At 34.2% G+C, this 68,224-nt stretch overlaps 5 protein-coding genes across 11 annotated transcripts in view; 3 read left to right on the forward strand and 2 right to left on the reverse strand.

Annotated features, from left to right (window-relative positions):
• Window positions 1-10,517: 10,517 nt before the first annotated feature.
• LOC140005362 (uncharacterized) lies at window positions 10,518-10,997 on the reverse strand. The gene has a single exon (XM_072046250.1). It carries the CDS (start codon window positions 10,995-10,997, stop codon window positions 10,518-10,520), a length of 480 nt encoding a protein of 159 aa, XP_071902351.1.
• A 452-nt stretch (window positions 10,998-11,449) lies between these two features.
• On the reverse strand, window positions 11,450-12,232 carry LOC140005363 (uncharacterized). Its single transcript, XM_072046252.1, has one exon. The coding sequence runs from the start codon at window positions 12,230-12,232 to the stop codon at window positions 11,450-11,452; it is 783 nt and encodes a 260-aa protein (XP_071902353.1).
• Window positions 12,233-34,670: 22,438 nt separating this feature from the next.
• Window positions 34,671-35,746, forward strand: LOC140005366 (uncharacterized). The gene is made up of 3 exons (XM_072046259.1): window positions 34,671-34,945; window positions 35,079-35,172; window positions 35,672-35,746. Exons 1-3 carry the CDS (start codon window positions 34,671-34,673, stop codon window positions 35,744-35,746), a joined length of 444 nt encoding a protein of 147 aa, XP_071902360.1.
• Window positions 35,434-43,300, forward strand: LOC140015790 (signal peptide peptidase). The gene is made up of 12 exons (XM_072068626.1): window positions 35,434-35,737; window positions 35,913-36,014; window positions 37,274-37,389; window positions 37,489-37,640; window positions 37,752-37,837; window positions 38,922-39,049; window positions 40,041-40,091; window positions 40,360-40,446; window positions 40,553-40,622; window positions 40,983-41,119; window positions 41,244-41,321; window positions 42,941-43,300. The coding sequence occupies exons 2-12, from the start codon at window positions 35,975-35,977 to the stop codon at window positions 43,013-43,015; spliced, it is 1,020 nt and encodes a 339-aa protein (XP_071924727.1). The 5' UTR covers window positions 35,434-35,737; window positions 35,913-35,974; the 3' UTR covers window positions 43,016-43,300.
• Window positions 43,301-59,003: 15,703 nt separating this feature from the next.
• The window catches only part of LOC113723835 (PH, RCC1 and FYVE domains-containing protein 1-like), a 13,720-nt gene continuing 4,499 nt past the window's right edge, over window positions 59,004-68,224 (forward strand). For 3 of the 7 annotated variants that reach the window (XR_011822344.1, XM_072068766.1, XM_072068659.1), the window contains exons 1-7: window positions 59,004-59,280; window positions 59,507-59,850; window positions 60,576-60,662; window positions 61,798-61,887; window positions 64,316-64,396; window positions 64,526-64,720; window positions 64,865-66,985. Coding sequence is in view for 5 of the 7 variants with exons in the window: in XM_072068766.1 (XP_071924867.1) it covers window positions 59,779-59,850; window positions 60,576-60,662; window positions 61,798-61,887; window positions 64,316-64,396; window positions 64,526-64,720; window positions 64,865-66,985 (2,646 nt within the window). In the remaining 2 variants the exon portion in view is untranslated. Of the gene's footprint in view, window positions 59,281-59,459; window positions 59,851-60,575; window positions 60,663-61,797; window positions 61,888-64,315; window positions 64,397-64,525; window positions 64,721-64,864; window positions 66,986-68,224 lie in introns of all 7 variants that reach the window. The other 4 variants (XR_011822343.1, XM_072068711.1, XM_072068747.1 and 1 more) reach the window with 2 other exon arrangements.

The following is a 68,224-nucleotide window of genomic DNA, read 5'->3' on the forward strand; positions in this document are numbered from 1 at the left end:
TTAGGTTTTATTATTATTATTGCACAGGTTCGGCATCTATCAATTTTTTGGCGCCGTTGCCGAGAACTGGTGTCTGATTAATTTGTTTCTTTTTTAGTTCATTTTTTTTATTTTTTTCTTATTTTTTTATATAGTTTATGACTGCTAACATTTCGTATTTTAGTGATAGATTGGATTTTATTTCTAGAAGGGGTTATGAGACTCGTCCTTTTTCTAATAATCAATAGGTTGTTGCAAATTGTGAAACTTATTTTGCCTCAAATCATTTAATCGACATATGCCATACATTTTAAGATGGTCTAAGTGCTACAATCGATACTTTTGGAGATTTTTCACCTTAATATCAAACCTAGTATAACTCTTATTCAAACAGGTATGAGCAACGATGGTAGGATGATTCCAATTTTAATTATGAATAAAAACCAGTAGATTTGCAACAGCTAGAGTCTTAAGAACCGTCATCCATGTCACGTATGTCTTTTGAAGGAATAGACACATCAAATTCAATAGGAGACACATCAACTTCAACAGAAGACAATGAATTTTAATCAGGAGACAATAGATTTTCATCAGGACACACAAGCGAGCATGCGTAACCTAGCGGATCAAATGAATCAATTGACATCTAGGATAATGCAATTGACTTCTCGAATGAGTAGAGAATTGCCCTCACCGACTATTATCGACTATGAGGAAGATGAGAGTGCAATTATCCTGACAAATGACATAAAACTGCAAGAGTCTCAAGAAGAAGAATCTAAAAATGCAGTTGAAGAGAAAGTTGAAGTGCAAGAAATGGGACCCCAATATCAAATTGTTCAAGTGAATGAATTCTGTGAACAATCTCCAAATACGGTGATATCTCCTCCATTCCTTAATCAATATTCTTCTGACTCTTATTCGTTAATTCCTGTTAGTGAGATTGATTTTATTATATCAGAAAATTTTGAGTTTCATGATAGGAATAGATTAAGAGTCACGATGGCAAAATATCTCGAACCAGTAAGTACTTGTGATAGATGAGTGAGTCAAGACTTAATGTCATTACTTGTTTGTTTGGCGCCATCTACTAGTCCATTAAAGACCGTAACTCGTGTGCTCAAGAATTACTCTATTCACGAGGGTTATCAGGATTACATAGAAGATGAAACACTGAAACGAGCTACACGATTTTATCCTCCGTGAATAAACATGGCAATGTCTAATCAAAGACATTAAAGAAAAATGCTACTTGGGAGGCAACCCAAGGCCTTTGTTTTAGTTTTCTTATGTTTTTGGAGTTTTTATTAAGTGTTAGTTGCATTTAGTGATTTGTTATTTTTGTGACAGAAATCTAACAGTTAGACGTGCCCACGCCGAAGGAAGGCAATTCACGTCCGCGGGCAAAAAACTCTCCATTAGTTAAGCGTGCCCATGCCTAGTGGTCACGCTTAAGGAACTCAATTTTCAAAAATTAGTCAGAAGACTCTCCAGTAGTTAGGCGTGCCTGTGCTAAGTGGTCACGCTTAAAGATCTTAATTTCCATGGATTAGTCAAAAGATTCAAGGACAGTTAGGCATGCCCACGTCTAACGTAGTGGTTTAAAAAAAAATTCCTTTCTTTTGTTTTTCTCTCTTTCTTTCTCTCTTTTCTTCTTCCCTCCCTTTCCTTTTTATTCCTTTCTTTTCTTGTCCAGCTACAAGACCACAACCAAAGGATTTCAAATTCCACTGCCACCGTTGCGCTGTTCAACGTGGGTCGTCAGTTCTTGAGTATTGTTGTTCATCGCACATAATTCTTTCTCATCTATTGTGAGCCACCTGACATCCTTAGCTACCGATCATTGCCTTCATCGTTATTAGTTTTGCCATTGAACTCTACATGTCTTATGCCTCTTTCTTACAGCTGTGCCACACCCCTTTGATGATCAGGGAAGTTTCGTTGTCCCTTTTGCTTTGAATTTTATTATTTATTGCTTACAATGAGGACAATATAAGATTTAGGTGTAAGAGAGAGTAGTATATTGGTATTTTATTGAAAAAATACAAGTGTGGGTATTTTTGTTGGAATTTTTTGTTTGATTGTTCCTGATAAACGATGGCTAGATGTCTCAAATTTTTATACTGCCAAGATTTTATACTCTAAAGTGTTAAGTATGACATTATTAAGTTTAAGGATATATTTTTGGTGAATATTTGAGATTTTGTGATTTTTGCACTTGTTGGTTAACTTCTCTAAGTATTATAAATATTTATCTAGCATTTTTTTATATAAATTGGTTCAACTATTAATTTTAGTTCTCCATGTTTAGGAAATGAAACGAATTTATGTGATTTTTAATTTTAATTTGGTGCTTATTTATGAATAGTATTCGGCTATACTCTGCTAGTATTGTTGCCTAGTAACTTGAGGTCTGCACCATAAGTGTCAATTTTCGCGTCAAAAAGCGATGATAGCTATGAGTATGTGGTTGTTATGCGATGATGGCTGAATAACCGGGTTCCTTCATTTGGCCAATGTCGGAGTTCGCGTCAAAACGCTTAAATGACTAAAGACTAAACACTTCCCCTGAAAAAAGAATATCAATCAAGTGTGGGGATATTTTAGAAAAAAAAAATTTGCTAATAGTGAAAAATATGAATGAATTGTTAGCCCGCTGATCCATGAATTTTAATGTTGAGATTTTGATTAATAGTCGAACCATTTGCTTATGGATGATGGTTGAATATTTTATATTTATTAAATTAGTTAGTCATAAATTGAAAGAGTTCTTAATCTTGAAAGCTATCTCGAGAGATATTTCTTATAAATTGCCACTAATACTTGACATGTGTTTTAATTGTATCTTGGCAATAGAAGATTTGAGCAATAGCCATTGTTTGAATTTGATCGCTTGATTTGTTGTTCTTATACTTGAGAACAAACATGGTTTAGATGTGAGAAAAATTGATAGGTTGCATTTTTGTCATTAATTCTATAATTATTTTCCTCTTCAATTATTCCAAATATTGTATTAATTGATAGATTCTACGTATATTTAGTATTTGGTACTAATTTTAGGAAGGTGGAACAAAAAAAGATAAAAGATGTGATTTTTCAAGAGTTTTTCAATTCAAAATGGAGTCTACGTGGATTATTGGCGGAAGATTAGGAGAAAGTCTATTTGGTTTCAAAAAGCTAAAATTTAGGAAAATGATAGGATGGCCAGCCCGTGTGATTAATACTCGAAGGAGTCAGCAACGTGAGTGACTCTTTGGTGGGCCTAGCCGCACAAGAGACAGGAGGCATCAGCTTTTCTTTAGCCTTTTTTCCAGGGAAAAGCTTGTAAAAATTCGGGGAAAAACTCTCTTGTCTTTGTACTTTGCTTTTTAGCCGACTTTTGGGAAAGAAACAAGGGGGAAGCTTAAAATAGATTTTTACATGGCTTGTTCTCCATTAATGGAGAACTAACTTCGTATTTCTAGTCAAGGGGACAACTGACGATTTGGTTCAGCAAATACTGTGAAATCTAAACTGCTTTGAATTGTTTCTTTCATTTATTGGTATTTATATATTTCCTACTTTTAATTGTTATATCTCTTGTGTATGATTGATTAATGTGCAATAATTAATTATTCATGTAGGCTATTTTGCTAAATAGGGGGTAATTGAATCTGTAATTGTTCGTTTATCTCTATCTCAGTAGCAATTGGCGTAATTGGCTTTATGTCAGGAGAACATACGATCTAGTTTAAACAAACCCTCGTAGCGTGTTTATTAGTTAGGATTGGACCTTTCTAAATCTTAATGCAAACCAGAAATTAAATTCTATGATCATACACAGGATTTTTTTCGTGTTACAGAAGTAGTTAACGGTCGTACCTTAACTATCGATAAATTAAAAAAAGATTGATTGTTTATCGCATGCATGACAACTATAACCAGTCTATTAATAAATGTTGGAATTATTTTTGCATCAATGATCAGTGCATGAACTATTTCTGAAGTGTATCCTTAGCTAGAGTTCTCCCAATTGTTTCTTTTAATTAATTATTTTTTGCAGTTAATTTATTTAGTTAGCATTTAATCCTGAAAACCCCCATTTGTCTTGGTTTGAAAAGAAACAAATTTCTTCCCAATTCCTGAGAAGACGACCCTGCTTGCCACTGTTTATTAGTTAGTGAATTCAGTTAAATAATTAATTCTGATATATTCAGTTAAATAACCCATTGCACACCTAGGTTCCCTGCTCTAGTACTAGAATTGATTATTGACTGTTTCAAGTAGTAGTTAGGTTTTATTATTATTATTGTACAGGTTCGGCACCTGTCAATTTTTGGCGCCGTTGCCGGGGACTGGTGCCTGATTAATTTATTTTTTTTAGTTCATTTTTTTATTTTATTTTTATTTTTTTATATATAGTTTATGGTTGTTAACATTCCGTATTTTGGTGATAGAATGGATTTTATCTCTAAAAGGGGTTATGAGACTCATGCTTTTTTAATAATTTAAAGCTAATTTTTAATAATTAAAGAAAGTAAGTTGTAGTGACTAGGCATGTTGGCGATTTAGAATAGTGAACTACTTATTTCTTTCAAGCAAAATGATATTTTATAAGATACCCAAGTTTATGAGCAGAAACAAAGTAAAAAGTATTTATTTTTTATTATTAACTATTTTCATGTTTGTATATATTGCTTAAGTAAGTCAAAAAATAAAGTAAAAAATAACAAACTTCCTTGTTTTTAGTTGTTCTCACATTTGTGTATATCGTTTGGACCATAGGCACGTCATAATTTTCAATTATATAGGCATTTCATAATTTTTAATTACTTTTTAAATTATTTTTTTGTTTTGAAGTGGCTATAGTTATTCTTAAGCAAGACTATTTTGGACTGCTATATCTAAAATGATCAAGGCAAGGTTTTTTTACATTATCATATTTAGGAGTTTTTGAAACCAACATAGTGTTGTGTTTCAATTCACACATGATAAACATCATACATGTTTTTTAGCCTACTTTTCTTTAATTTTTGGAATTTTTACACTTTAAGAAGGTACAATGCAGTTGTAAAGTTAAAAAACAATTTGTAAAGAGAGTTAGAGAGAGAGAGAGAGAGAGTTAAAAAAAGGAGAAGAATATAATCTGTTTAATCGTATCATTTGGTGATACTAATGTAAAATTTAACTAAATAATGACAATAGAATTTTTTATTCTCATAATCCTTATGCTGTAAATAATTGGCATGAAAGGGCTCAAATTTCATTTACTATACAATGAGTTTTTTTGTTTGGGAGCATACAATGAGTTTTATTGAGTTTAATTTGGTCAATGTTTATTTTATTACTTTACAGTTCACTTCTTTTTTTTGCATTTTTTTCTTTATTTCAAACTTTCCTCCAATTTTCTTAACTACGCTATTTCACTAAATAACCAAAGAGAACATAAAGATTAATATTGTTAAATTTGCTATCTTAACTTAAAAGATGAATATATTAATGTTAATGATATATTTAGCTTTAAACCTTAGTTCATTACTCTTCAATATTGATTTATGATTTTAGAATACTTGTATGTTTTTACTTAAGATTACAAGTTTTTCCAGTTCAATTAATTGTACGAATCACTCAATCGTTTCATGTATTTTTTATTTGTATAATTATCTTTTAGATCAAAAAAATTGGTTTTAACATATTTATGATGTCATGAGTCATGACCCTTGACCCACTTTTTTTTCGGTTCGACCAACTTGGTCTGGGTTTCAAAATCTCAGGTGATACAACGTCCCCCATCGCCCTCTCGTTTCACCGTCCTCATCTCTGAGAACTCTCCATTTCCTTCAAGAAGTAAAGTAAAGGTAATAGGACACTATCAAAGCACAATTTTTCTCCGAAATACCACTGTAAGCTGCTTCTCATGCTCTCAATGTCAGCATCATACAAATTATATATAGTTTACATGCAGGATTGAATTTTTTGCTGAGTATTGTTGAATGGTCTTGTTTCAATTTTCTTGATATTTCAATATTTCATCTGCAATTTTGTGACTACTTGCTCCATTAATGTGGAAAAGGCTGTGAATATGGCTGAAATAGAAAGTTTCGGCCTTGCTTCAATGTAGGTTGAGCAGAAAAATCGTTGTATTTGCCCATGCATGTCAAGATTTTCATAAAATGTTCACATTAGAACCCAAAAAAGAATAAATGCAAAGGAAATATAGAATTTGGTGCTTTTTGTGTATGTGTGTGTGTGACAGCCCCACCTCACCCTAAGGCAAACCAAAAGGGTCGGTGGACCGCCTACCCAACTCTCGCTGGGACTACAGATTTGGAACAAACAGAAAATCCTACCAACCGCTCAAAAGAACTTCGAGAAGATAAACATTCAGAACCCAATTGAACCAAATTAAAAGATATAATCAATCTTTGGTACAGCGTTCCTACAACAATCGAAACGAAATAGAAGTGCAGCCGCCACGTCACAGTCCAACCAAGTAAAAGAAAACTTTGGTTAACCTGAGAGAATGTACATTTTCAAAGATATGTCACATAAACATGAGGAAATACTTTAATATATACATATTAGTAAGTTTACAAATCCAAAATGAAACATTGTATTAAGATACATTTAGGGTTTCCAACTTCCAAGGAGCTATACAAAGAGGGTATTTATACAAGTTCAATTCTTTCTTCAAAATGATCATTGGTCCAAAAGATGGTTCCCTGTATGAAAAACAAGGATAACGGGACAGGGTGAGTTAGAAGTTCAATGAGGTACCAAAATTATAAACATAGAAATCATGAGAAATCACTTTTAAGGCATTTATTCACATCAAATACGAGAAATGAATGAACATCACAATGTAAAGGATAAATCCCCATTGCAATACTTGATCCAGCCTCGTTGACCCACCGTCAACGTTTAATAAAACACACATGTCCGTAGACCCCTCTTACGCCAAAATCCCGTTCACCAAACATACCCCTTACCGGGCCCGAACGCCAAACAGGAGCAGGAATGGTAATACTCGAGTATACCGGAAATCCAGAGTCTCCAATACCTATAGATTCTCCAGGAACAGGCACCCATGGATTGTCAATTTCCTCGATCAAACCCTAGCTGGCTCAATTCAATCAACTCCCCATGAGGTTGAGCTCAGATTTAACAGGAAAGTCGTTGGATGCACTTCCAAACAACATTATAATAGGCGCAGGTAACAGATTCAAGTATATACAGGAAATAAGTCACACAGGCCAGAGAGCGAGTGCGATAAAGTACACTCTCGTCTCGTACAAAATAAACAGTCGGGAAATACATTCAAATACCAATTTGCAAGTATGGATAACCAGTTTAGCAATAATTCAGGGGAGTGGTACACTCACCAATTCAAACGAGAATAACTTCAAAAGTTTCCTTTCCAAGTATGGCTTTAATCGCCGGCACTTCCTAGAACAATCCAGGGAAAATACTTAAAACTCGACTCCAAAGCTTAGTAAATGGAATTTGCATGTGAGACTCATTTGCGAGTCATATGCCTAACCACATGAACCATTAATACAACACAAAGATGTAGCTTTGGAGTGAAAGGATAACAATTAGTTCTAAAAGCATGAACGACCTCAAACCCCTTCACCTCTACCCAAAACCCATAGCCACAATGCTTTACCAACTCCAAATATGAAATGAAAAATGAGAGTAAGAACAATTCTAGGAAAACAGGATTTTTTAGTTTTGTGTAATCCTAAATGAAAAATCATATCTCAAGCTTCTTAAGTCCAAAATTAATAAAATTTATACCGTTGCAAAATTCATTCAAAGAACTACAACTTTCCAGAAGACACCATTATAGGATTCAGAACACAAGTCAGTCAAATTCGAGTCTCAAGTTGCTGCTTCAACCATCACAAGACAGAACAGGTATGCAGTTTTCTGTTAATTTTGAAAAATCTCCATACATTGTACAGACAGAAACAGGGCCTGAAATTTTTACGGTTTGTAGTTCTATGAATCTACTTTCAAAAGCAACAAACAAAAACGAATTCCGACAATTCTACATCAAGATATAGCAAATTTCCTAAGACTGCACAGAAGCTCCCACGAAAATTTTGACAGCACTTCCCCTTGTCTTTCTTTACTTTTCCAACCAAACCTCAACACCCAATCACTTCTCAACTCCACTACAATTACACCCACAAATCACAAGCTATCAAACACCTTTAATTAGAGCCACAAAACCCTTCAAAAACAACCAAGTGGTAGCTCAACAAAGAAACCCTAAAGCTGAAATTTTTGCTACACAAGCTGAAATTCTTTGGAGACAAGTAAAGCTAGCATGTTCAAGCTCAAAATTACTAATAACACACTACCAAATCATGGCTAAACATCAACCATCATATGAGGACAGAAAATTTACCATAAAAACTGAAATTCATCATACCCCTACTTAAAATCATAAATTTATCCACAAAACCACACATTTAACCTCTCCAATCCACTAATTGACTATTATTAAGAGTAGAAGGAAATTTTATAGGGAATTTACCTTGAAACTTGGGGAAAGATGATGGCTTAGGGTTTCTTCTACAAGAATCACTCCACCAAGACCTTTGTTCTTCCTTAGATAACACTCTTATGGAAGGGTTTGCGATTCTATCGGTTGAAACTTCAAATTTTAGCAAGAAATGGAAGGACAAATTGAAGGTTCTCTCTTGGTTTTTCTCCTTACAAGGGCCGGCCAACAAGCTAGAGAAATAAAGATGATTTTGGTCAATTTTGATATTTAGTAAAGGTGATGAATAGTAGGTCAAAGTCCACCCTCCAATGGTTTCATGACGCTTGTCCTTTCCTATGTTAAATCTTATCCTTTTGTCTACCAAGGTTAATCTATCTAGATAACCTTCAATTATCTCCTAACACCTAGTAAATTAATCCCTTTATGTAAAACTTAATCTAATTGGCCGAAATTACCGCACTTAGCGTACTAGCGGGTCCCACGTCTAATGTACACTCCTAATATCTCATGAACTATCTTATACTAGGAAAATGATTTAAAACCTATATTTACTCATAAAAATATCTATGAAATTAATATAATAATGAAAATATAGAAAACGTGTAAAAAGAAAGAAAATCATGCCTAGAAATTAAGAAAATTTTCAGGTTCTCACAGTGTGTGTGTGTTTGTGTGCATCACGCGCTAGGAGGCGGTGTTAGAGAGGAAGCAAAACAATAAATATTCTGGTGTTAGTGGTTCCAATTTGGGATTTTAATTGATTGTTTCTTGAATACAATGTGCAATTTATTGTCATTGAATAAAGAAGACAACAAAAGGTGTCTATTTGTACATTTTTTCAACACCTTACAGTTTTATCTTTGAGCCAAAGTTTCATAAAGTAACACTAATTTAGCCCTGTCATGCACTTTGCTCAAGTACAAGTGCCTAGGAGGAGGGGGAACAAAAGCAAAGAGTGATGCTTGGGATTTTTTATGGGGAGCTATTTCTCATAATTGGAGCTATTGCTGCGCTAATTGGTACGCTATTGGCTATTCCTCCTTGTATAGATTTCGATCTTTGCATCTCTTTGGATGATTACCTATGTATAATTGATGTAGATTCTAAATGCGATGAAACAATGTAGTAAGTTGTATTGTTTGCTATCACGACAAAGTGTGTTGTGTTTTGCAGTTTTTCCATTTTTGCTTGGGTGGCTCCAAGGATGATCCTTTAGAGATGATACTTTCTGTCTCTTGCTCTGGCATATGTGCACATGTAATAGAGTCAACGTTGAATTGAGGTTTATGTGTTGACGTTCATAGTTGTAGTTCAGGCCCAAAGGATTTGCCAATAATTGCAAGAACCACGGGGAGGTTAGCTGAAAGGGCAATTGGATATGTCCAAGTGGCTCGTGGCCAATTCGATAGTGTTATGCAGCAATCTCAGGCTCGTTAGGTCTCTCTCTCTCTCTACACACACATATGCCCATAGATATATGGCTCTGTATGTTTGTGTCTATCTGTATAGAAAGCACATGTATGGTATAGTTGTTGACTGAGATTCACTGGCTAGACAATTGAAATGTAAAGTGCACTTTGTCTTTCAATGATGTTTGCAGATGATCTGTACTAAGTTTGTGTATTATAGGTGCATAAAGAATTACAAGATACTATTTCCTAACTGGAAGCCATTCGTTATGAGATTCGAACTATATCTTTCATGAATCCTGGTCCATTAACACGGAGCCTTGTGGAAAATGGTGTGCATACATCTCCTACCAATGGTATAAATCTACTTACAACTCTTGTTCTTGTAGCCAGAATCTTCTTTTTTCAGGTTTTCACCTCAACCCCCTTTCCTCGCAGTGGCGGAGCCAGAAAAAATTTTAATGAGTAAAATAACACTAAAATTTTTTATCTACTCTTTTTCTAATTTTTTAAGCACAAAAAATATATAAATTAACCAACAAGTACAAATGATATGTATATTCCATGAAAAATATAAAAAGACAAACTCAAAATTATTAATGTAATAATAATTTTATTTCAAAAACAAACTAAACTATTTATAATTGTTCACGACGAGTTTTCATATTTTGATAACGATTTACAACTTTCTCATTTTCAACTTCACGAAATATATTTTTCTCAATATAAGTAACTAAACAATCATTCATCCAAGTGTCTCCCATTCTGTTTCGTAACCGATTCTTCACTATATTTATGGCTGAAAAAGCCCTTTCTACTGTAATTGTAGCAACAGGCAAAATCAAAGCCAACTTTAAGAGCGTATAAGCCAATGGATACACAATATCTCTCTTAGTTTCCACCAACCTTTGAGCTAGATCAGAGATTTTTCTTAAATCGAGAAATTCCTTAGTTGATTTCAAGTCATTAATATAAGTATCCAATTCAGTGTCAAGTGCAAGAATATCCAACTTTGAAAACTCACAAGGATAATGTTCTGCAAGACGAATCAACTTCTTATCAAATGCTGCAAAGGAATCACTTGAAATCAAGCATGCCATACAAAGAAGCAACTCCATATTGATTTCATTGAAACGATTGTTGAGTTCTTGGAGTTGTAAATCTATCACATCACAAAATAGTTCAACTCAACAGCGGTGAAGGTTTGTAATTTGCTGAACTTTTCTTCGAGATCTCCCACTAGTGATGAACATTTCATCCATTTTCAAAATGATAATCTCATGTTTTCACAAAACAAACAAACTTCATCAAGTAAAAATTCCCATCCATCTTCCCTAGTAGCTTGTAATTATTGCTTGGAAACTTTGACCAGACCCATAGCATTCACAATATCTTGATGTTCCTTTGTAATGCTTCAGATAGTGCATTCGTTATTCCCATGATTTTCTTCATCATGTGAAAAATAAATGCAAATTCAAAATATTGCAAAGAATTAAGAAGTGCATATGCTTGACCTCTTTGCTCCACCAGACCATCATTTTCAATTATCAAAAGAACATCTATTACAGAATCATACATAAGAACCAACTTTAACAATGAGCCAAAATGAACCCCAACGTGTATCACAAGCTCTTTGAAGGCTAGTTTCTTGATTTAAACCCCAACCACTCACAAGATCTCCAGTCATTAGATCATCAACAACTTTCTTAAGGCGTTGTTCTCGAAGAATTTCTTGTCTTTTAGATGAACCTTCAAGAACATGCACTAAGGTAGACAATGTATTATACATAAAAGAGACTTGGACATGTTTCTTTGCAACCCCTACAAGTGACAATTGCAGCTGATGTGCAAAACAATGAATATAATATGCAGAACCATTTTCCTTCATGATCAAAGTTTTTAAACCATTATATTCACCTCGCATGTTACTAGCACCATCATAACCTTGACCACGGATTTGTGATATGCTCAAACCATGTTTTGAAAATAAAACATCAATTGCTTTTTTAAGTGAAAGAGCAGTAGTATCTCTTACATGTAAAATGCCAAGAAAACGCTCAATCACATATCCATGTAAATCCACGTAACAAATAACAACTGCTAATTGCTCATTTGTTGATGCATCACGAGATTCATCACATAAAATAGCAAACAATCCATGTCCAATGTCATTTACAATAATGCTTGTAGTCTCACTTGCCAAAGCATTTGAAATATCCTTTTGAATATCTGGAGCAATGAGTTTGAGATTTTTAGGGGCATTTTCAAGAACAACCTTTTTTATATCATCATTATGATCCGCAAGGAAGTGCAAAAGTTCAAGAAAATTTATCAGAGATATCAGATTCATCATGATCACGAAAAGCTAAACCTTGGTGTAGGAGAAATCTAGCACAATCTATTGAGGCTAATAAACGAGTCCGATACTCAGCCTTCATTTTCTCTGATTGCTTAAAAAATGCCACTTCGATGTGTTGATTTTGATTTAATAAACTTTGGCATTTACTCCAACTCAGATTGTGTGCGCTATTAGGACCACCAACATGAACATCAAATCTATCCATTTTTTTCAATTTGTGAATCCTTCCTTAATGAAACTATCACCACCAGATTGTTCGCCACATCTGGTCTATATAGATAACAACTTAAGCAATAAGCGGCATCTTTTTCATTACTATATTCTAACCAATTCTTGTAATCATCAAACCAACCCCAAACAAATCGACGCATCTTTTTTCCTATCTTTCTTTGTGAAAAAACATGCTCATGAGGTTGACATGGTCCCTTTTGTAAGTAATATCTCCGAATTTCATCTTGAAGCCTTGGATGATAATCCCCAATTTTTTTCCTTTGGGCTGGATCCGCAGGTAATTCATCTAAGTTAATCCCCAAGTAACTTCTTTTATTGTCATTTTTTGCACTTTCATTATTCTTGAATTCTTCTTTATTAGATGATTCTTTTTCCATTGATTTCCTCTTGAAATATCTCTCCATAGCTAAAGAAATTAAAATCAATATATAAGATATAATCCAATTAAAATATTAAATGTACAATAAAATCTATCCAAGGACTATTTTACAAGTTAAAGTTATTTATTAAATGACTTATTTATTCATTATTTTATCAAATCATTAACCACAACATATGAACCTAATCAAGTTAATTAGACAAAAGGATCCACACTAGAATAATTTAAAAGTTAAAATATATGTCAAATGGCCCTCTATTCATCATTACATTAACTCCAATATAAGAAACTAATCAAGGAAAATAAAAAATAAAATATAAATCCTTAAATCACCATTTCACAAGTTAAAATATTTATCAAATAACCCATTTTTTAGTTATTATATTAACTAATCAATTTTCAAATTTCTTTAAAACAATAATAGTCTCATGCTCTAGAAATATATTTGCAAACAAATTTAAAATAATAATAATAAGTAATTGTTTAGAACCTGATTTTAATGGTCTCCTAAAGTTGGTGAAAAGAGCTGCAAAATGTGGCGGACCCACGTCCCAGAAGATCAATTGATTCTGGTGCAATCTCTAAATCGGATAAAGTGATCAAGAAAAAGAGTAACAAACTTTGGTTGTGGAAGAAAAAATGGCTCTCGTAAGTTAGGAAGTGGGGACAACCGAGAGACAGAGGAGGAAAGGGAAATTGGGGACTAGGGACAAAGGAAGTAAATGATGATTGGATGAAGTGATAAAAAGAAAAAATAATTGGCTTGGGTATGGAAGAAGAGGAACCGGTTGTGAAGGGAAATGGGAGACCACATGAGTAAAGGGAACTTGAGGAGTGGGGACCAAAAGAAATGACTGGTATAATTGGTACTTGGCCCTGTTGGGGGGAAAACGGGGTCCAAAGGAGGAAAGTGAATGATATAAATTTTGTGTTCTTTCATATTGTTTCTAAAAAAAATTCTAGGAGCACTTTTAAAATTATGCCAAAATTGTAGAAGTATTATAGGAATTTAAGAGCCCCCACTGCCCTCTCTTAAATCCGCCCCTACTTTCCCGCAACATTTTTTTGGTTGGCTTAGATGAAACTGGGCTGCCAAAAGCAGATAAAGAGAGCATTTCAGCAATCCCCGCTGCTAAGATTCATCATGTTGCTTAAAATCTATTTCCTATAACATTATACTATTAGTAGTGAGTTTTATCAGCAGCGGGTAAACTTTGTCTTTTCCAGGATTATGCTTCACGAGCCTCAGCCTCATCTGACATGCACAGCCAAGCTACATCTTATGCAAAGTTGGCTGAATCTAAGTCATTGAACCCTGCTTCTGTGAATAATGAAGTTCTTAATGAGCTAACAAATAAATCTGGTCTTACCATCCTACCTGTATCAGCTGAAAGTGCAAGATTGTTACCAAATCGAAAAGGTGTGAGGTGTTTTCCAGATTTGGTTTTTCCAGTTTCTGTCTTTCTTCTTACTGGTCTTTAATTGTGCTTCTATTTATCATCTAGCCTTTTCAGTCTCCCTTTTGCATTTTGGGTAATTTAGAGGGTATTTTCTAATACTGACCAATTATTTGGAATAGGCAGTTAAATATCTTTATGTTTGAGGATGCTCTAAAAGGTAATTTAGATTTGTATAGCCTTATCTGTTAGTGGCACTAGATTAAACTTTTATGTCCTTGGTGAAGTTAATACATGAACAAGTATCACTAGTTTGTAGCAGGTGTTGCCTGGAATGATCTAGTAGAAGCTGAGGAGATAGCTTAGCTACTGTATAGGCATTGCATTCTAAGAAATTTGTTTTTTTTTTCTTTTTAGCATGTCATTTTAGAATATGCTGCTTCATTTCATCTTGGAAATCAAGACTCTTCCTGACAAACATTAGGCAAGGATTAATATGGTTAGGAGGAAGATGTAGGCCCACCAGAGATGGAAGCATCTGCCTTGCTAGTTAGGACAGTTTGGAGGCAGTTGGCAAGGCAAGGTCACCATTACAAGAAATTGTTATTTTCTTTGGTAGAGACTGGGAGCTAGAGCAATAAATCAGCTAGAATAAATGCACTCTCCAATCTTGCAGGCTGTTGGAGACTGCCTGGTGTAATGCACCATTGGTCTCTTTTAGTTTCTTCCACAACATTAGGCCACCATCTACTGCATCTGTTGATTATAAAGTTTGGAATATTATATTTTGTTTCTCTTACATGTTGAAAGTAAATGTTGGGCCGTTGAAAGTAAATGTTGAAAGTGCTCGTGATATACCCTTGTGGTATATGAACCTGATAGTTTTAGGTTATTGATGAATTTGCCATGACTAATTATGCCACAAAACACTTATTACTGATAGTGATATCAGATACGGTGATGGGATCTGACATAGTTTTGGATGCAGTTTTGGATGCAGAGGTGGCTCGTAATACAAAAGACTCTTTTTCACAACCTCAAAATCTAGAAAAACTTGAATGAGAAGGTATTATTCTCTTATCCTGATTAAATAGTTTGCATGTTTCGATTTTTGCAAACTATAGGATGTGCCATTGGAGTATTATCAGTTTAAACAAGAATTACAAATGTTCTGACAAATAGAGAGAATAAACTGTTATTATTAAGATCATTGTTTTTATTGCTATTGTTTTTTGGTAGTTATTAATAGAAAGCTGTGACCTGTTGTTTCTTTTTAGTGTCTTTTCTGTAGTTTTTATTACCCATGTCTTTTTTTTTTCATTGAACTTGGAAAGAAGGTATCTTCGATCCATAATGTGGCTGGTTCTGACTTTGATTCCAGGCAGTTTGACAGGCTTGGCATATCCCAAATTTGAACAAAATTTTGTACGACAATCCAGCCAGCAAACTAGCTAAGAGGATTAAGCTCGGTATTAGTTGTAATTAACCACATCAACTTTATGCTCCGTCAAAGCACAGCTGCCTACGGTAAAACGGGATTTAAGAATCTCTATTGTGCTGCTCTACCTTCACTTCTTGCAAATGCATGCAACATCATTTCAAAAGGGGATGGATGATGATTTAACCCTGATTTAAGAATCTCTGGTCCGTTTACTGTACTGCCACCTTACTATTAGATTGTGAATATCAGTGATGCCTTATGCAAATTTGACTTGGTAAATGTTGAGAGGCAGAAAAGAAAAAGATCACCATACCGGTAGAGGTAGACACATATATGAGAATAGTGGAAGAGGGATCATTAGATTCGGTACAAAGCATGATGATGGAGAAGTGTGTAAGCTGCATCGATTTAAGTTTAGGTAAGCTGCAGTGGCTGGTGGGCGAAGGTGATTTCTACAAGGATTATGATGGCTTGAATAAGCTGAGGGTGGAGTTAGGACTTGTAAGAACATTTCTTCTATGTGGACAGTATTCTTATTCGGGCCTTGAAGACTCTGTTGATCAAGATGGGCAGCGTTTTTGTTTTTGCTCTCTTCTACTTGAGGATTGATTGCCCCCTGCTCGAGAGATCTCTTGTTTTTGAGAAGTTGTGCTCAAATTTAGGCAAATTATCAGAAGTAAATACATGCAGATGTTGAATGCCATGATGTAAAATTTGCAACCTGACAGCAAATTGGATTGAGGGATGCCTCGATGGTATTCTTATATGCTGGGTCGCGTAGTGGATTAGGATTGTTCTTGCGGTTCTGAATTCCTGTATTTCTTCTCCTCCTTGCTAACGAATCTCGATGATATTCTCTTCAGGGGCGAAGCCTGTAATCGAAGATTTGCCACACTCTTGGAGCCCCTTCACAAGAAGATACTGCTCTTGAATAGTGTCTTACAAGGAGAAATACCGGACAATATCGAATATAAGTAGCACTGTGGAGTTGTGGCTGCATATACAGTTTATCTCTACTTCATTTGTTGGTTTTTCAGAGATGATAATGAAGTGTCTGATCGGATTAAATCAAACATTTTCATATCATTAGAGAAGATTATTGCTTTTGCTGACCAAGCCCGTTTGGCTTATTCTGGTGTCTGGGTATCTGGATCATTATCAAAATACATTGATTTAATCCTAGATTGTTGCAAGGATGATTGTGGTTTGAATGAATTGAAGATAGAGCTAAGACTAGCTAAAACATTTATTCTGTATCAAATTGGATTTCGGTGTGATGGGGCTAGATATTTTGCACTGATTGTTGATGAAAAGGAGAAGCAGTTTTACTTTCTTCTTCATTGATTAGATGATAGATTAGCCCGAGCAGCATCTGGTTTTCAACAATTTTTGAGGCAAGCAATCCGTAAATGGTATGGCAAACTGTTAGATATATATTTGTCTTATCTAGAACTGGATTTCCATTTGGATTTGTATTCTTCTTTGGCCCGTTCTTTTTTTGGAAGATAATTTCATAAAATTCTTATAATCTTTGCTAGAGAATCTTGCAGATATTGTCATCTGGGGTGAATTGTGTGATTCAAGACTTGAAAAACTATTAACATCCCTTCAAGAGAAGCTAGTATTCTTTAAGAATTTCATTCTCTTTGTCAGGTTGCATGGCAAAGGCCAGCTGAAACTTATGATGTACTGTAACATTCTGGTATCATCTGCAACAGGTCTCTATTATAAATATTGGTTCTTCAGAGAAGATAATAAAGTCCTTGATGAAATGAGCTCACAGATATCTAAATTAATCGAGAAGCTCGAGTCTATTGTTTACCAAGTCCGCAACATCTTGGAATATGGATCATCATCGCTTCTTGTGTCTACTAAGACGCATATGATTGTAGCAGGGGAATTCGTAGATTTGCTTCTAAGTAATCTTTGGGAGTTACTACAACATTGTCCTACTGGGCTCTTGGAATCTCTGCAGTATCAAATGTGAATACTCTATGATGGACTGCAATGTATTATTTGATTAAATTGATTGTTCAAATATTGAGGATGGATATGTTTCAAATTTTTCCAGATGTTTACACTTGCATCTCAAGCATGTGTGGAACTTATATGATGGAATATAAATTTACCTTATTGAGTTATATGTAAAAGACATGTTTCATTTGGAAAATGGGAATACAAAATCTAATACAATCTTGTTTTTGTACCTATTCAGTTAGTCGATTGTGTTGTGTCATGTAACAGATTGTTTTTTTAACATTTAATTTTATCCTCCCACCTGTCTCCACATCCTTCTCACCTTCCATTGTCAAGTTCAGAATTCGAACTTTGAACTTGACAGAGAAGAGAACTCTGAGAGTGTAAAACATTTCTCTAGTCACTAGGCAAACCCCTGTGGTGACAAATGTTGCAGGTATGATGGTATGTGCTGTGCTCTGCTATGCATTTAGCTTGTACCCTAACTGTTCCACAAATTAACTGCTGGGTTGATGGCATGTTAAGGGTGTGCTAGGAAAGGTTGTCGAGAGTGGGAGTAAAATTTGACAGATTGTGGCCTAAGCTAGTAACCTGATCAGGAATGCCTATCAAAGTTCAGAACTGTTCTCTGGTCCTGGAACTCTTATTATTACACAAAACTACCTTTTAAGGTTTCTTCTTGAGTAATTACTTTTTTAAGTACTTTTCAGAGTTTCTTCTAGGGGATTACCATTAAGTGCTTTTTAGAGTTTCAATAATCTTGTTTCGATTATTGAGGACTATCTTTCTTTTGCATCTAAGCAATACCACATGTAGCATAACTAACCCCACGAAATATCTTTTTTTGCTTTTCCTTATTTACGAACCATTTAATGTTTCTTTTAGCACCAAGTTTTATCAGTAGGGTTCAAACTATGCCTTTCCTAGGATTATATTTGACGAACTTCACCCTTATCTGACATGCATAGCCAAGCTACTGCTTATAAAAGGTTGGTTGAATCTAAGTCATTGAACCCTGCTTCTATGAATAATAAAGTTCTGAATGAGCTAACAGACGAATTTGGTCTTACCATCCTACCAGTATCAGCTGAAAATGCAGGATTATTGCCAAATGGAAAAGGTGTGAGCCATTTTCTTGTTTTGGTTTTTACCAGTTTCTGTCTTTCTTCTTGCTCTTTATTTTCTAAATGTGCTTCGATTTATCATTTAGACTTTCCAGTCTTTCTTTTGTTTTTTGTGTGATTTAGAGGGTAATTTCCAGTATTGACCTATTATTTGGAATAGCAAGTTAAATAACTTTATCTTTGAGGATGCTCTAAAGGGTTACTTAGATTTGTATCTTACCTTATCTGTTGGTGGCACTAAAATAAACTTTCATTTCCTCAGTGAAGTTAAGATATGAACAAGTATTACTAGTTTTTATCAGGTGTTCGCTGCCTAAATGATATAGTAGAAGCTGAGGATCCTAGATAGGTATTGCATTTTATGAAATTTGCTTGTTTTCTTTTGAGCATGTCATTTTAGAATATGCTGCTTCACTTGATCTTGGAAACCAAGTCTCATCTTGATAAAGATTAGGCAAGGATTCATGAGGTTGGGAGGGAGAAGTGCACGCACCATAGGTGGACGCAACTGGCCTTGCTAGTTAGTACAAATGGAAGGCAGTTGGCAAGGGGATGTCGTCTTTCTTTAGCAAAGACTGGGAGATAGAGGACAAAACCAGCTAGAATAAACAATCATGGACTCTCCAACGTTGTAGGCTATCAGATATGCATCATTGGTCTTTTTTAGTTTCTTCCACAACGTTAGGCCACCATCTACTGCATCTGTTGATTACTAAAGTTTGGAATATTATATTGTTTTACTCTTACATGTTGAAAGTAAATGTTGGGCTGTTGAAAGTGCTCGTGATACAGCCTTGTGGTATATGAACTTGATAGTTTTAGGTTATTGATGAATCTGCTATGACTAATTATGCCACAAAGCACTTATTGCTGATAGTGATATTAGATACAGTGATGGGATCTGATGTAGTTTTTGAAGCAGTCTTGGAGATAAAGGTGGCTCGTAATGTAAAAGACTTCTTTTCACAACCTCAAAATCTAGAAAAACTTGAATGAGAAGGTCTTATTCTCTTATCCTGTTTAAATAGTTTGCATGTTTCGATTTTTGCAAACTATAGGATGTGCCATTGGAGTATTATTAGTTTAAAGAAAAATTACAAATGTTCTGATAAATAGAGAGAATAGACCGTTATTATTAAGATCATTGTTTTTATTAGTACTATTATTATTGGAAGTCATTAATAGCAAGCTGTGACCTGCTGTTTCTTTTTAGTGTCTTTTCTGTAGTTTTTTTACCTCTGTCCTTTCTTTTTCATTGATCTTGGAAAGAAGGTATCTTCGATCCATAATGTGGCTAGTTCTGGCTTTGATTCCGGACTGTTTAACAGGCTTGGCATATCCCAGATTTGAACATGTTTTTGTACGACAATCCAGCCAGCAAACTAGCTAAGAGGATTAAGCTCGGTATTTGTTGCAACTAACCACATCAACTTTATGCTCCGTCAAAGCAAAGCTGCCTGCGGTAAAACGGGATTTAAGAATCTCTGTTGTGTTGTTCTACCTTCACTTCTTGCAAATGCATGCAACATCATTTCAAAAGGGGATGGATGATGATTTAACCCTGATTTAAGAATCTCTGGTCTGTTTACTATACTGCCACCTTACTATTAGATTGTGAATATCAGTGATGCCTTATGTTGTACTCCTACTTTTTAACTTATTCAGATTTCGAAGGTTTTCATACAAAAAAAGAGAAAATGAAAAAGCACAGAGTTGATCTAGATATGTTTGTTTCTAGTAACTCATTGGAAATTATTCCAATATGGAATTGTAGCCAGCTAGAACCACGACAAATAAAAATAAGAAGTGTTTCGCTCCATTCTCATGACTCATGAGTGGGCTTTTCTTGCCATATTTCATTCCAAATCTTACTATATTTCATAAGAAAAATGCAATATAGTTCTCTTCCTAAAATAAAAACTTAACAGCAATATTACACAATTACCCTCAACGATATCAACAAGTCATTCAAATTTGGTGCTAGCCTTAATATGTTATGGGAGGGTTAATGTTGGAAAGCAAAAGCTAATTTTTACAACAATTAATAAAGTAGAAATATTTCTTCAATTTCCTTTCACAATATGGCTTCAAATTTTTGGGTTTAACTTGTTTTACAATATGGCTCCCCTTGCCCCCCCTCTTTTTGTTTAACTTTGTTTGGAATTCGTTTTCTTTTAGAATACAATATTTTAGAAGACAGTAACTGCATCACTACAAATATCCATAAATATCCCTCGTTCAATTCTTATTTGAAATTTAAGGCACGTTTCATTATTTAATTATATAAGAGTATTATTGGAAAGCAAAAACTAAATCACTAAAACACCAAATCACATTGGCACTTTTATATATATAGATTTGTCCTAATGTACAGAAAGAATGTGAAGGCAATAAATAGTAATTATTTCTATTTCTCAGGTAGAAAATTTAGCATCACTGAAACATGTAGGTGGACAAATTTTGCACCTTCCTTTCATTTTGAATTGATGTCAACCAACACAAAGATAATAAAAAATCAGTTTTGCAACAAGTAATTATATTGCACGAAGTATTTTCATTTCTTTCTCTCCATTAATTACCTTGGCAAATCTACAAAAAAAAATTACTTCTAAAATATTGAAACTGATAAATGCAGGTTACATAATGCTCTTGCCTGCTAGTTTTGACACATTTTTGTCAACCAAAAAAAAAACCAAACTCTCATATTGCCTTATTTTGATCAGCAGGAGAATGCAGCGTGATTGGTCTTCCAAAGTTTTAAGTTAATCCTCCGATTTGGAACTTGTCTTACAAGATGAAATTTTTTCTTGGAGCAGGATCCTTTTCTTGAAATCTTTTCATCTTATAAGATGAAAAAAAAAAGACACGGGACCTTTGTGTTTTTTGTTTCTCAATTGCATGTTAGGAAAGCAATTTTTTCCTGAAAAATTTCTACGTTTTCGTAAATACATTTCTTAATCACATTTTTATCTCATATATATTAAATCGTTATTGTACATTTTCTACAAAAAACTAAAAAATAGCAATCTAAATGGGACTAAGAAGATCACAGATGTTTTAAATAATGCTCAGTGGATAGTGGACATGCTTCTGATTTCTCAAAATCTCAAGCATTTAACTTGTATCTCTGATTTTGAAAATTGTGTCTATGATACACTACTAGTGTCCTAAAAAGATTCGTGCGTAAAAAATTTACTTAAAATGATTAATTTATGGATATCTTATTCTAGTTTAAGATGAAAAAACCAAAATTAAAATACCCATCAGGCTAGTTCTTTTTAGATTCATAAATGCAACATTGGTGAAGTTTACAGAAGCAAAAATTTGGCCGTTGACTTAAAGGCTACTCGGTGTTGGAAAGAAAAGCAAAGGTGGGGGAGGCAGACGCAGATCTGACTTGGTGAATGTTGAGAGGTAGAGAAGAAAAAGATCACTATACCAGTAGAGGTAGACACAGATCCGGAGAATAGTGGAAGAAAGATCATCGGATTCGGTGCAAAACAGCGAATGGAGAAGCGCGTAAGATGCATTGATTTAATCTTAGGTAAGCTGCAATGGTTGATGGGCGAAGGTGATTTTTGCAAGGATTATGATGGCTTGAACAAGCTGAGGGTGGAGTTAGGACTTGTAAGAACATTTCTTCTGTGTACACGGTATTCTCCTTCGGACATTGAAGGCTGTGTTGATCAAGATGGGCAACGTTTTTACTCTCTTCTAGGATCGATTGCCCCCTGCTGGAGAGGTCTCTAGATTTCGAGAAGTTGTGCATAGTTTTAGGGACCAAATAAGAGATGAATACAGATGGATGTTGGAAGGCATGTTGCATTATTTGTGACGTAACTGGAAGCAGGGGCATTATTGGATGCCTCGATGATATTCTGATTTGTGGGATGGCTTAGTGGATCAGGATTGTTTTTAGGGTTCTGAATTCCTATATTTCTTCTCCTCCTTGCTAACGAATCTTGATGATATTCTCTTTAGGGTCGAAACCTGTAATCCAAGATTTGCCACACTCTTGGAGCCTTTCTACGAGAAGCTATTGTTCTTGAATGGAGAAATCCCAGACAATATCGAATATAAGAAGAATTGTGGAGTTGTGGTTGTATATACAGCTTATCAATGCTTCATTTGTTGGTTTTTCAGACATCATAATGAAGTGTCTGATTGGTTTTACTCAATAGACGTTTCCATATCACTAGAGAAGATTGCAGCTTCTGTTGACCAAGCCCATTTGGCTTATTCTGGTTTCTGGGTATCTGGATCGTTATCAAAATATATTGATTTAATCCTAGATTGCTACAAGGATGACTGTGGTTTGAATGAGTTGAAGATAGAGCTAAGTCTAGCTAAAATATTTATTTTGTCTTAAGTATTTCAGTGTGATGGGGCAAGATATTTTGCACGGATTATTGCTGAAAAGGCAAAGTAGTTTTACTCTTTTCTTCGTCGATTAGATGATGGATTAGCCCAAGCAGCATCTGATTTTCAACAATTTTTGAGGCAAGAAAACAGTAAATCGTATGACAGGATTTCAAATAAGCTTATGTCTTATCTAGAACTGGATTTCCATTTGGATTTGTGTTCTTCTTTGGCTCGTTCTTTATGGGGAAGATAATTTCATCGAATTCTTCCAATCTTTGCTAGAGAATCTTGTGGATATTGTCGTCTGGGGTGAAACCTATGATTCAAGACTTGAAACACTGCTAACACCCCTTTAAGAGAAGCTAGTACTTTTTAAGAATCTCATTCTCTTTGCCAGGTTGCACGGCAAAAATCAGCTGGTACTTATGAAGTACTGAAACATTCTGGTACCATCAGCAGCAGGTCTTTGTTATAAAGAAGATAATATAGTCCTTGATGAAATGAGCTCATAGATATCTAAATTAATCGAGAAGTTCGAGTCTGTTGTTTACCAAGTCCGTAACATCTTGGAATGTGGATTATCATCGCTCATTGTGTCTACGAAGACGCATATGATTATAGTTGGGGAATTTGTAGACTCTCTCCTAAGTAATCTTTTGGAGCTACTACAACATTGTCCTACTAGATTTTTGGAATCTCTACAGCATCAAATGCGGATACTCTATGATGGACTGCAATTTTTGAGAAACATTCTCAAGAAGCAACAAGAAAAGTATGATGGCTACCTGGAAAAATCAAGTGTATTATTGGAGCTGTGGTCAATGATGCTGGGGTTGTAATTTTCTCACTTCCTCAATATAATATCCCAAAAGCTTTGGCCAAGGAAATAGATATTAAGCTCTTTTATTTGTTGGGGAATATAAACACTATCAAGGCAGCCTTTAACGAAAGTTATCCTGTAGTGCCAAGGTTCAACTTCCCTACCACTAATGTGCTAGGGATTATCGGTCACCTTCTAGATAAATTGAAGGAACTAGCAAGTTATAAAGTTGATCTAGTATCTTCTTTTGCAAAGGACAGGTCTGACTTCTTAAGATCACACTTAGAAAAGAATGTGGAGCATCCAACAGGGTGTCCTGAGCTTCAACCTCGAAACATGCAAGATCTTTCATTCCTAAGGTCATTCTTGGAAAAAATTTTGAAGCAGCACAAACAGAATGAAAAGCTCCAACTTCAAGCAATGCAAGATGATCTAGTATTCTTAAGATCATTTTTGGAAATAAATAGGAAGCATCCCAACTACCATGAAGGAGCTCGAAACTCTTTAGAGTCATGTTGTGAAAGTGGCATACAAGGCAAAGTTTGTTATCGACTCATTAATAGTTGGAGATGTATCATTTTATTCTCTATTGTTACTTGATAATGTCAGAGAAGAAATTCTTAACTTTGCCCAGAAAGCAATCGAGATGTCAAAAGGTAATATCTCAATGACATGGAATAGATGATTATATTGGTGCTCCAAAATTTATAATTATGTTGTTCTTTATTTGGTTTTGAAAACAACAAACAATAAGCGGACTATTGAAGCACTATATCAGGTGCCATCAGAGGCTGGTATCTCAATAAACAACAAAGCTGTGGTACAACTGAAGGATGAGGCACAAATAAAAATTGATCAACTTATAGAAGGTTCAACGCATCTGGACATGGTTTCCACTGTGGGTATGCCTGATCCAGGTAAGGCAACTCTAGAACAACAAATCTACGATGTTCCTTCAGTTACATCTCACTTTCACATTTTTGCTTGGTGTTGTATCTCCCAAACATATTCCAAGAAAAAAATTGTTGCTCTAGATTTTGGCTTGCATTGATAAAGAAAGCTCAAGATTCAAAAGAAAAACTCTAGTTTAGCTGAAAAAACTCTACAAATGCTTGAAGAAAAAGAAATTCATGCAATTCACCAACAACTTTTAGCATCAAGAACAAATTTAGCAGATTTAATCACAAGGCAACATTTGAAATTTGTGAGATTAAAAAATCTACACATCTTAGGTACGTCAACCAGAAAGTATGAGCTGCTTTCAATTTTCTGAAATATTTTCGGGCTCTAATTATTTCCTAATTACTATTGAATTGCAGTAAAGATCATACTTTTCTTTGCATTCTGGAATCAAGAAAGAAGGCTGAAGGCTACATTTAAACTAAAATTAAAGTTGAATGATGGGAAAAAAAGAAAATGTCGAACAGGAAAGTCATTGATAATTAAACATTGACGTGGAAATATTGCAACAAATATTTTGTCCAGAAGGAATTTAGAATAATGGAGGGGTAATTTTGTCCAATAGGGGATAAAGTGAGACAAAAAAAAATATTAGGGGTAAACTGAAAAATGGGGTATGCTTGAAGGAGACTTCTTGTGATCAACCCTATATTTCATATTATTATATTCCCTGATGTTATTTGATAACATTCTATCCTCTGATGTTATTTGATGAAGTCGCAGAAGAAATTAAGCGTGTTAAGAGTGAAGTCCAAGAAGCTGCCAAGAGTTTGAGGCATCCGACACCACAAGGTAATATCTCAACATGGATCACAATAATGTTAGCTCTTCATTTTGTATTTCATTCTCTTCCTAATTTTTTTAGAAACAATGAGAAGCAAGACGAGTGTAGCATCCTACCAGGTGTCATCATTGGGTAGTATCTCAATAGTCTATAAAGCTGAGGAGGTGTTGTAGGATGTGGAGCAAGCAGTGATTGATAAACTTATAAAAGGTCTAAAGCAGCTAGACATCATCTCCATTGTGGGCGTGACTAGACTAGGCAAGATATTTTTGGCACAAAGAGTTTTCCGTGATCCTAGAGTTACATCTCACTTCCACATTCAGGCATGGAGTTGTATCTCCCAAACATATTGCAAGAAAAATTTGTTGTTTCAGATTTTGGCTTGCATGGATCAGAAAACTCAATTTTCTGAGAAGGATGAATATCAATTGGCTCTTGAACTCTTGCAACGCTTGTTGGGACAGAGGTTTCTCATAGTTTTGGATGATGTTTGGGACATCAAAGCGTGAAATGCTTTAAAATCTTCATTCCCAGAGAAAAACAATGGAAGCCAAATACTCTTTAACAAGTCGACTTACTGATATTGTTGGCAAACCTTATAATCTTAGGACACTTAATGAATTAGAAAGCTGTGAATTACTATAGAAAAAGTTGGTAGTTTTTAGAAAAGGAGGCTATTCTCAAGAACAAAATCTTCTTGGGTGGAAAATAGCAAAAACTTGTAATGGGATGCCTATATCGATTGCCATTATATCTGGTATCCTTGCAATTCTCGATGAAGCTGGTTGGGAAGAAGTCGCAAAAATGATATGTTTAACTATAATGGTTGGTGCCACAGAACAATGTCGCAGGATACTAAAACTGAGTTATAGGCATCTGCCTAACCATTTGAAGCGGTGCATTCTTTACTTTGGAGCCTTTCGAGAAGATCAAGAAATTTGTGTTCGGAGGTTGACATGGGTATAGATCACTGAAGGATTTTGTGTAGAACAGTGAGTCGGAGTGCCTAGAGAAAATAGCAGAAGGCTATATAATGGCTCTAATCAATAGAAGCTTAGTTATGGGGGGCAACGAAGATACACAAGTGAGATCAAGACCTGTCGCATTCATGATTTGTTGCATGTCTTTTGTGTGAGAAAAGCCAAAAAACAAAATTTTCTACAATTGGTACGAGGATATGATGAGGATCTTACATTTGATGGGTTGTACAACCCATGTCGATTATCTATTCAAGCTCAACCAAGGCATTTCATAAAATCTAAGATAATTTGTCCCCATATACACTCTCTATTATATTCATCTCGAGATATTGGGGTCTATCAACTCTCATGCAATTTTCATTTCATTTTTCTCCTGAAACTTCTTAAAGTGCTAGACTTGGAAAATATTAGTCTAGGTTTTGATTTCCCGAGGGAATTATGGTCGCTTGTTCAACTGAGGTACTTGGCAGTTCTAGGTTGGCTAAAGAATGGCGTTCCATCCTCACTAGAAAAGCCCTCAAATTTGGAAACTTTTCTTGTGAGGACAAGGGATGATGTTGGTCTTTCTTTGTTGCAAGATACTCTTCTAAAGATGCAAAAATTGAGGCATCTACATGTGTATGGTGCTTTGATTGATATTAGATTGGCCAATGATAACCTTGACAGCTTCTCCATCTTGAATAATTTAGACACTTTTTCAACTATGAAGCTTCATCTGGGGCAACGCATGGAAAAGATGATCAGGAAGTTTCCAAATATCCATCAACTAAAATGCTGTCTCGTGGAATCAACAGAATTTACTGCAAACAGCAATAAGGTCATGGTAATAAACTTTTTGAGTCATCTGGAATCACTGAAGCTGAATCCAGGTAAAGTGACTATGCATTGTGTTGAACTCCGTTTCCCCTCCAGTCTAAAAAAATTGACCCTAGAGGAATTTTCCTGGTGTATAATTCCACTACTAGAAAGCTACCCAATCTTTCAAGTTCTGAGATTAAATTGACAAGCTGATGGGGAAGAGAAACAGGACAGTCAAGACATGGAAGATAGTGAAGAAAATGGAAAATATGGAAGAGGAGGAATTCTTCCTTGAACTGAAGTTCTTGAAATTGAAATCCTTGGAGATAGTTAGGTGGAAAGGTTTACGACATTGTTTTCCCAGTCTTGAAAAATTAGTTTTGGATGATTGTAAGAAACTACAAAAGCTACCTTCTTGTTTAGGGAAATCACCTCTTAAATTGATTGAGGTGCATCGATGTCCATACTTGGATAGAAATTCATTTGAAGACATTGAGGAACAACAGAAGGATTATGGAAACATGGATATGAAAATCCTTATCTCAGAAGAAATTGAGGAGTCTTCTTCATGGTCAGATGCAAATTCAGACAGATGGTTGCCAGAAGAAATTGAGGAGTCTTCTTCGTGGTGGAGATTTAGACAGATGGTCAGGCTAATGATCTCTGTCATAAGTATTAGTGTCTTCTGTATGGTTCTGTTTACATTGATGTCATATTTGTTGCTGTAATGCTTAAATAAATTGCTATGTATTAATAACACAATAATGTACTATTTGATTAAATTGATTGTTCAAATATTAAGGATGGATATACTTATAATTTATTTCTAGATGTTACACTTGCATCTCAAGTATCTGTGGAACTTATATGATGGAATGTAAACTTACCTTAGTGAGTTATATCTAAATACATGTTTCATCTGGAAAATGGGAATACATAATCTGATACAATCTTGTATTTGTGCTTATTCAGTCAGTCAAGTGTGTTGTGTCATGTGACAGATTTTATTTTTTAATCTTTAATTTTATCCTCCCACATGTCTCCACGCCCTTCTCACCTCCCATTGTCAAGCTCAGAATTCGAACTTTGAACCTGATAGAGGGGAGAACTCTGAGAATGTTAAACATTTCTCTAATCACTGGGCAAACCCCCGTGGTTACAAATGTTACAGGTGTGATAGTATGTGTTGTGCTCTACTATGCATTTAGCTTGTACCCTAACTGTTCTGCAAATTAATTGCTGGGGTGATAGGGTGTTGAGCATGTGCCAGGAAAGGTTGTTAGGAGTGAGAGCAAAATTTGACAGATTAAAGCCTAAGCTAGTAACCTGATCAGGAATGTCTATCAAAGTTCAGAACTGTCCTCTGCTCCTGGAACTCTCATCATTACACAAAACTACCTTTTAAAGTTTCTTCTAGGGTAATTACATTTTTAAGTACATTTCGGAGTTTCTTCTAGGGGATTACCATTAAGAGCTTAATCTTGTTTCGATTATTGAGGACAAATTTTTTTTTTTTTTTTGCATCTAAGCAATACCACACGTAGCATATCTAGCCCGATGAAATATCTTTTTTTTTCCTTATTTACAAACCATTTAATGTTTCTTTTAGCACCAAGTTTTATCAATAGGGTTCAAACTATGTCTTTCCTAGGATTATAATTCACGAACCTCAGCCTCATCTAACATGCATAGCCAAGCTACTGCTTATGCAAGGTTGGCTAAATTTAAGTCATTGAACCCTGCTTCTGTGAATAATGAAGTTCTGAATGAGCTAACGGACAAATTTGGTCTTACCATATTTTTAGCAAAGCAAATCCTAAAGAAGCAAAAGAACTCAGGGAGATTTTGAGAAGGTATGAGAAAGGATCAGGCCAAGTGATTAATCTAGATAAATCTTCTATCTTCTTCAGCAAGAATGTTCCTCAATAACAGCATAGGGAGATCTACAACAAATTCAACAACATACAGACAGTGACCCAGGAAAGATATCTAGGATTACTTATGGTAATATCTAGATCCAAAAAGCAAGTTTTCAACTTCATCAAGGAAAGCTGTGAAAAGAAAATCCAACAATGGAAAAATAAACTATTGAGTGCTGCTAGAAAAGAAGTTCTCTTGAAGGAAATCACCATGGCAATGCCCAACTATGCAATGTCATGCTTCAAACTGCTAGTTGGATTGTGTAAAGAAATAAGCAAAATGATGGCTAACTATTGGTGTAGAGAGGGAAATAGGAGAAGGAAGATGCACTAGTGCTCCTTGCAAAAACTAGCTCCGAACAAAAGGAATGGGGGCCTAGGTTTCAGAGACTTGCAGAACTTTAACAAAGCTTTGCTGGGAAAGCAAATTTGAAGGCTACCAAAAATGCCAAATGCATTGGTTGGTATAGTGATGAAGCAAAATACTATCCGAGGGAGACAATATTCAATTGCAAGGCCCATAACAATGTATCATAGATCTAGCAAAGCTTAATGGCTGTGAGGAAAGATGTTCAGTGAGGGATTAGGAGGAAAATTGGAAATAGGAGAAGTACAAAAATCTAGGAGGACGGCTGGATACAAGATAACACCAGGGAAAGCCTGTCTCAGTGAAACCTCAAGATTGCCAAGTACAAAAAGTGGAGGACTTGATCTAGAATTTTAGATGGAAAAAACCCTTAGTGTTTAGATTGCTTAATGCAGAAGAGGCCAAGAAAGTATTGAGAATATCTATAAGTTTCGCAAATAGAAAGCATAGTCACTTTTGAATACATAGTGCAAATGGCCAGTACATAGTGGCATCAGGAAACAAAGCACACAACAAGCAGGGAGGCAATCAAAGGTAGCAAGAACAAGAAAGAGAGGAGACAAGCTTGGGAGAGGAACGTCTATGGAAACATTTGTGGAAACTCAATGTAAAGCATAAGTTGAAAATTTTCATCTAAAAGTGCTTGAATGAAGCATTGCCTGTTAATGAAGTAGTATTCAGTAGGACAAAGAAAGGGTCTCCAATATGTGGAAATTCTGGTGAAGACATAGAAACAGTAGAGCACCTACTCTTTCATTGCAGAAATGCTGAGGAAGTATGGAAGCTATCACAGGTAAAATGGGACGGAATTGAAGACCAAAGAGGGAACTTCAGCCGATGGTGGAATGTTCTAACAGAAGCCAGAAATAGACCTGAAGGAATGGAACGTATAGCATTGACTGTTAACATTCTTTGGCAAATTTGGAAGGCAAGAAATGAGAAAGTTTTACAAGAAAACAGAAGACCACCAATCAAGATAATTTAAAAAGCTCAAGTAGAGTGGCTAGAATTTTAGAAAGCAAATGCAAAAGAGAACAAGATGAGCATGCCAGAAACAACAGCAGCTGGGACAATACAAGATGATTGTAGCGATAGCAAGAACCAAAGAGTTGGTATACTTGCAATGAATAGAAATAATCAGTTGCTAGCTTACCGGGCACTTAAGGAGTTTGGTGAAGGGAATAGCCTGATGGATAATGTTGTAGCTCTTTAACTTGTCATGATCAAAGTAAGGGAACAGCCATAGTTATTAAACCCGACCCGGTCCGGCGGTCGAACCGGTCATTGGATCGGGTTGAGTTTTAAATTAGATCGTTTAAGCAATCAAACAGTTGACTAGTCAATGGATAGGTGGTTCGACCGGCTTAAACTGGAAACCCAGCCGATTTTGTCAACGAACCGGTTTTGTAGAAAAATTTTATTACTTTGCTAGAATTCAAACCTTAGACCTCTGACCAATGCAACAGCACGCTTACCACCAGGCTACTTCACCATATGTTGATAAAATACTTTACTTATAATATATAAACGTTTTGTTAATTTTATCTTTTTTTTTATTTCTCTAAAACAAATTTATTTGGAATCTTTTAATAAAAATTTATGACCCCCAAACTCTACAAGTTATAAAATGGACTTAAAAAATAATATATTACATAATTCATTTTAAAGACAAATATCCCAAATAATGAGTGTGTTTGGGAATAATTATTTTTAATAATTTTTTGCACTTAAAATTCATAAATAAGTTAGATAATTACACTAAACATATATAAAATTTTACACTTGAACTTTGGTGTATTACTAAATAACTTTATATTTTATTAATTCTTATATGAATTAATTATTTTATTGCAAATTAAATTAAATGAGCATTTGTTATGGCATTATTTATTACAATTTATATCATATATCTTATATCAAAAATTATGAAATATAATATTTAAATATATTTAGTGACCCACCGGTTCAACCATTCACCCATTAATTGAACCAGTAACCCGTTGATCCACCTCGTTCGTCGGCTTCCTTCTCGGGTTGGGTTTAATAACTATGGGAACAGCAGTGGAAGAGGATTGAAATAGACATCCCACAGAGACAACTGATGAAGTGATAGAAACCAACTAGACTAGAGAAATGAGAATGTTTTCCCATCTATAGGATATTAAGGATCTAAAGGATCTAAACTCTGTGTGTGAGATGCTCATTTGTTCTAGCTAGGAATGATATTAGTGTTAGAACAACAAACCTTTGTGATCATGCATTAAGCATGCCTTTTGAGGATGAGTGGTTACTTTCTCAGTGCTTGTAGGCACATGTATAGCTCTAATGGAGCCTTTGCACACTACGTGTATTCATACACAAACCTAATAAAATCATCTATCATTTCTAGAAAAAAAAAGTTAACTAAAAATGGTCATGGTTACATTTTGAATTGAAACCACATTGGAAAGACCATGGTTGAACCAGATCAAAATTATAATTAAAATTGAAGAGACTTTAAGTAAAAGTTTCGTTTTTGATTCTCTAAAAATGGAATTGGAATCAAAATCGAAAAACATAGTGTAATGTTAACTAAACATGGCTACAATTTTAATTTGAAATGGGAATTGCGTCGGACTGAACTGTACTTGAGCTGGATTAGAACCGAAACCAAAGAGGAAACTTTATATAAAGATTCCGTTTTTGAATCTCTAAGAATAGAATCAGAACCAGAACCATCGATTCTGATTCGGGTTCCAAAACATCTTAAAATAAAGGGTTAATTACATATACCTCCCCTGAGATTTGACCAAATAACGAATCGATCCCTGAGATTTGATCAAATAACAAAAAGGTCCCTCAAATTGAAAGATGTATAACAAATACACCCCTCCCGTTAGTCTGTTGCCGCTGACTGTTAAAATTATGGGTTAATTACATTTACCTCCCCTGAGATTTGATCAAATAACGAATCGATCTCTGAGATTTGGCCAAATAACAGATTCCTCTACCATACTAACTTCTGTCACTTATATGTAACGGAAATAGCCAAAAGTTTGAATAACCCTTATTGATTTCCATCAATTTTTTGACCTATCGATTTTTGTGTTTTCAGAAAAAAAATTTTGGTTAACAGATAAAATTTTAAATCCAACAAATTATTAATTTATTTAACAGATAAAATCAGAGTAAATTCTGGTAGACCTTGTAATGCAAAATTTACCATACACGTATTTTGTTATTTGGTGAAATAGTGTGACAAATTTTGGGTTACATGGATACCCATTATCCCATAAAATACCAGTGCTTTACGACTTTTCCTAATTATATGAACAAAGTACCTATTTTTTCAAAAAATAATTTATTTAAAAGATAAAGTAAAATTAAAATTTCCAACGACTAAGAGGGTTGAAAACGTAGTACGCATTTTTTCTTTCCATAATGTGCCAGCTCCTTATACTTTTCTTATATTATATAAACGAAGTACCAACTTTCTATTGGCATTTTACTCTATTTATTAGTAACCCATTGTAAAACCAAACCAGCAGAAGGCTTTTCTACACAATGTAATTAACCCTTAAAAATTTGATGGAAATCAATAAGGGTTATTCAAACTTTTGGCTATTTCCGTTACATATAAGTGACAGAAGTTAGTGTGGGGGAGGAATCTGTTATTTGGTCAAATTTCAGGGATCGATTTGTTATTTGGTCAAATCTCAGGGAAGGTAAATGTAATTAACCCTAACGGTCAACAGCAGCAGACTAACAGGAGGGGTGTATCTGTTATACGTCTTTCAATTTGAGGGACCTTTTTGTTATTTGGTCAAATTTCAGGGATCGATTCGTTATTTGGTCAAAACTCAGGGGAGGTAAATGTAATTAAAAGAAAGATAAACTTGTCTAAGATTGTGGATTTTTTATTTTATTTAAAATGATCATTAACATTCAACAGTGTGATGTACTTTTCATAAAGTTCATATTTTCCCTTTTTCTTATTCAATAATGATAAAATCAAAATCTTATTTTTCTTCTATATTTATTTTCTTCACCTTCTCTTCATTTAAAATATTTTTTCACATTACTTTCCCTTCTTTTTTTAACATTTCGCATCAAAATTTCTAACAATAAGTAATTAAGTGTAATTATAAGGAATCAGAACTAGAACTGTAGAAAACGAAATCGAAATTGTTAAAAATTGAAAGCGAAATTAGTAGTTCCAGAATCATTATCGATAATTGTCCTATAAAATGTTGAATCCAGAACTAACGATTCTAAAATCGCGATCATGATTTATGTTAACCACATGTATAAATTTAAGATGAATCACCTAAAATGTACTCCAAGCTAAATGGATCCCCTAATTTACATTCAAATTTGAAATTGTCCTTCATACACATTACACAGGTTATCATGCATTTAGACCCAACGGTAAGCATTAGGGGTGAGCAATTACGGTAATTACCGAATTACCGACCAAAATCGATTTCAATTTGGTAATTCGAATTCGGTAATTCGGTAATTCGGTCGGTAAATCGGTGGTATCGAATTAGTAAGAATCGAATTAGGGTCGAATTTGGTTTTGGGGTTTTTGAATTCGGATTTACCGAATTCGAATTGAATTCGGTAAAACGGTAAAATATTACCGTTTTCAAATTCGAAATTCCGAATAATATTATACCTCAAGCTTTTGTCGTTTCCAACGAAACAAAAAGCGAAAGACGGAAGAAGATTCACAACTCAACAAACACACGTAAGCCTCGTCGTTATGACAACCTAAAACCATTCACACCTGGGCGGTTCATCTTCGTCAATTTATAGGACTAGAGCAGACTCCACTATTATCCGTATATTAGTTGATTAAAGCATAAATACTGAATATTTTGCTCAAAGAAATCGATCAAAGGAGAAGCAGAGATGGCGAAACTGTTGCAGAATCTTGTGTACCAGGAAGAATCTCCTTCGATTTACACAACAGCCCTATCTGGGATAACTCTCTTGTTTTTGGCTTACTTGGGTATCTCAGAAACCTTGGGAAATCACCTTAAGTACTCCAAATTCTGGAACGTCAATTCACAGAAATCTGGAGGGGGAATCAAACTACCCAGCAGAACTGGGATGCTTCTACTCTACAGCCCAGCAGCCGTTGCGGGTCTTGCTTCATTTCTGATCTTCCCCGGTGGTGGAATCAGGTTCTTGATGCTCAAATTAGCTATTACCATTCACTTCTCCAAAAGGGTCCTAAATTATGATTTCTGAATTTTAATGATCAATGTGAATTTTGTGTTGTTTTGATTTCGAATTTTTGGAGTGATTTGTGATCAGTTACATTCGAACAATTTGTAAGTTGTGGCTCAGTTCAATAGCATTGCTATTTGCTGATGAAAAATGGGCCGAAGAAGCAGTTTTCTGGAATTCGGTAATTCGGTATTTTTTTGTTTACCGAATTGAATTCGGGTTGAATTCGAATTCGGTAGTCTCTAATTCGAATGCGAATTAGGTCGAATATTTCCAGAACCATTTACCGAAAATTACCGATTTCAAGCTACCGAATTACCGAATTCGAATTCGATGCTCACCCCTAGTAAGCATACAAAAAATACCCAAAACATAAAACAAAAAAAGTTTTACAACCAGCAAATTGCCCGTATAAATGTACCATTCTGACGTTACATGGGAAGAGAGAGCACAGATATTTCCCAAATCCCACGTGTCGTTCTACAATTGGGTACCATAGCTCTTCGGACGTGGCTCCTGGAAGGAAATCCAGTTCCCTCAATATTTCCCACAAATGAATTTAATATACATAATACGATTTTACAATAAATAAAATCAGTAATTAGATACTTACTCTAATCTAAAACCCTTCCTCTCAAGAATTTAAATTGAAAACTATCTCATTCTTTTCCGATCTGCAGTTTTCTCCGATCAACAATTCGATAAGAAGAGCAAGAAGAAGGGGTCTCGTCGATTCCTTTCCTCTTGTAAGTTGATTTCAATTGGCAGATTAATTGATTATTTAGTTCGATCCTGTGATTTTTACAAGTAAACCCTGAAAAAGATTCAATTTTGACCAACTGTTCGGTGAATATTTCTATTGATTGAGGATAATTTTAAATAGGGTTGTTAATTGTGTGTTTTTATGTTGATTTCTGACAGATAACAAGAAGGGTCTCTGATTTTCTGGTTAAAGTTTTGATAAAGGGTAAGAGAGAGAGGCAATGAAGAATATTGAGCGTATTGCAAATGTTGCTTTAGCAGGTATTTTTTTGGTCTCTCCTTTATTGTTTGATTGATTAAAGTTTTTATATTAGTTGCCCCCTTTTTATTTATTTTTATATGCTTCCCCCTTTTTCTCGCCCTTGAATGTATTGGATTTTACAAATATTCTTTTTATTCTTCGATTTTAATTAGCAAAGTGCTTTTTTTTAGCGAGTGTAGTAGAATTGATATTCAAATTTCAATTTCTTTTTGCTCGTTTTGTTCCTTGAAAGGATAGAAGTTTTAGTATAGGCTACTGGGATGTCGACTATTCCTTGGCAGAAAAGGAAATGGTTTTCAGCTGTTATCCTGCTAAAAAGCTACAAGCTAAAAGTTGTACCGCAACTGGAAGTTTTTAAGATTCCAATATGGATTACAGGATTGATTTGGTAGAGGATAAGTAGTTTCGGTTATTAAAAGAAAAAAAGGTCCTCTGATGGTTGGAAGGCTGCAGTATTAGCTGGTCAAGTGTTTCTCTTTCCTCCTCAGGCAAATCTGGATTGAGTCTCGCTCATGGAGGCAGAGTACATGCGCTTGCGCGCTACGGCTTATGCAGTTGATCGGATCAGATAGCCTTTCAGGCAGATACAGGGCACATCAGGGACTCCCCCTCGCCTTGGAACCGCCTTAGTCCTTTTCCGAAAATTTTTTGCCTAGAGATTGATGCTATTGTGTTGCTATCATGTTTCAGGGTTTTAAAAGTGTTTTCAGCAAGAGCCTATTCTAGCTTGGATTCTTTTATTTCATCTTTGTCTTATTTATCTTTCTTTGATGATGAAAACAAATGGTTCTTTGTTCAACTTTTCCAATTTTTTTCTAGCCTGTGCTGCTAGAGCTTTGATGCTGTACTGTAAATTGAATTTATACAACATTTTTTTCTTCTGCCGTTATTCTTGATTAGATGAGACTCCATCCAGCTCCCAATTCCATGCCTCTATTTAGAGGATCTTTCATTGAGTTTCTCTAATTTTTGTGGGCCAATCATAAAACAAAATTCTTTTCCAACTTTTCTTGATAGATCATCTTCTATTGTGTAAATTCAATTCTTTTAAAACATCACTGTTTATTTGTTAAGAAATTTCCTTTCTGTTCCTGTTAATACCAGGACATTGTAGTAATTCAGCTTTTTGATGTGTATAATATAGCATACTCTAATTGAAGTCCACATTATATGTTTGTTGGATCCTTGACGCATTACTAAGTTTATGAGATTTTGCAAGAGCCAACCTTAATCTTTAATTACTTTGTCATTCCTGCAGGCCTGACTTTTGCCCCACTAATTCTGAAGGTAGACCCAAATTTAAATGTCATTTTGACAGCTTGCCTTACGGTTTTTGTTGGTTGTTACCGTTCTGTTAAGCCAACACCTCCATCAGTAAGTGAAGCCATCCAGATGTTGCTCTTGATTTGCTCTTTGCTTTTCTAAAACCAAGCTAGCCTTGACTTGACTAAATCTGTGGTTTTAATTTTGCAGGAAACAATGTCCAATGAACATGCCATGCGATTTCCCTTGGTTGGAAGTGCAATGCTGTTATCACTGTTCTTGCTTTTTAAGTTCCTTTCGAAGGACTTGGTTAATGCTGTGTTGACATGCTACTTTTTTGTTCTTGGGATCGTTGCTCTTTCGTATGTCCTTTCCGTATGGATCATTATACTTTGCGTTATATTTCTGTGATGAACATCTTTCTGTTTGTCTGTTGACTTTTTCGATCTAAGCTCCTTTTTCACTGTTTCCAGTGCAACCTTGCTGCCTGCAATCAAACGCTTTTTGCCTAAGCATTGGAACGAAGATGTAATTATCTGGCGTTTTCCCTATATTCGCTGTATGTATTCACTTCCCTTTCTATTCAGAGCCTATATGTGTTCGCTGTGGTTCTAGTTCTTTTTGTGAAGCTCCACCTTGTCTTGGAGTGCTTCATATTTCCTTTTATGCTTAGTAGAAGTTAAATCAAGCATGCCTATGGACTTAGGTAGCTACTTTTGTGAAAAATTCTTCTGGTAAAATATCCATTTGCAGCATCATCTTTCATCACTTGTCTCAAAAGTTTTTCAAAACTATTTTCAAAGTAAGCTTTAACTGTACCTTTTCATTTTCAAGCCTCAATTGAAATGAATTTTAATCTGTTGCCAAGCAAAGCTGAGTTTCAAAACATGAGTATTTTTATAATGATGTGAGATTTATAAGTTGTCCCTGTATAGGCACCTGATTATCATATTCTATATCAAGTCTTGCTTCCTTTTCCTTTCGTTTTTCTTTTCTTCTCTTTTCTCTCCCTTTTTTTGGTTGAAGATCTTCATCAAAGAGATAGGCATTTTTGTACAGTAGGTACCTTTAGGCTGCTACAGAATTGTATTTCATAACTCAATTTCCTTAACATATGAGTTTATTTTTACTGCCTCCACTAGAATAGATACCATTTATTTGATACTTTGTTTAGAGTTGTTAGCTTTTGAATCTTGGCTCACACTAATTATTGATTGTAGGATATTCAGTTGTAGGTTTGTTGATTTTTAACCATTGTCCTCCACATTGTCTGTCACTTTTGTGAAATACCTGCTGGGTTTTCTATGGTCAGTTTGTGTACAGATGGAGGAGATATCACTTCTTCAACCCAAGCTAAGACTGTTTGTATGAGCTTGTTAGGTTTCTTAAATACTGCAACTTTAAGACCAAGAATGCCGTAAAGTTGTGAACTGCAATATCTTGATGACTTTTCCATAGTAGAATTGGTGGTTCAGTAATTAAATAGTATATTTGGACAGAGTGGCTAGGTTTCCCCTCTCTCTCTCTCTCTCCATATATATATATATATATATAGCTCCCGACTTCTCTCTCTCTTTTTATCTGCTTCATATATTGCTTGCAATATGCAGAGTGATGTTTTTCTGTACACATTTATTGGACAGCTTTGGAGGTTGAGTTCACAAGGTCTCAGGTTGTTGCTGCAATTCCTGGAACCTTCTTTTGTGCATGGTATGCTGCACAGAAGCATTGGCTGGCCAATAACATATTGGGGCTTGCGTTCTGCATTCAGGTTGACATTATCATCTTTTGAAATATGTTGCTCTGTATACGTTTCAGGAGTGCAAGTTCTTTTGAAAGTTCCTAAAATGTGCAATAGTTGACATTATGACCCAGTTTTTCTTCTCCTCCGTTTAATTTAAGTGATTCCCCCCCCCCCCCCACGGCCCCTCCCCCAAAAAAACCTAAACATGAGTTGGTCAACACTCTGATAGCTGACTTTCGTTTCCTCCCCTAACTTTTGCTTCGGTTTTTTTCCCTGTCCATATTTATTTGTGTACTAAGTCACTTCTGTCAACTTTGTGTCTGCTTTTCTTAGTTGTGTATTTGTCTCGATTGTTTGAACTTTCTTCCATCATTTATGCCTGACTCAAGTGTTTAACTTGCATTTCTTTGTTCTTGCCATTTTTCACTAGTGCTTGAAACGGAAAGAATCAGAAGCCCATGCTCTATGAATTAACATTAGAAGTATAAATATCTTGGTTGCATGTTTTCCTGTATCTCTCTTCATGTGAAATGAAGAGTATGTGAAAACTAGCATCTTTCTGTGATACATGAGTGTTGATCTCTCTCGTTTGCCACTTCCTAGAGCATTTCCTTTGACACTGTTTTGAAGAATTTCTAAATCAAACTTGAAGCACTAATTGTTGTTGTAAACTAGGTTACATAAATTGCACATTTGCTTTCCTTGACTCTCCATGCCATTGTCAATCTCTGGCTATGATTATGTCTCTGGAGTTGTCCTTCCTGTAGTAGAAGTGAAGAAGCTATATAGATGCCTGTCTTCTGGATTGACGAACTAGAGTGCTTTTTATCATTCTTTGGAATACTTGGTAGCATATTATTTGCAGAATCTTCTTCATCTGTTATGATGTTAAGGTTTCCCTCATTTGTTCTCCTATTAATAAATAAAGCATACTTTCTTCATCAATTTGATCCCATGTTGTTTTAAATCCTATAGGCATATGTAATGATCTCACTCTGTTTTGTGTTTGATTTTGAAGGGAATTGAAATGCTTTCACTTGGTTCATTCAAGACTGGAGCTATTCTTTTGGTAAGTGAAGGAAGTTTAGTAACCTAAATAAACTTATTTGTATAAATGCAATAAGATAAATTGAAAGGCGACGACCAAGACTTTGTGTATGCCAAAAATTTTATTATTGTGTATCAATGCTTTTTCAGTATGCTTTGATAGATACAAATGGACACACATGTATTCATGCATTTTTATCAGTATTCCTGCTCTAATTGATGCATCTTCCAGATTGTGCTATCCTGCCATTTGTTTACAATGATGCAATTTACATCTTCTTACTTTGCAGGCTGGACTTTTTGTATATGACATTTTCTGGGTCTTTTTTACCCCAGTAATGGTTAGTGTTGCTAAATCTTTTGATGCTCCTATCAAGGTAAGTGTGTGATCTTGTGCTCTGTATATCTTTTACAGAAATTCTTGTACTTGGATTCTGTTTATCATAGTTTGCTACCAAGTGTAACAATATATACTTTCTACAGCTTTTGTTCCCAACGGCTGACTCTGCACGTCCGTTTTCAATGCTGGGTCTTGGGGATATAGTAATTCCTGGTATGGCTGTTATTCTAATTGTTCTAATAGTAGTTGTCGGTTTGTCATCCTCATTTTTGGCTGCTATGTTGGGAGTCCATGGTTGAGTTTTTGAATTTGATGTTCGACTGTTTTTCGTCCTTGACTGTTTTTATAAGGGAACACATGTCTGGTGATGAGATTCATCATTTTAATCCAACCCTCTCTACAGCATTGCATTTTTTAAAATCTGAAATAATTGTGCAGCTTTTCGTTTTCATCTCTAAGCTCCTTATTTGGTTTGTTGGTGATCCCTTGTGATGTGTGCATGGTTCTAAATTGTATGAAGAAATACTCTAAGCGTGCTAAGTAAAATCGGCATCTGTAATTTATATATCTCAGGGATTTTTGTGGCACTGGCATTGCGCTTTGATGTTTCTCGGGGGAAGCAGAACCAATATTTCAAGAGTGCTTTTGTAGGATACTCTGTTGGTTTGATCCTGACAATAATTGTCATGAACTGGTTTCAAGCTGCACAGGTCAGTGTTTTATGCGTGTCCTTACCTTTGAAAGTAGATAGATACATTTGAGAAGTGTAAATTTGTTCAAGTGAGGGTCCATACTTCTCATTTTGTTGATCCTTTTTAATGGTTGTTTATTTAGCCTGCACTCTTGTATATTGTACCGGCTGTTATCGGATTTTTGGCTGTGCACGTCATTTGGAATGGGGAAGTGAAACCAGTAAGTCTTTTGTGATCATGAATTTATTTTATAACTGTTGTTAAATGCTGAACTTCTTTCTTTCCTGGTGTATTATAGTGAAATGACTTTATGCATGTCTTTAAGAGATACTTTTAAATGGCCAGCTAGCTGCCTGGCTCTCAGCCACTTGATTCTAAACTTTTGCGACTAAGACAATGAAAATAAAACTAGAGGTAGCAACAGGCAATACGAAATAAAAGAAGGTATTATTGTTTGATTTTTTGGATTATGAATTTTTTCATAAGTTATTCTCCAAAGGTTCGAGTTTTGCTTGCATATTTCTTATGTATGATTGAAGGACATTCTGTAGATGGAAAGGGTTACCAATAGAATGTTTAATTTTTGGACTGAAACTTTTTTATGAATTCTTCTCTGAAGGTGCGAGTTTTGCTTGGCACATGTATGAGTAAGCCTCATTATATAGATGGACCGGGTTACCAACTGAACCTTTTTATTATAACAACTTTAAATAAGAAGAAAATTATATTCAGAAGTTTTAAGTTCTATAATCTGTCATGCCACATTTTAGTTCAATCACAGTACTGGTTCTGAGTACCTTAAATCTTGTGTATAAGTTTAATTTTATTGCTTACATGATAAGCTGTCAAAAAAGTTAAGTATGGAACTGCCCAACTGTGTGCAAATTTTAGTTCGATCATCAAGTACTGGTTCTGAATACCTTCAGCTTGTAAATAAGTTTAATTTTGTTACGTAAATGATAAGCTTTCCTAAAAGTGAAGTATGGATCAGTCCAACAGTATGCAAAGCTAGCACTGCATCCCTACCATCCTTCTTAGTAATTAATATGGAATGATAACAAGTGAGCCCTTCAAAGCCAATGCATTCTGGTTTCCCAGCAAGGTAATCTACTGCTCTCTTAGACTCCCTATATACAAGGCAAAAGTTAACAAACCAATCTTGTTACTAGGAATATAAAGTTTTAGCAGTTGTAATTAGAAAAACTCACAATGTTATTCTTATGGGTCCAGATTGTGACACTCTTGGGATCTAGGATCAGTACCATAGTTGCTTTTCCCTTTCATATGAAAGCATCCTTTGATCAATTCTGATCTTTGGATGTAAATCTACCTTCCAGATTCTGATAATGGGATGTAAATCGACCTTCTGGACATCAAACATCTTTATTTGAAACTGTGCTTAATCCCATCTGGTTCTGGCCTTTAGCCTATTGAGAAATATCCTCCTGTTTGGGCTGTCGACCGTTAAACTAGCGGCATTGGGCTCCAGCTGAGCTAGTTTATTGCATTAAATCGTATGCACCCTTCCTATTCTAAGCTAATGCCTAATTGTACAGGCAGAGCAGAGTCCTTTGACATCAGAAAAGGTCAATTTGATCAAATAGTACTATCTGTTAAACATTGAAGATGACTTTGTGGTTCATAACCATTGCTGGTTAGAATGATTGATCATCATCAGTTTGTGAACATTAGTCTTTAAGAGCAGATGGTTTAGGTTTTTTTAAGTCTCTTGGATAGTTATGGAGATGCTATCGCGGTGGGATTATGTTTTACTTCTCTGTTTCATACTTGGATTTTCTGCTTCAAAGTTCTGTCTTAACATTGTAATTTTTTCTACAGCTGTTGGAGTTCGATGAGTCTAAAGCTACCAGTTCTAAGGAAGATGATAGCAAATCAAGCAAGAAAGTAGAGTAGGTGACGGCACTACCTTGGGAAGAAACGTTCACCGGAAAATTTGGCAGAGACCCTTGATGCTTTAATGCTGGATTAACACTAATGCACCCTGGCATATTGTTGTACCAGATTTGGTGACTTAGCATTTAATTTTAGTAGTCTTTCTAGGATATTTTACAAAATTATGGAAATTTTATAGAAAAATATGCAGCAAGCCTCAAATACCTGATAGCTTCATCTTTCTTTTTCCCCTTTCTGTCAGTTCAAGGAATATGATTCAAAGTAGTCAGGATACTTCAAGCTCCATTCCTTGTCTCTTGACTGCAAGCTCTTAACAGTTTTAGCCTTTGCTATTGTTGTTTAGCATCAGAAGTTTGATTTTTATGTTAGAATTGTGAATGGAGCCGGATCAAAAGGCTGTTCAGCCAGCAAAAGGCTCATTGAGCCTAAACTTTCATTGGGTCGAGCAAAGTTGAGGCATAAATATTATGCTTGAGCTAAATGTATGAGTATAATTATATATGTGAAATATACACTAATAACATCTATAATTTATAATTATAAGACATAAAGTGATGATAAGTTATATATAAATTTGTATTAATTCATAATTATAAAAAATATATATTATATAATTATGTACTAATTATGAGTTTGGATCAATTTTGATTTGAATAAAAAACTTATGTAATAGTGTGAAATAAGCTTGATCCTTTTAATTTGAGCCAAAAGTCGAAAGCTCAAAATCCAAAAATTTATATACCTTGTAAATTGAGTTTGGACTTGTTAAAGTCCAGCTCAAAAAAAAAACTCAATTAACGCTCTTAGTTTGTGTTATTGAAAGTGGACAAAAGAAGTCAGAACAGGAGAAAGGTTTGGAGTGATAAATCTATCAGTTATTTCCTTCCGATTGTGGCTAGCTGTGTGATCGATACGCGACAAAGGTACCATGAAATGTTATGGGAGAAAGTGATTGGATAGGTCATTATCTGGGAAAAAGACCATGTTAGTTGGATTATAATGTGTTTCGAATCATGATTTTACTTTTTAGTCATCTTTTTATATCAAATATATCATATTATAAAAATTATATAATAAATTTTTTTTTATAAAAAATAATCTTCTAACCAAAACATGTTAAATCGTTTATACTTGTAAGATGTGGATTAGAAAATTTGAGTAGATTTTCCAATATGTAACATTTGATCATCGTTGGAAAAATATTACGATCAAAAAATGGTCACTGTAAGTTGCATAACATTTAAATCCGAAAGGGTAAATTGTAAACTTGCTCGCTGAAGAATACAGAAGAAGAATGTAGCAACTTTTGCGTCCGATTTGTAGCGCTAAACAGAACTTACCTTGATTTCCACTTACGTCAAATCAGATGACAGATATGCAGTGACACTGCACCCTTTGCAAGCCTGCTTGTCTTAACTTTGAAAAGCGTCCTCGGAGAAATTTACCAATATTGTATGAATATTTTTTTTATGCATATTGTCGATGTATAATTTTTTTTTTGTCTTAAGTATATAATTTTTTTAAAATTAGTAAATTTAGATTATTGTTATATAACATGAATTTAAATTTAAATTTTAAATTATACACATGTAATATACATTCAAAACTATTATAAAAAAAAGTCATTATACTATCTGTGCATAAAAAGTTAAAGTAAATGTCCCCAACGATATATGGGCAAAACTTCCATTTTGATTAAAATGACACATGTGCCATGGTTTTCTACTCCCCAACGATGGCATAAAAATTTTAATGTTGACTTTTAAATACACATATGAAGTTTGCCAGCCCAAAGAATTCCACCAATGTTGTGTGTATTTGCAGTTAGCAAATCTAAAGCATATTTATTGTACTTAACAGACATTTCAGCCAAACAAAGAAGCACTAAATTTGAAGTTAAGATCACTATAATACTTAAGCTTACCCATGGATAAAATTGCTTGTTGACATGCGGAGATATGCCATGGTTCTTTAACTTTTTTGATTGATCAACTTTCTTTTATATCCATTTTGCAGTACATTTTGCCCAAAAGTGAACCGAAATGATGAATAGGCCTTTCAAGTGCGCCCATCGAAACACAATTACTTGGACGGAGATATGTACACCTCCTTCAAAGAATGTGTATTTGGTTTAAATTGACTATAAATTAAACAAGACTAAGTAATGTATTCTTCGAACTCAAATTTTATTTTTTTTATGCGAACTCAAATTTAATTTGTCCTAAGACTAAAAGATTGATGGATTGAATAATTCGTGACAGAAGTTAGAATCAAAGGCTCGATTAATTTGAAAATTTAGTGAAATTAGAGGTTGCCCCTTTGTTCTACAATTTAGTAATTACTTGCTTCCTAGGCTAAGTTAGTGTTTACTTTATGCCTAAAATTGCTCAATCTAATTATACTACCACCTTATGGTTGACTTTCTCTAGACAGATGAGCCCTTTTGGCAATAAAATCGTTTCGACTACTTTACTTAGCTCTGAGAAAAAAAGCTTGAAGAATGAGTATAAATTTTTTGAGCAAAGAGTTACTTTGAAGAAATTTGAATTAAAAAAAAAAGAGTAAAGAAGACAATTGAATAAAAATGTGATTCTCATGCAAATTATTCCAAGACTAAAAGTAAATTCATAATCCCATCTGTGCTATTGCAATTTGGTTTTTCTGTTGACATGAAAGGTTAACTAAACAAAAGTAAAGCTCATGCAAGGCACGTCCATAATATGGAGTTCAGGGATGGTTTCATTTTCAATTATGTGGCCGTGATTGATTTATAGGTCTTGTTGATTAATACAGCAAGCCCCCACAAGCAGAGGTGAAAAGGTGGACCATTTGATTAAAGGAAGTCTTGGGCCATAATTCTGACCCGTGGGTTTAGTTATTCTTTTCTTTTCAAAAAGTGCACGACCTATGGTGTTGGTCGCTCTCAATAGTTGGAAAGTGCACTGAGGACCATTTTGAAGATGGCAACTCCTGTGACTGGTTAAGCATTATGATTTCCTTGAATGTACAGAGATAATCACATGCATATATAGACAATTAGACACGTATTTCTAATACATATGATATACGCAACAAATATTGAAAATGTAACAAGTACATGGTGATGCATGAATTTGTTGACACCGAGAGAGGAGGCTTTGTTGGTCTTTGCCTTCTCACGTTTGTGTTTCTTCTTTTTATTTTTGTTCTCACAAGTCTATATTTTGGGAAATTACTCAAAACCCCCAATTGGCTAGCAAATTTATAGGTTAGTTTCTAATTTAGATACCTCAAATTTGCCTCTCATGCTTTCAACTATTATGAAAATCTTAGAGAAATCATCGACTCTATATCAATTAGGTATTTTTGGGAGTGTTTTTAAAAAAATATTACTATAGTGATGCATATAAAAAGATTAGGTGTTATGGGGTGTGTCTTTGAGGATGTTCTTGAGAGGGAGAAGAACGGGATTGCCGAGTGAGAGGAGGGGAAAAGGAAGGAGGTGGAAGGAAAGGAGGGGAGGAAATGGAAGAGGGAAGGGAAGGAGAGAGAGTAGAGAGAAGGGATGGGAATGAATGAAGAAATATTAAATCATCCCATCTCGAGTCTGGAATTTTGGTTCTTTTTAGAATTCGTACTCCTTTATAATCTATATAAAATGAAACCGTGTGTTATACCAAACAAAGTACTTCTTTTCAATTTGAATGAGAGGGAGGGGAGGGGGAGGGATGCCGATGGCTATGGCTGTAGAGGAGGGGAGAAGCGGTGGTCGGCAGTGGTGGTGTGTGATAGTGATGGGTGGTAGGTGGAAGTAGATGGAGATGGTAGTTTTATTTTATTTTATTATATTTATTATTAGTTATATTTGATATTTGTGTGGATTAGATGTCTTTAAAAGTGTTTTTTAGAGTGTGTGTTATTGTAACATTGTATTTGAAAAAAAAAATTTTTTTAAATTCGCCAATCTATACACACCCATCAACATTAACAAGGACATTCAAAATGTCATATCTGCTCTATATTCGTGTCCAAAACCTTATTTAACTATTAAAAACAGTAGCCTGATGACTATGAGGTCCCTAGTTCCACTCTCAAGTACTCATCTTTCTTCCTTATAAGGTTTGGAGTTTTCCTTAGACCAAAGAGGAAAATGTAGAACAAAGAGACATTCCTCCGAGATCTTCAAACTCAACCTCTTCGAGTTTTCTTCCCCCATCATTCTTTAGCTCTAATGAATTAATTTTTAAATAAAAGGATCAAAGATTTCTTCCTAGAAATTTCTTGTTATGGATCTCTACTAGGGCTTTCATGCCTTCTTTCTCTTCTTTTATGGAGTAGAAACATGTGGAATGGATGTGTGTGATTATTGTACGAAAATAAATTTGCTCGAGCAACTTTGGGAAAAAAAAGATTTGCTTGACCTCTTTGGTGTTTTACTGTCATTTTGAAACTAGGAGATAGATAGTGAAATGGGAATGGGTTCCCAATATCCATTGTTGCCACTAGTTCTTAGAAACTTTACAATTGAACTTCAGATCTACCCATGAAAAGGAATTTGATTGGGGTCCCAAGTATTGATTCTCTAGCATAGTGAAGATATATCGAGAAAATGACTAAACTCAGAAAAAAGCAATGGATATGCCTACTTTTAGATGGTAAGTGGTGTGTTCACAAATATGCTAGGGCAGCCATTAGAAAAGTCTTGGAATTCACTGATGAATTTGTAGTTTTTGGGAGAATGTTGTGAGCAACAATAATTAGTTGAATTTTTAGGCTGTAGGAATAATTTTATTGATTTTATTTATAGTTTAATATGAAATTTAGATGATTTAATCGGATAAGTTATGCTTAAAATAATAGTGTATTGGGTAAAATGACCACTAAAATGACTTTTCATCCATAATCTAGTTCGAAGATCAGTAGAACATTTAAAAGACAATGTATAAATTAAATTGTTCTTGTCGCACGTCAAGGGATATACAAGTCAATATGTTTTTGAGTTAAAAAGTTTTTTATAAGCCTTACTTTCACCTCAAATGCATGTATTAAAATATGCATGGTTACTTTTGACAATTGTGGTTGACTTCTCACAATAATCGAAAATTGGGGAGACAATTTGAAGGTTTCAAAACCACATGGAACGATTTGTATATTCCCTTCATCATATAAGGGTGTTGTGTAATTTTTCCTTCATATTGTGCCTTGTTGTAGACATCATGACGTTTACATTATTACCATGCATTTGATTTTCAAGTATCACTATAGTGCCAAATTTTTTATTGCTGAATACTGATAAGGTATTCACCGTATAAGCATTTCATCATTTGGCACTCACCGCTTCAACATTTGACTACTACTACTACACTTTTAAATATTGATTCCTTACATCTCCAAGTTGCTTTCAACACTACAAAAAAATGACTTTCGATACTTAAGAATTTGCCTTGATCTTCATCTAGTTTATTCACTATTGATTATAACAATTGTATATGCAAGTGGAAATGATGAAATATTGGACAATTGGACTTCTTTGGTTCTATAGCATAATAAACAATCTAAATTATTCAAAACGGTATTGAAAGATGTAATTATAGTTTTGAATTAATAACTATCTACACTACTACACTATCAAAACGGTATTGAAAGATGTAATTATAGTTTTGAACTATTATTCAAAACGGTATTCAAAACTATTATCTAAATTTTACAATCTAAATTAAGTGATTGAAAGATGTAAACACGGTATTCTCTATAGTCACATCATTTGATTTACTTATTACTTAACTAGTTTAGATGCTTGCTCTTAGATAAACACAACTATCATATTCATCATGCAACTTAGTTAGAGTCTCTCTTTTTCTTTGAGGTGACAATATTGAGTATTCTTTTAGATGAGAACCAATAGCATACTGTGAACCCTCAAAGTATTAGGATAGGGAGAACTAACATCTGGGACTTTTTTCTTATTTTTAGTTAAACTATTTTTTTTCTTATTTCTATATGCTAGTCGATGCATGAATTCTACATTCTACTTCTTGAAGGGAATCAGTGCAGGTAAACTACTTGTTAACACTTGAAGATAGGAGATTGTCTTTGTTTGAAAATAAGGAGACTAAATTTTGTTTTATGTTAATCTTTTTATCCATAAAGCATTTAATGATAAACACTTTAAGCATGCAATATCAGCTTAAAAATGAACGTTCATAAATTTTGTTAAATTGTAAATATTAGAAACTTTTGAATTGAATTATCATGATATTAAAAATAAAACTTTAAAATGTGAAGCATATTTTTTTACTTGAGAGCATGTGTAACTTTTGTTTGAAATTTTTTGAGAATATTCCCTTGATACTTTTTTTTATTATCTCAATCAAATTTTTATTTTAGGTATATCGTATATCAAAAAATGTAACAATAGTATTTTTATGTAAATATTCTAAAATATATTATTTTTATTATAAATAGATTTAGGTAGCTCAAACTTTATCTAGCTTAAAAATTTTTATAGTGGAACTTTCTTTACCTTGATTAAATCTATAATTTTCTCAAAACAATGTATATTCTAATGTATTGTCTATTGTGGAAAACCAACCAAGAATTTTGTATTACAAGTTTTGAATGTTGCAAGTTTAGTATGTTTTTAAACAAAGTACCAATGGATGTTAGTACAAGTGGAAGAAACTTGCATCCCTTCACTAAGAGATCTCGGTTCGAAACTTATGAGAATGAAAAAGACAACATTGGAAGGGTTTCCCCTACAAGGGACTCAACTCTGCTCAAATAAAATTAGTTGTAGGCCATAAATCGGATAAGGATATCTGTGGTTTATACCAAAAAAATATTTTAAACAAAGTTATATATTCCCAATAGCTATATAATTTAGAAAAAATTATTATGTATACAATTAAGTTGTTATTTTGTAATTGAAATTAGTACCACAAAATGTGGGTATTTGCCTTATGGCACTTGTAAAATAGGATATAAAGATCATAAATAAAAAATTAAGTATGTTATCAGAAAATATTATATTATGTGTTTCGATTTTTTGAATTTCGTTATGTCAATTTTTATGTGTAAATTATACATTGTTCTTAAAACACAAAATATTACATATTTTGAACTGTTTATTTTTATTGAAACATAGTGTTGATTACCAAAATATATTTAAGTGTGATAATGGTATAGAAACTCAATTATATAGCCATACTTGTTAATTATTGTCTACTATTGATACTAAATTTTTTAAATTTATTATTAACTATAATTATTCTTGACAAAAGGTATAAAGTGTGCTTGATAAGATATATGTTGAACCACTGATAATCATAATCAATTTATCTTAAATCACTTTGCTATCACAATCTTTCATGTAGGAACACAAGGGTTAACAAGTATTGCACAAATTTGTCAAATTTTGTAAATGTCAATTTAAGTGTTACTGAAAGCATTTATTTAGAGTTTATTAAAAGTTTGAAAATGCCAAATAAAAATAAAGATTTTTTATGATTTAAGTATGTATTTAGGTACTTTCGAGATGTAACATTTAAATTAAACTGCAAAGTATCACATTCAGAATATTATGTAGAAGAAAATACTTTGTTTTCGACTTGAATTTTATCTTACCAAATCTTTTGCATAAAAGTTTTTAAAATTTATGAATATTTCCTAGAAATAGGACTAACCGGAGTAATAAAATTTATGAATATTTCCTGCCATATAGGCATTTCTTAGAACCTTGATTACATTATTTGTACTTTTTACCATGTTTATATAGTATTCATATGTTTTTCTATTATTATCAATTTTTATTTTAAAAGTTTTGATTTTTCTTTTCTATTTTAATTTTTATAGTATATACAATGAAACTTACCATTTCTTTTGAAATTTCAAACCTTGCAAACTCATACCATTCCTACCCTTCACAAAATTTTTGGAACCTTGGAAAGGTTTGGTTATTGTACATTTCATTGTTAAAGAACTATTGTTAACAAATGAATCTACTTTTAGAAAGAAATTTTTAGAAATTGAACTCTTGGCAAAGGGTGTAGAACCCATGGCGAAGGGTGTGGAACCCCTGGCAGAAGTTGTGGGTTTATGGTCAGATCTAGTATCAAGGGAAAGGAAAAATATTCCATAAGGTCACTAATTTTGTTGGGAAAGAACGACAAATCTATTATGGAGTACTACACCATTACTGCATTAATTGTTTCATATTTATCAAGTCCATTGGATTATTAAACAAGTGTTTGTTGAAGTAAGTTTTAAAGAATTAAGAGTCTAAACTACCTAGAGTCGAAAGGTTCTTCATTATAATTTTTTTTAGTGTGTATTATTAATTCTCTAAATTTTATGATTATGCAAGTTATTATTATCGGTTAATAAATCTAAATTTCTACATTTTATATTAGAGTTGGAGTGCATGGTTTGCCTTGAATTATTCATTTATTAAAAGTAGAATACAAGGTTTAACCTTGAATACTCATTTCTTAATATTAAACCATGCATTTCTCCTGAATACATAATTATTGGTGGTCGGACTATAAGATCGCTTGTGAGTTGTCAAAATTGTTGTAAATTATAGGTCAAAGATTGATAATGATCCCATTGGAATATTGATTGTAGTAGAGTAGTAAAATTGAAGAGTTCATTATTTTACCCTTGAAGCCTAAAAAAGTTGATAAAAAGAGAATGTAAGAAATAAATAGTCAATATGTAAAGTTTAGAAATAATGATGTATAACATTTAATTTTTGATAAAAATCTTGAAATTTTATAATCATAAACAAGAAAAAGAGACTTGCACGACCAAAAAACTAACAAATTAACGTATGATATAATATAGGTTTTTTTAATAGGGTTTTATGTGATCATTCATAAAAAGAAGGTTAGCTATAGAAGGAGAAATTGGATTTTGAAATTATGCACAAAATAATAATTGAAAAATTCTCAAGAAACATTTTCTTGGTTATCAATCACTATTTTTTTTTGGATTTGATGTTTTTCATATTTCGTTGGAATTGCCTTATGAGTTTACTTATAAATCCTAGTTTAGTTTGAAACAAAAAGTTGATCTTGACGTGGATATGTGTGTAAATGATGTAGTAATTGTCTGAAAACTTTAAATTCATTGAAAATTTTGATATGCATTTTTATTTAGATGTAATTGAGAATGAAAAATTTGTATAGAAAAAGAGCAAAAATTCTCATAAAAAGATTTATATGAGAAGGTAATTTACATATAAAATCTTTTCAAGTCAACACACCTATATGTATATTTTATTTAATTTTCTGCATTTTGCTGGTATATAGTAATATGGAAATCAGTGCATGTTAATCTGTATTTAATTATGAGTGAGGAGTTTCAAAAATAAGAAGAACAAAACAAAGTTTTCATACAATAAGATATTCTCAAATGCTATTTATTATATTTTCAAAATTTTTTTAAATGGATTAGATATTTGACCTACTGCTTATATGAATGGTTGCTTTACTTTTTTTAATAAGAATAAACGAGTTGTAAGAGTGTTTAAATAACAATATAAATAAGATATTAGTATTTTGATACTACATATAATAATAAGGTTGTGTTTTGTAATATTTTATTTCAAATTATAAAATAAAATATAATTTAAATTTTCCAGTAAAAGTAACAGGTTTGGAACTAGTTAGTATATATAGTTCATACCACCTAATCTAATGGTGATTAGGGCTCAAATTCATTTTGTCTAAAATGAATTTTGTCATAATATGCTAAAAAATCTTGATTATAACTTTAGGAGAATCCATCACTGTCATAACATATAGATGAATAAATGAAAGCATATGGTTGATTAAAATTAGACATCAAGGTTATAATAAAGCTTTCTTCTTTGCCCTACAACTTTAGAAGCAATTTATCCACCAAAAAATTGGAATATACTCTTTTTCGCCTTTTCTCAAAATAAATTATAGGTCAAGTATATTAAATGAAAAGAGTCTTGATGAATACTAATTATACATTCTATTAGACATACACTAACTCGACCATAATATTTTGAACAACCACAATATCATCAGTAAAAGGCAAGTGCAAGGTAGTCAACCAACTATAGGCAAAACATAAGGATATATGCACTCTCTTCTAAAATTTGAGTATTCAAACCTTTAGTAAGAGTTTCATAAGCAAGAATAAATAAAAATAAAAACAAATGATGGCCTTATTTGAGATGCCTAGAAAGTTTAATAAAACCTCTAGAATTATCATTTACCAAGACAAAAAAACCCACTTCGAGCAAGATTATTAAAAATCAAAATTATAAACTGATCAACAAATTCAAATATCTAAAATAGCATCCTCAAAAAATGTTATGAAACTCAGTGCAAAGTTTCTATCATGTCCAATTTAAACAAACTAATATGCTATCTAGATTTTTTTTTTTAAATTAATGGAAGTAACAATGCTCAATCTCAACCTTGTGCATGTCTCATCGATATCAAATTCTCTTTTATTAAGTGCCAATTGAATTGAGTTCCTAAAAGTTGAAAAATTTATAATAAAAATCAATTGATCTAAGGGTTATGCATTTTTGTCTTAAGCAAGCAAAATATTTTATGAGATATCTCGACCTTGAATAAAAATTGATTTTTTAAGAGAAATGATCAATGAAAAAAATTTAAGTAGTTAATTAGTTCATTAGTAAAATCTTTGTTCATAGAAGAGTACAATTTGTTACGATAAAAATCTTTAGAAAGTAGATGGGCAAAACTTTTTAGGAATAAGCACCATAATAGTATTAGAAATATTTTTGGCATCAGCATTCTTGCAAAAAAAAAGGTTCTTTGTTGCACGAAAAAGATCCAAAACTGCCACTTCATAACAATATTGTGTGAGGAAAACTCCAAAAAAATCCTTCTAATCCTAGAGCACTATTTTCATCAAATTCAAGAATAGCTTCCTTTAACTCATTTATAGTCACTTTCAGCATAATCTGATAATTTTGTTCTGAAGTGACTAGAGAGGAAATGTATTGAATAAGTTCCTTAGTACGACTGACTTCTTCAGCTGTAAATACCCAACCAGTTTGATCTTCATCATCAATCCATTTGCCAACTTTATATTCTTCATACTTTATATCCAGAGTTTGCTACATTTTCACCCTCTACAATTGGTTAATTCTTACATTTTGATGCAAACAAGTTTCTTCATACGTCAAACTAAATAAAAATTGAGTTCAAGCCAGGTGAAGCTCACTTCTAGCATCATTTATTTACAAACTTTCATACTATATCTCATTTTGTTGCACTACTAGATGTTTTATCTCTATATTAGGTGTAAAAATATCCTGAAAATATGGCTTATTTTGGTCCCTTAAACTTAAACACTCTTTCTAACACTTAAACTTATAACTTAAAGTATACATGTTAAACCCATGTATTGCCATATTCCATTTCCTTGAACAACATTAAAGAAAGAGGAGTGTGATATCCCCATATTTTATAACTATTTAAAAGGTCTCGGGCTTGGTGAATTAGAAGATGTTAGAGTATAGGTGTTAATATAGCAAGACTTGGAAGTAAATCTAGACACTATTGATTGACTAACAATCAGTCCAAAATTTTCCAAACTCTGTACCCATATCTAATACCACTCCACATATAGTGTTAGCACGAAAAAACACGCGCACAGCGGGAGCGATTTTGACACATATAAAAATACGTGGGAAGAAAAGGAAAACAAATTCTCAATAATTTTATTTAGCTCAAAACTCAATAATAACGAAATCAAGTCTAGCCTTTCACTCACGACAACTCACAAATTTCAACTGTGAAGTTTTCCCTCAAACCCACTCTCAAATCTCAACTCAACTCTTCGAGAAAACAATGTAGCAATTCCAATAGTTTATACAGACTAATCACAAGAGTTAGTAACCGAAGCCATTTTGGACTTCCGAACTTCTGAATCGTCTCAAATGCCGGAACTAATACGGACGTGGACTCGGCTTGCTTAAATGGCTTGAGCATGACAAAAGGAAACTGACTAGAGAACCAAATACGGCATGAACTTGATTGGCTAATTAAAACTTAAGGAAACTAAGAACTGGACAACCGACTAAAACTTTAATTTAATAAACATATTAATAAAATAAGCTTGGTTTATTTTCCTTCGTATGGACGTTGTTTAAGGAAAAATAGTCTTTTAGGTAGGATTTAGGCATAGCTTGATCAAAATCTCCTACTGCACTCAAATTTTGCGGAGATAAATTAATACATTTAGCAATAGAAGATATAACATTAAAATCACCACCCATCAACCATGGGTATGAATTCAAGCTATTAATGCAGCTTAATGCATGCCAAAACTCTCATTTGTCACTTCCTTTGCGCTTAGTATAGATAAATAAAAGAAGTCTTAACAACATGTACCCAAGTATCATGAGAAATCATGTTATGAAGCAAGCAATCCAAGTTGAGAACAATAACAAGATGAAATCCCAATTTCCAAATATTTCAAATCTTATTAGTGACATTAAAAATTCAAAAATTAAAAAAAAAGTAGTCTACAGTGAAGGCTCTTACAGCATCAGTCATTTGCTGAACAGAATGAAAAATGATGCATTGCAATTGAATAAGTTGCTTCAAATGATAGATAAAAAACTCTATCCATCACTCCCCTAAGGTTCTAGATGAGGATATTATTCGTGAACTATTAGCAAAAGAGAGTTAATATTTGCCTTGAAAGCTTTCTTGGTAAGAATATACCTCCATAGCCAAATTGAATTTCTTTTTTTTTTTTAAGAGGTAGAACCCTTCCTCGTCAAATCTTTTTTGGAGAATTGGCGAGCTTTATATAACAAAATAAGAATTTACACTCTAACCGTCAATTTTTCCCTCTTATTTTCCTCTACAATTCTAAGAAGATCAGGAGGGAATTTGACTAAAAAATAACTTCATCCACCATATTGAAATAACTAGCCATAAAGTCAGCAGCTTGATCACATTGGCGAATCTTGCTCCAATACAAGTTAGCAAGCTCTTGGAAAGGTCTAAATCAAGACAGACTCTAGCAACATTAAGGCGGGGGGAGAGATTAGATAGAACGCTTGCTCGTTAGACCTTGTCCTAATACAAGTTAGGCAGTTTTTTGAAAGGGCTAAATCAATATAGACTCTAACAACATTAAGGCGGGGGAGACTAGTAGTAGCTAAATCAATCTTTGGTGGTGTTTCTACTGCACTTGCAATTGAAAGCAAAATTTTCGGAGAAGTTAATAGGCAAAAATTCCAAAAAAAATAAAAAATCAGACGAATGCATTAGAGGATTTGAAATTGAATTTAAAATCAGAGGACCATTTGAAAATTCTCATGAAAAAGCTATTAATTATTTATAATCACTTGAGCTAGCACCTTAAGCAATATTTCTCCAATGTGAATCTAATAAGAATGTATTTATGATCTAATAACTAATTGTAAGGACTGATTTAAATTCTATAGCCTGAAAAAGCCTCCACAAAACTTCTAAGATTTTGCCTCCCATGGGAGAATATTTCATACCAATGAGAACTTGAATGGAGTCTCTAGTTTCGTAATTTCATTCTTAGAAAAAGACACCAACTGGTTCACTTTTGAATAGGGAAACTGGTTTTGATATGGCATGGAGAAGGTGAAAGTTGGTCTCCAAGAACATCAACAAATCGCTTGAGGTTTTGACAAAAAAGACAATCGCCTGGACCGGGGTTAGTGGGGTCTCTTTAGGTCTTAGTAGCAGCTGTCCCCCTTAGATGGTTATCCCACATCGGGGCTGGGAGGGGATTTGGGTGGGTTTATAAGTCACCTGAGGAATCTCAAGAGTTGCTGGCTTTTGAAGTTTACTCGGGGTTTTGGTTTGTAAAGTCACAAAAAGTCTTACAAAAGGTTTTGACAAAAAAGACAATCACCTAGACCGGGTTGGTGGGGTTTCTTTAGGTCTTAGTAGCAGCTGCCCCCCTTAGATGGTTATCCCACATCGGGGCTGGGAGGGGATTTATTGCTTTCTAACTCCATGGTGAAGGACTGCCATGGCTACTAAACCCTAATGGAAAATTTCAAAACTCAAAAAAAAAAAAAAAGGGAAGCCAAATGATGCTAAAGTTTTCATCCAATATTTTTAAACTTGAGAGACCGCTTTCGAGTTTATCCATTCAACGAATTCTATAGGTCATCAATTCACTATTTTTTAGTTGTAAAACCAGTAAAAAAAAGATCAAATTCAAGGAATTTGTAGAAATTGTGAATTTATCTACTAAGAAAATAAAAAAGTTTATTATATATCTTGAAGAACAACAGAAATTCAACAAAATTAAACAAGACACTTGGTATTTCAACAAAGTAAATAAATGTATTATATATCTATATAATACATATCTATATGAATACTTAAAAGAAAAAAGGTTTCATATTATATACATTTTATAGACCCTATGAAAGAAAAAACTCATATTTTCTTCAAGTAATTCAATAAAACATGTAATTAACTTTTCAAGTATTATACTTCATCAAAATTTTAAAAACTTTTTTCCCTTTTAACTTTAACTCCATTACTCTTATGCTTCATGCATGACATATCATGAAATCAATGTACTATTCCATTTATTTTTAAATATCATGCCTATGTCTCTTGATAATAGCTCACCTTGAAAGGAATTAATAGAAAATAAAAATATGCACCTTTAAAAAAGTCAAAGAATCAATATTGAAAAGTACAGCTAGAAAAACTACAAGCAGTCATGCGTAGGGGTATTTGTAATTCATAAAACATAAAAAAATCAGTCAAAATAATTTATTTTGGGCTTTGATTTCAATAAATTACAATTCTGTAAAACCAATATAAACATGATCTCTAGTATTTAATAAAATATTTTGAGAATGGATACTAGAGTTATATTTCTGAATTTTCTATCACTAGCTAGATTTCTGAAATTCTTATTGACGGCTAAATTTTCAAATTACATATAACAATGTTATGTATATGACATATATTAATATATAAGCTAAATTACTAATGAGTGATAACTAAGTACTACTAACCAATGAATATAAGTACTATGAAAATATTAATGTACTGATCACTGACTAATCTACCAATATGATCTATAAATCTAATTTACTAATATAATCCAAGGGCTTAGTATAACATTACTAAATACTAACTGCTCTTTAGAAAATTTTGGATATTAACCAAATTACTAGTTCTCTAGCTGAAATCTAATCGCTCTTTCCAAATTATCAAATAAAAGTTTGGACAATAATTAGATGTTCGCTTTATAAAAAAGGAAAAAAAAACAAAGAAATACAAGTTTGAATAATTGAGTTACCAATTTTTGGCAAATGAACGCCGTCACGTTTCATGCATAATAAGAACACAATTTGTAATACATCTTGCATTAAATGTTGAACCTTCATAATCAACCCAAGATTTCTTTTCTTTTCTATATTGCTACGAAAGATAATCTAACGTAAATTCTTCACTTTTCATCCTTGACTCTCTCACTCGTTATCATCCCATCTTTATACAAAAAGAAAAACTCACGTAGACCCGATTTTTAACTTCACTCACACATTTATAATTATGAATATTAAGAATTACGCACTTTTCTTACATTATCCTATACAATATGCATCATTATCTCTCATTTCCATAATCATACATCACCTAAATATTCCATACAGTCCAACTCAATTGAAAAGTAGTTTAACTCTCATCCTTTTAAATCTTTTTTCTCTTTGTTAGTTGATAACAAAACCCCCTCCCCTCCCCTCCCTCTTCTTCCTCTTCAACTACCATACCAGTAATACACTTAGGATTAACAAACTTTCCTTCTCTCTCCCTCACATAGCCTTCTCTCTCCCTTTTTTTTGGCTCCTAATCCAAATCCAATATATACCGAAATAAAAATAACAACACACTAAATTTTCTACTCATCCTTTACTCCTGTACTATACTTCTTTCAAGTCCACCTGTTTCTTCTCTCTCTCCTCAGTAGATCATCCACTTATACCGGGCACCCCTTCCCCACCCTCCCCAGGCCCTCCCCCCTCCCCAGAAACAATCCCCAGTCTCCTTTTCTGCATTTTTTAGCTACTTACAATACAACTCATTCATTCCCCACAGATCAATATTCACTCCATTCCCCTTTTTCCTCACTTCGTTTAGATTTATATTCTCAGCTCCACATTTTTTTCACACACTAACGGTGTCACTGCGTCGGTCTGTCACTCCGTCAGTAAGTCAGACAGACACCTGCAGCCACAGAGCAGCCAATCCTAGAAATCAGTAAAGTTTTGCGCCTTCCTATTTTTTCTTCTTTTTTTTTTTGCGCTTTTAAATTGCGAAAGTAAAAGAAAAGGAAATTAGTAATTGCTAGAACTTACTTCATCTTTTTTTGGGTGGAATTTTTGAATTTTGTCAGTCTAATTGAAGTGATAATGTTTTTTTTTTTGTTTTGTTTTAAGATTGATTGAGAATGAACTGTGGTGTAAAAGTTGCTGCATTTTTACAGCTGTAAAGAGCTACTGCAGTTGATGGAGTTACTGTAGTTGAAGAAGATCGATAATCGAATTAGTTCAACTTTTTTTTTTAATTTTTTGGGTGATTAGATATTATATTCAGCGTGAAGGCGAATATTGGACACTGAGAATCGCGGTTGGGGGTTTATTAATTGAAGTGAATTTGCGTGTCGAAAAAGGATATGGTGTATGAATGGGAGGATTTGGAGATTGGGGGTTATGAGGAAGAGGAGATTTAGGGCTTTATTTTAAGAGCTGCTCTTTGATGCCGCGTCGGGATAGGATGAATTCAGATGTTAGCAGAACTGGGGGACCGGTCGAAAGAGACATTGAGCAGGTATTTTTTTTAAATTTGTTTTTGCATTTCGGAAGTTTGCTTAGCTGATTATTTATTGAATTTATGTGTGATTATTTCATTTTAAGCTAAGTGTAATAATAAATTTGATGCTGTTTGCTTTAGATTAACAAATGTCTGTTGATTCTGGTGTTTGCCAAATTTTGGAAGTATTTTAATTCATGTCTCTGTTGGGGATGCCTGTAATTGATTCGGCTGTGTAGTATGCGAAGATAGAATGGTTATCGAGTTTGTTTATTTGTTTAGTTGCAAAGATCTGTGGGTTACTTAAAATGAGAGATTTATTTGTATTAAATATGTTGCTGCTATCGTTTGTAACCGTAGATGTAGATTGTGATGTTAAAGACAGGTGGCATGGTCATGGATGTGCATTAGGAAGAACTATAGTTACAAATTTGCAAAATTATGAGTCGGACCAATTGGTGAACTGAGCGTTCATGCATTAGTGGTTAAGGCTGTTTGTAGTCCTTGCATCATTGCTTGGAGCCAATTGTTTGCTATTACAGTGTGCACTTTGACCTTTTCATGCTTTATTTGAAATATAACCTGTTAATCTCCATTTGGCACTTATATGTGGTGCTGCATCATTTTTACCAGCAATTGTCCTGTAGGGGGAAAGTGCCATTTCTAGTTCTCATCTAGTTGTCTATTTCTTCTCAAAACTATGTAAGATTTTCCTAATAAAGTTATTAATTGACCTTCAACAGGCTATCACTGCTCTTAAGAAAGGTGCATATTTGCTGAAGTATGGAAGAAGAGGAAAACCTAAATTTTGTCCTTTCCGGTTGGCAAATGTAAGCACTAATTTTACCTTCCAGATGTGATATTTAGTCCTTGTGTTTTGCTGCTCTATTTTCTTTTTATTGCATGTTCTATGCCTTAGCATGCTTTTCCAGCATTGTACCTGTAGATGATCCTTTTCCTCTGTTTCCTTCAAACTTTTCCTGTGAAGAAGGTTTGCTAGTGCAGAAACTTTTAAATCATTGCTTGTGGTAGGTAAACATAAGTAATGAAGTATTGTTCCAGTAGTCAATATTGTTAAGGATCTATGATCAGAAGTTCAGTTCAAGTTTATTCTTCTTTAAATGATGTTGGTATTTGAAGTATCTGTGTAATCTCAGTAAAGCCTAGAAACTCTTAGCTACGTGCTCAGGTTGCATTTTCTGAGGGCTTCTTTCAGTTAATTTAGTTAAGTAACCTATTTAAAATTTTTCATTTTCTAAATTTGTTTGCGCTTCTATGTTTGGGTTTCTTGATCTATCCATTATTCTGTATAGATAGAATTTATTCAGTAGACATAACACCAGTAAGGAAATTATTGAAAAATAGGTCACTTTCAAGACCATTAGAGTGTATATGATGTTCATGTTTACATCTAGACAAACAAGCAAGCACACATAGAATAGATTCATATCAGCTACTGGGTAACCTACGCAGGGTATTCCTGTTCTGGTGGCCATTTATTATACCAAAATTTCTTCCAGGCTAAATTGGCTCATTTTATATTTTGTAGAATTTTTGTAATATTTGTTTCAGGTACCATCCCTTTTTTCTTGACTCTGTGTTGTGTTTTGGAGTTTGTCTGTCCATTCTATGTGCAGAAGGGTGGCATTGCTTCCATGTCTTTCACAGAAAAAAATATTGTTGCTTAGGACCAATTACGAAAGCATATTTAATGCAGGCTTTTGCAGTTTCAATCATTGTTTTATCTTAAAAGGGTCGGATGATGATTTGATATGCATGTCAATATATGTGTATTTCTGGTACCCAGGTATTATCTCAATATATTTTGTTTCAATAAAAGGTTTGCTTGTTTTTTCCCCTTTGATGTTAGTATATGAATGCTTTTGGTTGCTTTGCTCCCGTGCAACTGTGTAGCCAGTTACAAGCAGTTTCAACATGTAAAAGTTAGCTGTGGATGTGTTGCAGGATGAGTCTGTTCTGATGTGGCTCTCGGGGAAAGAGGAGAAGCACCTTAAACTAAGTCATGTGTCCAGGATTATTTCCGGTCAGCGTACTGTAAGTATTTATCTCTTTGTTATCATTAAGAAGCTCATAAATGTTGGACTATTTTGTTTACAAACACGCTTATAAATCTTAGGCTAAGCTGGTTTTTTAATCAAATTTATGCTGTATTTTCACAGAAGTAATTGCTATCCAAATATGAAGCAAAACCTTTATTCTTTTTTTTCTGGTTCTGATTATTTTGAATCTGTTATGAGAGACTTAATTATGGGACAAACTAATACCAATTCGGTCCACTTGTCCCTGAAAATGATTTCCAGTGGAACTCACTCGTAAAGTTTGTGTTTTTTACGTACTGAGAAGATAAATTTGAAGATTACTAACAATTGTGGAATAACTCCTATCTCATTTGACAGCTTGTATTGTCTTAATTCTGTACTTCAAAATTTTATGTTTTAAAATTTCTTTATGATTTGGAAGCTAGTTTTCAAGTGCGCCTGCGTGCACACACACATATTTGTTGAGGTCATGTTTCAAACAATAATTGCTGAACAAGAATCATTAAACTACATTTTCTTCGTAAACTAGGAAGAAAAATTACAATCAAACTGGACCTAACAACTCAGTCAGCTGGTAGGAAGTTTTAGTATAGCTGGATGCTGAGAATTCTCAAATGTCACAATCCTGTCCTTTAATGAATTGTGCTGAGAATATGGGGCTAACCCAATAACTTTGAATGTAAACCACCGGCTTAAAATATTTAAGCCAAGTTTTAAATAAATGACGAGGAAAGGTACTTGTATAAAATGTTCACCACATATCCGTTACAGTTACTCCCACAAGATCCGTAATGTGCTTTGGTGGTGCATTTACGTGCTTTGGCAGTGTCACCTAGGGCTGCAAACGACTCAAGCCAGCTCAGTGAAAGCTCGATTTCAGCTCTGTTGGCACTGAGCTTGAGTCAAGATCAAGCTGGCTTGGTGAGCCAGCCAAGTCGAGCCGATTATTGGTATACTTGCCTCGTTGGATCATTGAGCCAGATCAAGTTATATTTTTAATATTTTATATTTTTAGTGGTGAAATTACATGTATTTCCCCTATATTTTTATTATTTACTAGTGTAATATGTTTATTTTATCCAATTTAAAAAATAAAAAAGTTGTTTTTATTTGAGCTCGAGTAGGCTTGAACTTGTGTTTGACCTCAAGCTCAAGTTTCAGAATGAAAGATCATCAAGTTCAAGCTTGAGTTCGAGCCTAGCAAAATTGAGTCGAGCTCGGATTGATAAGGCCAAAGTTTGACTTGACTTGGCTCGTTTGCAGCGATATTGTCACCTACATGCTCTAGGTGGCTATCTTTCTTTGACTCAGCACTTAGCCCTTTAACACTTAGTTCCGACTCTTCCTTTAGGTTTGGTCTATTACCGAAACTAGCAGATGATATTAAGGGAGATTAGAAGTTTTGGCATTTCTTGATGTACTTGTTCGTGTTGATTGAATGCAGTTAACTAAGCCAATTTATGGTTTCAAAGTGCATGCTTGTTAGATGGGAAGGTCGATGGCAAAGTCCTGTATTTTGTGATGATGAAACAGTTGGGACAGGAAGACTGCCTTCAAGTTGGTCTGTTTGCAATTTACACCTATTGAAAAGAAGTAGCACATAATTCCAAATAAAAGAGATGTATTTTTGGATATAAGTTTCTTTCATCTCTTGGGAGCTGAGTTGAAAATTGTTTGGTGCAGATGTTGAGCATAATACTGGAGCTTTAGAAAGTCTCAGTAATGTAGCATGAATGACTTAAGTGAGTTGTTTGGTGCTTAGATACTTGTCTTGTGGCTATGAACCATTTGAAGGTACCTTTAACTAAATAAATAGGTTTACTAGGAATTTGAGATATGAAGATATTGGTACAAGTTTATACTAAAACGAAACAAATAAATTACAAAAGATACCTTGCATCATGATAATTCTGAAGCTATGCTTATTATTACTTTTGAGCTGGAATTAGTGATATTGGAAAAAAAGAATAGCAGTTAAAAATATGTGTTCCTATTGCTGCTATTTGGCTGCAGGATACTGTTCTCCCAATTTTGTCAACTGCTCCGTGCTTTGACTAGATGTAGTCACCCCCCCCCCTTTTTTTTTTCAAATTCTATGCTCGTTTAATTGCAATTTTCTGGAAGAAAGATATGGAGATTCTTAGGAAGGGATTCCTTTTCCATCTGTAGAGTTAAAGCCCCTCACATATTCTATTTTCGGGCATTCTAACATAGCATGCAGCTATTCTTAGCTCATACTGTTGATAGCCTAATTATCTGTCTACTGTTCATAGTATCACACATTGTTAGTTCGCTACATTGCTTATTCACTTTGGTGAGAATTTTCTTTTGGGTCAATCTTATGTACAGCCCTGTAAAGTTCCTGTTATAGTTTTGTTTCTGTTATGTCAATTAATGTGGCTTGGTTGTATTTGTTCATTCAGCCGATTTTCCAAAGGTACCCACGGCCAGAGAAGGAGTATCAGTCTTTTTCCCTCATATATAGTGACAGATCTCTTGATTTGGTAAGGCAGTGATTATTTAAGCTTTTATACAGCCTAGTCTTTTGCACTCTGATCTTTTTACATTTTTTTTTAAAAATATTTTCTGTTCTTCTGATTTTCTTCTTTTCTGGTGTATCTTTGATTTTCCAGATTTGCAAGGATAAAGATGAAGCAGAAGTATGGTTTAGTGGTCTAAAGGCATTAATTTCACGTAGTCATCAGAGAAAATGGAGAACAGAATCAAGGAGTGATGGGGTTTCATCTGAAGCTAATAGTCCTCGAACGTACACAAGGAGAAGTTCACCATTACATTCTCCATTTGGTAGTGGTGACAGCTTACAGAAGGTACTTATTTTCTTATTTCCTCAGCTTTGATGCAGAGACAGATTAACAGAACTGTGATATATACCTGCATGCTCTATATATCCAAATAATTGACAATAAAGATTTCTTTCAAAAGTTGAGTGGATTCTTCCATTACTTGCTCAGGATGGTAACGATCAATTTCGCCTTCATAGCCCATACGATAGTCCCCCTAAGAATGGTATGGATAAAGCTTTCTCCGATGTAATATTGTACACCATGCCACCGAGGGGTTTCTTTCCCTCAGATTCTGCTAGTGGTTCTGTCCACTCCTTGTCTTCGGGTTCGGATGGCTTACATGGTCAGATGAAGGCAATGGGAATGGATGCCTTCAGGGTCAGCCTTTCTAGTGCCGTTAGCTCATCAAGTCAAGGATCTGGTCATGATGATGGTGATGCATTGGGTGATGTTTTTATTTGGGGTGAAGGCACTGGAGATGGTGTCCTTGGTGGTGTGCCTCACAGAATTGGTGGTTGTTTTGGTAATAAATTGGATTCTTTACTGCCTAAAGCTTTAGAATCTGCAGTGGTACTCGATGTTCAGAATATAGCCTGTGGTGGACGTCATGCTGCCCTTGTAACGAAGCAAGGGGGGATATTCTCTTGGGGTGAGGAGTCCGGGGGTAGGCTTGGGCATGGTGTAGATTCAGATGTTTTGCAGCCAAAGCTTATTGATGGCCTCAGCAACACAAACATTGAGCTTGTTGCATGTGGAGAACGTCACACTTGTGCTGTAACACTTTCTGGTGACCTGTACACATGGGGTGATGGTCATTTTGGTCTTCTTGGGCATGGTAATGAAGTGAGCCATTGGGTCCCAAAAAGAGTAAATGGGCCATTAGAGGGCATACATGTTTCATCAATCTCCTGTGGGCCCTGGCATACCGCTGTTGTGACCTCTGCTGGGCAATTGTTTACCTTTGGTGATGGAACTTTTGGGGTTCTTGGTCATGGGGATCGCAGAAGTATTTCAAGACCTAGGGAAGTGGAATCTCTTAAGGGTCTCCGAACTGTACGAGCTGCTTGTGGTGTTTGGCATACTGCTGCAGTTGTCGAAGTTATGGTTGGAAATTCAAGTTCCAGCAATTGTTCTTCGGGTAAACTATTCACTTGGGGAGATGGGGATAAAGGAAGACTTGGGCATGGTGATAAGGAACCAAAACTTGTCCCTACCTGTGTTGCTGCCCTTGTTGACCCTAATTTTTGTCAGGTTGCTTGTGGACATAGCCTGACTGTTGCTCTTACAACCTCTGGTCATGTATACACTATGGGCAGTCCTGTTTATGGCCAGCTAGGAAATCCTCAGGCTGATGGAAAGCTCCCATGCCGTGTTGAAGGAAAACTTGCTAAGAGTTTTGTGGAGGAGATAGCTTGTGGTGCCTATCATGTGGCGGTTTTGACTTCAAGGACTGAAGTTTATACATGGGGAAAAGGAGCAAATGGTAGGTTGGGCCATGGGGATACAGATGACAGAAATTTTCCAACGTTACTAGAAGCCTTAAAAGACAAGCAAGTCAAAAGTGTTGGTTGTGGTACTAATTTCACTGCTGCCATTTGCCTTCACAAGGGGTTCTCCGGGGTTGATCAATCTATGTGTTCTGGCTGCCGTCTACCATTTAATTTTAAAAGAAAGCGCCATAATTGCTATAATTGTGGACTTGTATTTTGTCATTCATGCAGCAGTAAGAAGTCACTTAGGGCTTCTTCGGCACCGAATCCCAATAAACCTTATCGTGTCTGTGACAATTGCTTCAGTAAATTGAAGAAATCTATTGAAACTGATGCTTCATCTCATTCTTCAGTGGGCAGGAGAGGAAGCATAAATCAGGGATTAAGCGATATTATTGACAAAGATGAAAAAGTGGATGCCAAGTCTCGTCCTCATCTTGCTAGGTTTTCTTCAATGGAATCATTAAAACAAGTGGAAAGCCGCTCTTCCAAGCGAAACAAAAAATTAGAATTCAATAGCAGCCGTGTATCACCTATTCCAAATGGAAATTCCCAATGGGGAGCACTCAATATCTCCAAATCTTTTACTGGATCATCCAAAAAGTTTTTCTCAGCATCTGTTCCTGGATCAAGAATTGTTTCACGAGCAACATCACCAATATCTAGACGGCCTAGTCCACCTCGTTCTACTACTCCAACTCCAACTTTGGGGGGGCTTACATCACCGAAAGTTGTTTTGGATGATGCAAAAATGACAAATGATGGTCTTAGTCAAGAAGTTATTAAGTTAAGAGCTCAGGTATTAGTTTTGTCATATTTACTTGTGCTCTTGCAGTCACTCTCATGAATCATGTCATCTTACTTGAACTTTTTAACATTCATGTCTATCTGCATAAGTAAAATGGTTGTAGGTTGTAAAGGTGATGCTCTTTTCTTAAAATCAACAACCAGAATAGGTGGTAATAGCTGCAAAGATTATGGAAGATTCTGAATGTAATTGTTGAATGATATTGTGATCTGAAGATTAAAGCAAGTTTCAGGATCTTAGTTGTAATAACATCTAACAAATAAAAATTTAACTTTTTAAGTTTGCAATGGAGAATAGGAGAATGGAGGGAAATAAAGAATATGAAGAAAGGAGTTGAGATGGCAATCCTCGTATGTGTTTGATGTTATGTTCCCTTGCTGGTTGTCCAACTTTATTATCATACAACCAACAAAGAGCAGATGAAAAAAAGATAAAACCAATTCATAATGTGGATATAAAGAGAGAACGAGGGTGATCCTTGGAGTAAACTGGACCTTTTCTACATGATTTGTGCTTTGGTGTGCTTTACATCTAAGCACAGGCTTCAAGTTCTAACTACAAGAGAAATTTATTTTCTCTTTTGTTTCTTATTTCACAAGGAATAATTCCAATTTGGCTTTACACTGGACATGCCTTCTACTCATTTCATGATTCGGCAAGTAGGCAAGAAAAAATCCTCTGTGAGATGAATTGAATTTTCTTCACTGGTTTTTTGTATGGTGTAAACAAGCATTTGCAGAGTGTTACATTAGGTTTGAATGCATCTAAAAGTTAAATACAGATAATGATAGGCTATATTCAACAGTCCCAGGTTTATGCTGCATCTTATGGTGGAAAAGGTTCTGCCAGTAACTTTTAGGCCTCTATTTGAATTAGCAGCTTATGTATTCCTGCATTTTGGGGTATTGCATAACTGATGACTTAAACATCTTAAGGAATTTCATTTATCCTTTACTTATTTATAATAAAGTCAATTTAGGGATGTGATTGCCTCAGTTTTTGTATTATATCTGTTAAACTGATCCAGAAAACCTGTGTTTAAAACAAATGCTTGACTATTTAGTGCTATATTTTTTCTGGATACTCAACAGTATTTTGCATTTAAATACATTTCCTCAAACTTTTGTGGCTTGGCTGTCTTTAAGATTTCATTCAGAATTGAACATTTCTTTGGAACTTCTGTATTGGAATGTCAATGCCTGTTGAAAAGTTATCTGTAGTTTGATGATT

Source organism: Coffea arabica, chromosome 1c (assembly GCF_036785885.1).
Source record: "Coffea arabica cultivar ET-39 chromosome 1c, Coffea Arabica ET-39 HiFi, whole genome shotgun sequence".
In the NCBI taxonomy this organism is placed as follows: Eukaryota; Viridiplantae; Streptophyta; class Magnoliopsida; order Gentianales; family Rubiaceae; genus Coffea; species Coffea arabica.

What these genes read in the sequence shown, in the direction of transcription:
- LOC140015790 (XM_072068626.1), top strand. Translation starts at nt 35,975, where the DNA reads ATGAAGAATATTGAGCGTATTGCAAATGTTGCTTTAGCAG. An exon ending in AGACTGGAGCTATTCTTTTG is followed by an intron (nt 40,092 to 40,359) that starts GTAAGTGAAGGA and finishes CTTACTTTGCAG; the next exon opens with GCTGGACTTTTTGTATATGA. An exon ending in ACTGGTTTCAAGCTGCACAG is followed by an intron (nt 41,120 to 41,243) that starts GTCAGTGTTTTA and finishes TTGTTTATTTAG; the next exon opens with CCTGCACTCTTGTATATTGT.
- LOC140005362 (XM_072046250.1), bottom strand. Translation starts at nt 10,997, where the DNA reads ATGGAGTTGCTTCTTTGTATGGCATGCTTGATTTCAAGTGATTCCTTT.
- LOC140005363 (XM_072046252.1), bottom strand. Translation starts at nt 12,232, where the DNA reads ATGATGAATCTGATATCTCTGATAAATTTTCTTGAACTTTTGCACTTC.
- LOC140005366 (XM_072046259.1), top strand. Translation starts at nt 34,671, where the DNA reads ATGGCGAAACTGTTGCAGAATCTTGTGTACCAGGAAGAATCTCCTTCG. An exon ending in TTCCCCGGTGGTGGAATCAG is followed by an intron (nt 34,946 to 35,078) that starts GTTCTTGATGCT and finishes ATTTGTGATCAG; the next exon opens with TTACATTCGAACAATTTGTA. An exon ending in AAGCAGTTTTCTGGAATTCG is followed by an intron (nt 35,173 to 35,671) that starts GTAATTCGGTAT and finishes TCCGATCTGCAG; the next exon opens with TTTTCTCCGATCAACAATTC.